General features: G+C 45.2%; 1 protein-coding gene across 6 annotated transcripts; it reads right to left on the bottom strand.

Annotated features, from left to right (window-relative positions):
- Positions 1–3,978: 3,978 nt before the first annotated feature.
- ZFYVE1 (zinc finger FYVE-type containing 1) lies at positions 3,979–55,535 on the bottom strand. Of its 6 annotated transcripts, XM_049612509.1 has the most exons (12): positions 55,279–55,535; positions 52,989–53,901; positions 31,690–32,194; positions 27,358–27,572; positions 13,087–13,193; positions 10,761–10,869; positions 10,107–10,204; positions 9,893–10,010; positions 7,359–7,529; positions 6,485–6,665; positions 5,692–5,805; positions 3,979–4,216 (listed from the first exon to the last, which is right to left on the bottom strand). In XM_049612509.1, the coding sequence occupies exons 2-12, from the start codon at positions 53,469–53,471 to the stop codon at positions 3,984–3,986; spliced, it is 2,334 nt and encodes a 777-aa protein (XP_049468466.1). In that variant the 5' UTR covers positions 53,472–53,901; positions 55,279–55,535; the 3' UTR covers positions 3,979–3,983. The 6 variants fall into 6 exon arrangements, with proteins under 6 accessions (XP_049468466.1, XP_049468469.1, XP_049468467.1 ...); XM_049612512.1 differs by lacking the exons at positions 27,358–27,572; positions 31,690–32,194; positions 52,989–53,901; positions 55,279–55,535 and adding exons at positions 14,697–14,808; positions 17,843–22,911; XM_049612510.1 differs by lacking the exons at positions 27,358–27,572; positions 31,690–32,194; positions 52,989–53,901; positions 55,279–55,535 and adding an exon at positions 17,843–22,911.
- Positions 55,536–60,849: the final 5,314 nt, after the last annotated feature.

Here is a 60,849-nt window from a genome sequence, read left to right as displayed (position 1 = left end):
AATCCAAAGGAGGCTCCAGGTTTTGAGCTGTCAGCACAGAGGCCGTTGCAGGGCTCAAACTCACAACCCACGAGATCATGACCTGAGCTGAAGTCGGATGCTTAACCGACTGAGCCACCCAGGCACCCCTAATATTAATTTGAGAGAGAATCTCACGCAGCGTGGAGCCCAACACAGGGCTTGATCCCACGAACCATGAGACTGACCTGAGCCAAAACCAAGAGTCAGATGCTTAACCAAATGAGCCACCCAGGCGACTGACCTAATTTTCCCTTCTGTCCACTTTCCTCAAGACCAGCCATCTCTGTCCCCTACAAGTGACCTCCGGACTGGTTGGCCTGCCTTTGCTCGCCTCTCCTGGCTTGTTCCTCCCACCCACCTGCTTGCACTCTTGGCTTCATTTGAATAGAAGCAGCTACAGCAAGAGCAAAAAGGACTTGCTCTACAGAAGCCCAAATCAGAGCAAAGGCACCCAGATACAAATGCTGCCAATAGCCCAGGGCAGCCAGAACTGAGGTGACATGGTGTCTGGGAAATGGAAGGGAGTGGTCTAGGGATGGAGCCAGAACCTGGAGGGCGATTCAGGCTAGAGTTAAGGATTTGATATCAGGATAAAGTGGCAGCTGAAATCATGGCAGTGGGTGAAGTCACTCAGTATTAACATTCTAGATGGACACAGCCCACCAAAGTCCACCAGACCCAGAAAGACATGCTGTCATCTACAAATGGCAGTTTCAAAGATGGTGCTGGTCATGAGCATCTCCCTAAATTACACCTTCCCTAACCCTATATACCCCATACCATCTGCACATCAGTTTTCATAACTTTCCCAGATACAAAAAAAAAAAAAATAATAACAAAAGTTGCACCAGGTGTAATTTAACGGAAGGTAAAACTCAAATTCTAAAACTAAGTCCATTGGTGATAAAAGCCATGATAAATACCATCATGGGTTCAATTCTCTACCCCACCCATTGATGGTAGTTGTGAAATTGAAAATGCAAATATTAAGAAAAACTGTTAATTTTTCAACAACTGGGAAGCTTGGCTCCATTGGTACAGGCTAGATCAACTTGCTTAATCTCTAAACCAGTTTCTCTGATTTTTAGTGACAAGGAAGCACTACTCTCCTTTATCATGAGAACCTCTGAGGGCCAATGGAAATGATTAAATGTAAAGTTAAGCTCTGATTAAAAAAAAGGTACCTGCTACTATTTTAAGGTCACTGTCTTATCTGGAAATGCAAAAGAATTCTCAGCTCAAGGAGGAGGAAGGAAACTGAAGAGACACTCTCTCTACATTGCAATGCCAGCAGGATGGGGTGCAGACTCAGTACGGCAGTTAGGAGGCTCGCCTGTGCTCAAACCCCAGCTTCAAGTCTCCTTAGCCAGGCGGCCCTGGGCTTCTGAACGTCTCTGAGCCAGTAGCTTCAGCTGTAAAACACAAGCACTACCCCCTGCCTTCCAGTATGGTTGTGAGAATATCAACCATATACAGCTCCTAGCATAGTCCCTGGCAGATAACTGGCACCTGTATATTGGAAGTCAAAGGAGCAGAGAGAAACCCAAGGAATGTGTAAGGGTCCCACTGCATCCCATTGCCTCGGAGACCGCTTGGTTCTCAGCCACAGCTGAAGCCTTTCATCACAGCTCTCGGAGACAGCTTCCCCAGCCATCTCCTCCACCTCGGAGCAAATCCTTCAAGCCAGAAATTTGTTTTTTCTAAGTAATCGCTATGCCTGACTTGGGGCTCAAACTCACAACTTGAGATCAAGGGTCGCATGTTCTTCCAATTGAGCCAGCCGGGCACCCCAAACCAGGAATGTATTAAAAGTCTTTATGCAGCCACCCCCTAAAAGAGGGGAACTAATCTGTGCTATCAGATGCCAAGACAGTGGGCTCTCGCGGTGGCAGATATGTTCTGTTTCTTCATCTGGGTGCTGGTAAGACCAGAGTGTCATGCCCACGAGAAGGAGGAAGACAGTTGAGGATGGACATGGGAGTGGAACAGAGAAGACCGGGCAGGGGAACGAAGAGGGAAGTGACAGATAAAAAGGTAGAAAACAGTTTTTCCCCAGAGTTTCCCTAGGTTGATAGCAACACATAGTCTCCTGTGAGAGGACTCCCCGGGACTGCAGCCCCACAGCTACGACTGTGAACCCAAGTCATTAAGCCGCTGCCACTGCCTGGCACGGGTTGCCTACTTGGGGCCAGCTGGCCCCACCCGCTGTGGAAAGCTCTGACGAACAGCCCAAGTACAAGGCAATGGCAGGGCCAGTGAGCCTGTGTGGAGCCCTCGCCGCCAGAAAGTTCTAGGAGCGTCAGTTATCCTCTCTAAAGGAATAGCCACTAGGTTCCCAGTTAGCAAACATCTGGAGGAAGCCATCTGTCTAAAAACTGGGGGGAAAATCAGCCCATCATCATGACATGAAAACCCCTATCATGGTTCGTGGTATTTGGCTATGCCTTTAAGTTCTTGTTAAAGTCACAGTCTGAGGTATTAACGGCCAAACACTACCACTCTAGAAACATGCCTCTCACTGGCTTCTGCTCTGAAAGCCACCAGCTACTCTCCTATCGACTAGAAAGAGGCAAGATTTACTGATGAAGTTAAAGCAAAGAGCACAGTCCATATTCAGCAGGAAGATTCCTTTATAATGGCGAATTTGATAATACACAGTACTAGAGTAGGCCCTGAGTCACTGGGCCACAGGAGGCAGGAAGGGAGCAGGTCTGAGGACCAACACATTCCAGGGCTCACGTCACACTGCACTCATGCCAGGAATGACCGCTACGTACCTCCCTGAAGTTCGGCCCACCCACCAGTTCAGTCAAGAATTACGCCACATTTAATTCTTCGGTTTTGGCCACTGAAGAAAATCCACCATGACGACAGGATTTCAGCACAACAGTCTCTTTCCAGTCATGAGAGATATGAATGTCCCGGCTCTTGATAAGAAACAAGTTTGACTTCTCTTGCAAGAACCAAAGAGAATTTTTTTCTTTATTATCCGTCGAGATATTTATATATATTTAAAACAGTCCATTCGGTGCACTGTTTCCCTGGAAGATTTCTCAAGGTCACCCCTCCAGTAGCTAGAGGGGTCATGTATCAGGGAACAAAGAATTAAGACACTTCAAAATAAGCAATAAAAATCCTAGTGCAACACTCAGAAGCAGATGGTGGGCTTGCAGGGTGGAGGGGAAGGAAGCAGGTGCTGTTCAGGGGCAGGGTGCGGCCTCTGGAAAAAGCCAAGTGGACACAGGAGCATCAATAAGCAGGAAACACTGCTGGGGAAGGCCTGTTTCCTTCTGTGCTCTCCCCAGTTCTCAGGGCTGAGGACCCTACCCCTCACCTTCCACCCACTCTGGTGACCTGCACGCTAAGTTGGGTAGTCTCTGACTGAAACAGGCCTAGGCCAGGAATGGGGATCCAATTCCAGAGGACCCAGGTGGGTTCCTTTCAGGCTATTCCAAGCAAGAGGTACCTGGGAAAAGGCAAGGAAAGGAGACGCTTCAAAGGCTCACAGAGAAGAAGCAAAAGGTGACTAGTAACACAGTGGCTCTGAACCTGGCTCTGTTGTGGGGGGGGGGGGGGGGGGGAACCTGGGGCCACTGCCACCTTATCCCTGTGCTGGGGACAGACTGCTCTGTCTTCACAGCCAGCAGCAGCCTGAATACGCCCCACATCCCTTTCATATGGATATACGCACACAGTTGTAGATTTCTTAACTGACATAAATGCAACGGATTCAGGTTCATTCCACTTTACTCTAAGCTGCTCGGTCCCCCGCCCTGAGGGGTTCACACGTTCGGCCCTGGCCAGGCTCCTCCCTCCCCCCCACAGCAGGATAGTGACCCCAGGATGAGTAGAGGACACACACCATAACAGGTGCCCGGTGGGGAGGGCCTACCTCAATGAGACTTCTGTTTCTAACCCTGAGAACCTAAGGAATTGTGAAGGACTCGGAGAGGGAGCTGGGGTTAAAGGTCACCGGGCTTTTTATTGCAGTTAAAGCAGACTCGGACAGGATGGTCCCAGCCTCGAGAGGGGACAGCCCGGCGGTCATGGGAACACTCATCACAGAAGCCCTGTCCGCAGGCCCGGCAGTGGTGCTTGGAAAGCTTGATGCTGAACTCCTTCCGGCAGCTGTGGCAGTGCAGGATCTCGTGGTCAGGCACCCAGTACGCCGGCCTGGCCGCATCCTTCACCAGACCTGTGGCAGGAGCAAACGACGATGAGCGGGATACACGGACCCAGCACGCCGAGTCCCACCGGGCAAGAAGCATCCTCGGGCACCTCTGGCTCGCAGTCCTACTGCGCACAGTCCCCTACAGAGGCCTTCACCCCGTACCGTGCGGCTCTGAATCTCCAGAGCTGGCACCTAGGCACTGGGCTCCCGGGTGACCCTGAGGCGCAGCTCCAGTAAGAACCACTGGAATAACAATAAAGCAGCCCAGACTCTGGGAGTCGGGACATCCCTTCGTTCCAACCCCAGCTCCACTGAGCACGTGTTCATTAGCAGCTGCAGGATTAAGAGACGGTTCCCTAACCCCTCAGGGCCCTGGCTTCCTCATCTTCAACAAGCCACATTCAAGAGCAGCTGTGGGGATTACGAGAAAGAATATGTCTAACGTTGGGACCCGCCAGCCAGAGAGCGCTCAGCAGGTGAGCCCCGTGGGGAGCAGACGGCAGGCTCTCTGTGCCAAGGGCAGCCCTGCTTCTCCCAGGTACCCTTGAGAGCAGATGCGACCTGAGCTTCAAGCCTGGGCAAACCTATTCCTATACCCTCGAGTCAAAAGTTCATCTACTCGCCTTCGAGCCCCAGTGGTGGTAAATCAGATCCAAGCAATTTTCACCACCACCCAACCCAGGAGCCTCTGGTTGTTCCTTGCAATGGGCAGAGACAGCCGAGGCCCAGCCAACCCTGCCTAAGCCTTCCGCACACCGGTGCGTTTCCCTTCCCCTTCCTCTCACCATCCTAGTTACAAGTACCCCTCCCATCAGGAGGTAAATAAAGATTTTATATCCTAAATGAAGAACTGACTAGTGAGGTAGATTAAAGACAGCCACAAATTCTGACACTCCTGCCCCTCCCTCAGACCCAGGCAGGCTTTGTGACTAGGGGAAACTAGAGTAGGAGTACCAGTTTCCAGGCCCAGACCTTAAGACAGTGCTGACTTCTACTTCCTACCTCTCGGAACAGGAGTCCTAAGCACCCCGTGTAAAAAGTCTTAACGCCCACTGGAGAAACCATGAAGAGAGGCCTGGAGGATACATGGAGATGGGTTCTACCAAGCCCACCTTCCAGGCATCCCTGACAAAGTACCCAGCGTGTGAGTGAGGTTGGCTTGACCCCTCAAGACGGGTCAGGCTGCCATACTAGAGCATCAGATGGAAACTCTAGGCAATGCCACCTGACCAGAATAATAACCATTCCTGACTCAAAGTTGTGAGACATGATGAAACGGTGGTTGTTTTCAGCCTTTACATGTTCAGGTAGTTTGTTACACAGCAACAGATGGTGTAAAGAGATGGCCTCCGGGAATAAACACAAAGGTATGCAGAAGCAAGAAAATGTAAATTCTCAGTCCACTCCTTGCTGTCCAACTCAATCTAGGTCAGCAAGCTCTGACAAAATGACAGCCCAGGGCACCGTGAAACCCCTCATCCCACGTACACTACACCCACCTAGTGGTATGTCAATGGCTGTCACTACAGCTCCCAAAGTGCTCTGCACGGCCTCGCCCACCTTCCGAGCAATCAACGTCCCGCCTTCGTCGTCAGCCTGTGCTTCGGTAACATCTGTGGACAATGAGAAAGGAAAAGCCATCACCTCTTAGGTCATTTCCCAAATGGAAAACTGGGGCAAACACTGTGCTACCCTATAAAGACTATAGGGGTCTGGGCTGTGGGTCAGGACAGACCCTGACACCAAGTGACCTCTGTTAGTCCTTTACTTCACTCTGGAGCTGTTTTAGAACCAGAAAGGGTCTAGGAACAGGACCAAGAGCCTTCTCCAGGAAGAAGATCCAGTCTAAGCCATGTCTGATAAACGCAGGACAGGGCTAAACCCCCCAACCCAGGACTAGCACCCCCTAGGACTCTATTAACAAAGAGCTTAGAGGATGCCAGCCAGGACCAGGGGAGCAGCTGCCCTTAGAAGAGCGACTGGGTTAGGAACAGGGTTACGGGGCGCCTCAGTGGCTCAGTCGGTTAAGTGTCAGACTTTAGCTCAGGTCATGATCTCTTAGTTCGTGAGTTTAAGCCCTGCATCAGGCTCTCTGCTGTCAGCACGGAGCCCGCTTCAGATCCTCTGTCTCCCTCTCTGCCCCTCCCCAACTTGCTCGCTCTCTCTCAAAAATAAACATCTCGAAAAAAAAAAAAAAAAGAACAGGATTAGGCACGTGGGGGTCCACTTCCCAGTACCCTGTGCCAAAGAGAGGGTCCCCTCCACCCTTGCAGCCCCTGGGCCCCACGTTACCTAACTGGACATTCCTGGCTTCATAGCAGTTGTCACACACCCGCACTGGCGCAGGGCCCCAGCCCCGCTCGGGCACTGGCCGGGTCTTGGATGAACAGCTGTCACAGAAGCCCTCCCCACAGGCCCGGCAGTGATGCTTGGTGTCGTTATCTTTAAAGGATGTAGCACATTTGTTGCAGCTCTGTTCCAAGCCCAAAACAGAGAGGCAGGTATTATTCGTTTCTGCTCAGCTGAGAAAAGTCAGCGAGACCCAGGGGAGGACCACAGGCCTCCGGTCACATGGAATGCACCCACTGAAGCACAGCTGTGACTATCATTTTCTTCCAAGAAATACCTGGAAAGGCACCTTATATCTATTTGGCTGAGTCACAGCGTTCTCAGAAAAACTATGTTAATTCTAGCCAGAAGACCAATGAATTCATTTTTTTCCTACAGCTTCCCAAAAGAGCCTTTGGGAAGTTGGTGGAGAGTGAGCTTCCCGTCACAAAGTGTTTGGACCAAAGCTGGGGACTCCCTTGATGTGGTTACTGTAGAGATTTATGAACCAGGCCAAATGACCTCTAAATTGCCCCTCTCCCTCCAGATTCTGTTATCTAGGACTTCAGACATCTATCTAACCAATAATAACTAGCCCCTCCAGGCCAAGAAACTAAAACCCACCGGAAAGAAAATCAGAGTAACACAAAGGGAAATCAATGGGCAAAGAGAACACTGGCTGCCTCGACGCACCCCGCCTCTTCTAATACCCTGGGAGCTAATCTGACTGAAAGAGAAATTCCACACCTCCCTCACAAAATAAGCTTAGAATGAATGGGGCAAAACGGCACCAGCATGGGCCACACCAGGGATGCGGGTGCATCCTGCCACACCATACCAGGATCTGGGAGTTGGGCCTCCAGTACGCAGGGGCGATCTGGTCTGTCAGCCAGGAAGTTACAGCCTTGGTGGGCCCAAGGCTAAGCTCAGACACTGACTGAGCCATAAAGTTCATCCCATCCAAGAGGCGCTGGGCAGCATTGTTGTTGTCCTTCAGAAATCCATCGGTCTGAAATGAAAATGCAGGCTCCCATCATTCTCCAAAAAGAGCAAAAGGAAGGAAGGCGAGGGGTCTCAGGTGAGTAGCACACTCATCACGGTCAACTCAGAACCACAAACTCCCGGGCAGAGAAGAGTAGACCAGGAGTCCCTCTGGCTTCTAGGCAATACCACAGCCAACCAGTCATTACTGACTTATTCCTTTCAAGGCGACAAGATCTGGTGCACAGCTGTTCAATTCAGGCCTTACCTGCCAAACAACATGTATAATCCAGGAGATACTCGAGTGAGGATGGTACCTCCTCCAGGAAGCCCCCCACCCCGGGCTGGGTTTAGCCCTTCCTCTCGGTTTCTTCTGAGAATCCTATTTTCACATGTAAAGACAGTATCTGTTTACATATTTGACTATTAGACCAAACCCTCTGAAAATAACCTATCTTCTTCATTTTTGTACTTTTAAGTGTCTAGTTCAATTCTGGGCATACAGTACTCAACCAACCTAAGTTCAAATAATGAAGGAGTGAATGAACGAACAGAAGGGGAGGGGCCTGTATCCTCTAATCCTAAGGACCATGAGGAATGTGGCCTAAAAGTGAACTAGGATATTACTACTTTCTTGGAATAGAACTATTTACCATAGAGACAACAGCTTTCACAAGAACAAACACAGATCCAAAAACAAAAGACATTAGTCATAAAAAGTACAGTGAGAAAATTATACTAGTTCAAGGCCACACTAAGTCCTTGGGACAGGATGGCCTGGCCCATCATGCCAAGAGGGTGGGTTCCTGAAATGAGCCCATCCCACAGGGACAAATTTTAGTGGGGCTGGAAACTGGAGAGAGGAGGAACAAAACACTAAGGACATCTTCAGTTTTATGAGCTGTAGGACCTGGAAAAGCTCAAGATGGCTGCAGGGAGGCCTGTCAGGCAGGCCTTAGGAGTCACCCAGCAAGTAAGATAAGTTCCTTAGAGAAAAATCTTTTTTTTTTCCTACAAATAGAAAGTGTGTTTTGAATTACTGGCAATTCCAAGTGTGAGTTGTGGTTTGATGCAGAATGAAATCACCACATAGCTACCTCAAAATTGAATTCAAAAGTCAAATTAAAAAATAGGGTCTACAGTAATCCCACTTCTTAGAATATACTGCAAGAAAATTTCCCAGAAGAAAGGCTTTCTTACATAAAGAATGTCATAGCATTTTGATAATAAAAACATTATGTAAACAGCATAAATATTCAAAAAAGGGGGGATGGGGAGGGGCACCTGGGTGGCTCACTTGGTTAAGTATCCAACCCGACTTCAGCTCAGGTCATGATCTCACGGTTCATGAGACTGACTGCCCCCCATCGGGCTCCACGCTATCAGCTTGGGATTCTCTCTCTCCTTCTCCCCCTCCCACTCTCCCTCTCCCTCTCCACCCCTCCCCCACTCACACATGTGCTATCAAAATACACATTTTTTTAATTTAAACATAAAAAAAGAGGATGGGAATCAAAATAAAGCATAAGACAATGTTACACAGTTGACTACAAAGGAAAATCATGAGAAGTAGAAGCAATGTGGAAATAAAATGATGGTATGAGGGGCATCTGGCTGGTTCAGCCAGTGGAACATGCGACTCTTGCTCTCAAGGTTGTGAGCTCAAGCCCCACACTGGGTGTGGAGGCTGCTTAAAAAATAAATAAATAAAAATAAATGGTGGGATGGGAAAAAAGCAGGTAAATGGCACGTAAATTACATTTGCATCTATACAAACATGCCTATGGAAAGGAGAATGTGAAAAAGTATTTCATTTGCTAAGGCAGTACAACAATAGGCCAACATTTAGTTTATTTAAAGTTCTCCTTCTAACATGGAGGGTATTAGGCTAAGTGAAATAAGTCAGGCAGAGAAAGATACCATAAGTTGCTCAGGATCCATGTATGAGTGAAACATAACAGAAGACCAGTTGGGAGGGAAAGCGGGGTGGGGGGGCAGTCACAGAGAGGGAAGGAGGCAAACCATAAGAGACTCTTCAATACTTAGAACAAACTGAGGGTTGATGGGGGGCGGGGGAGAGGGGAAAGTGGGTGATGGGCATTGAGGAGGGCACCTACCGGGATGAGCACTGGGTGTGGGACCACTGGGAAACCAATGTGACAAGAAATTATATATAAAAAAGATAAAATAAAAAAATAAAGTTGTGCTTCTAATATACATCCAGGAAGAAATGAAAATAACGGTCTCGAACAAGAAAGGCTCTCCAGATCCTGCCTTCCTAAACCACCAATATATTAAAATTCATGGTTAACCTGAATTCCAAACAAGCTCCACTTTTCCACACACATGAATAACTGAACGATACAAGAAGAAAAACAGAACCGCTCTCACCCCCGGCCACACGTGCACAATCTCTGTCCGTACCACCGTATCCACAGGATCTTGGTTCCCAAACCAGTACTGCCGGCTACGGTAGACCACGCCGCAGTTAGGACACTCGATCACATACCTACGAGGAAAGCAAACAGACCCTGTTACCCAGGCAGGTACCTGGCAGACGAACACACCAACAACCCTCAGCTACATCGTCGTCATTTAAACTCACCCAGACCAGGCATATTTTGCGAGACCCATCCAGGGGGAGTCAGTGGAAGCGGATGTCTTGGGCACTACGCTGACCTCCTTGCCTCTCTCATAGCAGGCCTGAAACATGGAGCACTCTGCCAGCTTCTTCTCTGTACACCAGACCCCCTGGCCTCTTTATGTCCCTGTCCAGCCCCCTCCCAACAAACCATACCAGCTGAGGGTTTACAGACTCGGGAGTCCAGCACATCAGAGGAGGGATCATTGCTCTAAAAAAAGCCAGTGCCCTGAACAATCATGAACTGAATGTGGCCCGGGCCCGGGCCCCAAAACTGAGCTGTAATTTATACCCATCACGGTCCATTCAACTGGGTTCCCGCAGGGCACTCCTGCTCTGGGGAAGAATGAACAGTCAATGGACATGGCCCTGGCATAGAAGCCAACAGAATAACAGGAAAATCTGCTGGGAAGTCAATAAATAAATAAACCAAGGGGCCCCAGCATCAAAGGCCTCTTGAGTTCTTTTGGTTAGAGCTGGGGAAGAAGTTCCCGAGATACTCGGTTTGAGTATCAAATTCTTTGGGATACAGTAAAGGGTGGCCCCAAGCCAGTCCTCAAAAGCCGAGCAGAATCCGCAAGGCAGCTGCGGGAGCAGGGAGAAGCTCAGAGCACTCACCTTGCAGGTATAAACCCGGTTGTCGTACTGGTGGGAGTATCTGCAGCGGCTCTTGGCTTCGTGAGGGACTCCTTCTTTCCCATGGTTCATGCTGTTCTTACATCCAGCCCTGAGTGAAGCCCAAAAGCTGACGGTGAGGCGGCTAAAGAAGCCCCCGCCACTTCCAGAGTCTGAGCCGGAGCCAGACACAGGGCCGAAACCAGACCTTGGTTACAAACTGGGCCCTGAATAGTGAGCACAGAGGGCACGGCGCATGTCTCAGAAATCCACATGCCTCTCTTGTACTTGAACCAACAGCACGCAAAGGCACTACTGGCCTTGTGTGAGGAGAAAGGAGAAAAGGAGGAATCTCCTCCAGGAAAAGCCACCTGGTCCCACAGCGGAAAGGAGGAGCCTGAAGACACCACCTTGACAGGAGATAAAGACTGAACGGCTCTCGGCAAACCCCCAAATCCAAAAAGCAGGAAATGGGAAGTTTAGCCAGAACAGGCTGCCAAGATGTAAAACAAAAACCAACCTCCAAAATTTGGCAATACATTAAGAGGAGGCTTAAGCTGAACAAGAAAACCTTCCGAATCAACAGTGAGCTCTGCCATCCTGACAAGGCAAAAACAGAGATCGGGACTTCAGAGTTTCACTGTCATAGGAGGGAAAGTTCTGGAAACCCTGGTGAGGCTGTTAGAATGGAAAAGTGATGATCCAAAAGAACCTAAGTCCCTCATGCTGGGCTATGGGGTAAACAAAAAGGAAGGTAAGTCATGCTGGCAACTACCATCCCTCTTTCCTCACCAAAATAATCTTCATTCTCTGAGCCCAGGCTGTGTAATCTAAGAACCAAACCCTTTTTACATATTCAGAGGCCAAGGTGGTGGCCCTTCTGAGCCCAGCAGGTAGCCTACAGGGTTCCATGCAAAAACAAACACACAAAACCTTTCACAAAAGGCTCAGGTCTCCTCCCCTAAATGGATAAATCTGGAGGAGGAGGACCAGAGGTCCTGATGTGAGCAAAGACAATTCAATTGTGAAGATGGTGATGGGGTGGGGAAGTGTCTACGGGACCGGAGACTGCAAAGCACTTAAATCCGCCGAGCTCCATGGGACAAGTCACCTGACTGATTTAATAGCCATCAACAGCTCAAATTAATCCAGTGATCTTCAAAGGGTGGCCCCAATCGGCAACATCAGCATTACCTGGGGACTTATCAGAAATGCAAACTCTCGGGCCTTACATCAGACCAACTGAATCAGAAACTGGGGAGGCAAGGCCCAACAATCTGTTTTAACGTGTTTTTCTGGTGCACACGAAAATGGGAGAATCACTGCCTAAAGCCCCCGTAACAAAGTGTGGTCAACAGACCAGCAGCACAGCCATCACCCGGGAGCGTGTTAGAAACACACAATCTTAGGGGCGCCTGGGTGGCGCAGTCGGTTAAGCGTCCGACTTCAGCCAGGTCACGATCTCGCGGTCCGTGAGTTCGAGCCCCGAGTCAGGCTCTGGGCTGATGGCTCGGAGCCTGGAGCCTGTTTCCGATTCTGTGTCTCCCTCTCTCTCTGCCCCTCCCCTGTTCATGCTCTGTCTCTCTCTGTCCCAAAAATAAATAAAAAACGTTGAAAAAAAAAATTAAAAAAAAAAAAAAGAAATACACAATCTTAAAAGCAGACCTTCCGGCTCAGAATCTGCATTTTAACAAAATCCCGAGGTGATAAATACACAGATTATAAAATTTGAGAAGCACTGCCCTAATTTAGCGTTCTCAACTCAACATATTAGAATCATCTGAGGACCCTTTTTAAATGCACCAGTGTGAAGGCCCCACCCCAGATCTGTTAAGTGCGAATCCTTGGAAGGGAGGCCCAGGCCTTGATGATTTTGTAAGATCCCTGGATGATTCTAATGTGCTCGGAGTTTGCCCGCACGGTGAAAGGAATCAACCAGGACTAATACCTACCACAGAGCTTTGTACACACTAGGCTACCAAATATCAATGAGTTTAATGACCACAGCGAAAAAGCCTTGGTAGGAGAAACACAGAAAAACAAAACAACTGAAGTTTTCCATAGTAAAAACTTCCCAAACCAGAAGGCAATGGCCCATCTAAACCAGGTGGGAATCTTCAGAGGATTCTTCATAATCATGTGTCTTACAACCTCAGAGTGTGGTCCCCCGACTGCCAGGACCACCTGGGTACTTATTGGCAGTGTCCTTCTCAGAGCCCCGCCCATCCTTAATTCAGAGCCTGTGATTTACCCAGACCCTAGGTGATCCGCATGCACACTGAAGTCTGAATTCTGAGCCTCTTTTCCCAAGATGGCCAGCCTCACTTACCCACAGCTGAGGCACAAGGAAGAGCAGGTGAAGTATTCATCTGGAAAAAAGGAGCTGTGCGCCATCTGGTCATCGGGGATCTCACCGCTGAAGCGGTCACTCAATGCCTGCCGAGGAGGAAAGGCGACACGTGAAGGCACTTGGCGGAGAGCCCCGTGCTTTGGCCCTTCCACTACGTGCCTTTCTAAGTCCCCCCTCGCTGCTGGCTTATTTCTCACAGGCTCCATGGCCGGGAGAGGCAACCCAATGACTTCTCCTCACCCTCGACCTTCTTGGCCCGACATGCCCCAGTCCTCACCACAGGAAACCTGAGGAAGAACCAGCTCATTTCCCAAGAGGTCAGAAGGGACCCAACAAAGTTACTGCGCTCTCCTGATTACCTTGGAGGTTAGGAACACCTCACACACTCAGTCTTTCATTCAAAACCACCGCAGACATTGACTAATGCCCATTGCATCTTTTGAAGCAGGAACCAAGGAACTGAGACCTGAGAAGAGGGCTCGTCTTTAAGTCAGAGAGAGGCAGAGCTGAGCGGTGAGCTGGGAGTTCCCTGGGCGTCTACCCCAGTTCTAACCACAGGCGCTCTTTTTCCGCTAGGCCACAGAACTATCTCAGTGTCAAAAGGAAGGCATCAGCCAAAAAACAAGGAAGAATACGGTGCCTGGCAGCCTTTTATCAACTAAAGTAACCTAAAAGACCGCAAATGGCCAAAATAAATGCCAAGAAAGATAAAGTATTTGCAAAAGCAAACTGAAAAATTTTATGTTGAAAGGTAGCTTTCATTGCTGTTCCTCTGTTTTCAGGCATTACTTTATACTGAAAGTATTTTTCAGGTTAACTTCTTCCTGCCAGGCCCTTACTCATATGCAATGGGAAAAAATCATATAAATTAAATAGAAATGGGATTTTCTATTTTTATTTTAATGGGATTTATTTATTTTTGAGAGAGACAGAGCACAAGCGGGGAGGGGCAGAGAGAGAGAGGGAGACACAGAATCCGAAGCAGGCTCCCAACTCCGAGCTGTCAGCACAGAGCCCAACACAGGGCTCGAACCCAAGAACCGTGAGATCATGACCTGAGCCAAAGTCGGACCCTTAACTGACTAAGCCACCCAGGCGCCCAAACTTTAAAAATCATTGTATGCATGCAGTTCCGGGCTTCTAAGTTTCAATCTCCCGTGCTGAGGCAGCCATGCACTATTCCAGAGGAAGAGAAGGAAAAGTGGCTAAAACAGAAAGACAAGTTATTTCCCTTAGTAAAAAGGCAAAAGAAAATTTAAGATGCGATTTGGGAAAAGAGCAGATTGATTTTAAACTAAGGCTCTCGTGAGCCGCCCGAGTGGCTCAGTCAGTTGAGCATCCAACTTTGGCTCAGGTCACAATCTCACAGTTCGTGAGTTCGAGCCCCACATTGGGTTCTATGCTGACAGTTCGGAGCCGGGAACCTGCTTCGGATTCTGTGTCTCCCTCTCTCCCTCTCTCCCTCTCTCTCTCTGCCCCTCCCTCGTTTGTGTTCTGTCTCTATCTCTCAAAAATAAATCAATGTAAAAAAAAAATTTAAACTAAGGCTCTCGAGCTCTGAAGGGAATTTCACTTAAATGAGAACTTACTTGTTCAAATTCCTTTTCCTTTTCTCAGTGAGGTCTTAGTATCCTGAATTCCAAAATCAAGTGTTTACAGAGGCACATGACATCAGTGTTGAGCCAGGCCAGGTATGGGACACTAATGGCAAGGAACGTGTCAAAGTGAGGGTGCGCGGCTCACCTGAGGGCATTCATATTCGGCCTCTGCGAGGCTAAGGCACGGGGCCCTGAAGACACCATCTGACAGCAATGGCCCAGCAAGTGGCAATCCTTCACTTAGACCAATAGAAAAGGCCTGACAAATAATACATGTAAGTTCTGTCCTCTTGGGGGTATTTTGTGAGGAGTAGCTTAGGGAAAACACTAAGCTTTCCGGAGAGAGAATATAAATAACTATACATAGGAATATTAAAGAGAATAAACAAGAATCAAAAGTAGAATCACTCACCAGCCTACATGGCCTACTCTGTCCCACTTCGAAATGACCCATCCTTCCAGGGGTTTTTGGTCTCGCCTCTTCCCCCAAAGCCTTCCCAACCCCTCAAGACATACCACACTCCAAACAGCCTTCTCCAAAACAGCTGTCGTATTCGATACCTGACAGAGGCACTGAGTAACTAGGCAATGAGGCACAGTTACGGCCCAGCTGTACGGATCTGACCTCGCAGACGAGAAGATACGCGCCGTGAAAGCGATTTCCTACCTTTGTATCCTCCGCTGACTCCCAGCGAAGGTCGTGACAGGTGCTCAACTAGGACCTCTGAAACGAAGCGGTCCAACCCCCGTGCATACGCCAACCTCCTCCCTGCCCTCCGCGCCAGGCTTCATCTCATGCCCACAGACCCTCTCAAATTTAACGCCAGCTGCTCCCTGATTTGCCAAATTACTGACAACTCTTAAAGCCGTATTTCTCCAACAGGTATATGCATAGCTGTCTGGGGCTGGCTGTGGGAAAATACAGCATTATGTTCCTAATGCATCAGTTTACTGAAAGATTTGGAGAGGAAGTTTGATAGATACAGACTGCGCAAACCCGGGCACAGTATGACACCGAACAATTTGGGTAAATAAAACATGAGACACCCCCCCTTCCCCGCAAAGGCATATCAGCTTGTAGTTTCCAGGTCTGTCTGCACCCTTTGTGCCTCTACTTCCTTATCTGTAAGATGGGGATGCTGGTAGTACCTTCCTCAATAGGAGCCTTCACAATTAGACTATAGAGATCAGATGAACTTAAACATGAGGAGCACCTGGCATAAATTAAGAGCATAGAAAACACTCCCTGCCATTATTAACGTCCTTTGTGTCGTTTCCTATGCTGATAATTTTCTTATTTTTTTCCTTGGATACCCTCCTACCTAATCCAGGTAACACACAGGGGATACAAAAACCTCCCTCCTTTCCAAGACAGCTCACTGGTCTTCACAGTTGCTTGCATTTGTTGGCGAATTTTATTAGCGAGCTCTATGCCCAAAGTGGGGATTGAACTCACAGCCCTGAGATCAAGAGTCACATGCTCCACCGACTGAGCCAGAGAGGGGCTCCTTCCTCCCTTCCTTCCTTCCTTCCTTCCTTCCTTCCTCTCTCTCTCTCTCTCTCTCTCTCTCTCTCTCTTTCTTTCTTTATATTTATATTTAGTTTATTTAGTTTTGAAAGAGAGAACAAGCTGGGGAGGGGCAGAGAGAGAGGGAGACCGAGCATCCGAAACAGGCTCTGCACTGACAGCAGAGAGCCCAACACAGGGCCCGAACCCATGAACTGCGAGATCATGACCTGGGCCTAAGTCAGACATTCGACTGACTGAGCCACCCAGGTATCCCTATTTTTTAATTTTTTTTTTTTCAGTTTATTTTGAGAGAGACAGAGAGAGAATGAACACACGTGTGGGAGGAGTAAGAGGGAGAATCCCAAGGAGGCTCCACTGTCAGCGCCGAGCCCGACGAGGGGCTCGATCTCACAAACCGTGAGATCATGACCTGAGCCAAAATCAAGAGTTGAACACTTAACCAACTATGCGACCCAGGTACCCCTATTTTTTCTTTAGTAGGCCCTATGGCCAATGTGGGGCTTGAACTCAGTGGGTGAACATTTAGTTGCAAAAAGACGTGTGTGTATCTGATGGGGTAACATAGGAAGGAAAAAAGAAAAAAAAAAAAACTAAGGAACATAGAAGCTACTAAAGAGGTATAGGGAAAACCAAAAAAGAGTATCTTAAGTCAGGCAGAGAAAGACAGGTACCATATGTTTTCACTCATATGTGGACCTTGGGAAATTTAACAGAAGACCATGAGGGAGGGGAAAGGGGCAAAAAAAGTTACAGAGAGGGAGGGAGGCAAACAATAAGAGACTCTTAAGTACTGAAAACAAACTGAGGGTTGATGGGGGGTGGGAGAGAGGGGAAAGTGGGTGATGGGCATTGAGGAGGGTGCTTGTTGGGATGAGCACTGGGTGTTGTATGGAAACCAATTTGCCAATAAATTATGTTAAAAAAAAAAAAAAAAGTATCTTTACCCCAGAGTTTTTTCTTTTAAACAAGTAACTGAAAGGATAACCTAAGTACTAGTTTCCCTCAGGAAAAATATCAAATGTAGCCCGAGTTCACCAGTTGGGCCGAATTCAGGGGGGATGCCACTCCCCCGAAAATATAAAATTGCAGCCCAGGAACAGTGGCAGCACAAGGTTCTTTCTGTTCCAAACCCAAGTGGCCTGGCTCACTTCTCTGAAAGTTCTTCAGAAAAATGGCAGCAAGCATCTCAAGGCGTGAAACAGTCTGCAGCCTGATTCCGTGGTACGCATGCCCAGAGAACCTCCACTGCCGCCCGCCCTAGACCAAGTCACTGCTGGCTTATGCTGGCCAGGGCAGCCATAACCTCTTGTGACATCAGAAAGAGAAGAACTCCTAGGTTAACCAGCCTCATCACTTCAGACGCTCATCACCCCCTCACTTCCCTCAAGTCGCTGAAGAGCTGGTAGCTAGTAATGAATCGGAGCTTAACAAACTTCAGGAGGACTGACATCCACCAACAGTATGGGAATACAACAGCAGAGCTGTTCAAAACAAATCCAATGTTAGTGTGTTTTAGATACAAGGGTAAAGAGAAACGATCCTCCTTTCTTTCCAGTGTGGACCCTGCCACCTAATTCATATACTTCGTCTTTCAAAAATTCCAAACCTCACATCATTCCAGTTTTTCTTGGGCTCTCCTCCTCCTGAGGTCCCCAAGCTGTTAGAGAAAGGCAGGGAAGGACCTCTCCTGAGAAAGCTAGGGGGAGCATTTGAGACAACTCTAGAAAAGGTTGCCTGGAGACCAGATGATCTTGAACTTTAGTTGCCTTGGCAACAGTATGACCCTTTCTACTGAACCTGTAAGGTTAGTCCCAGTCATCAAGGGCTAGCGGTGAATTTTCTGATTCAAAATGGAGACTCTTACGTAAATCACTGATGCCACCCAACTCCCAAATGTAATAACTTTATAAATAGACACCTCCTGATGTGATAGAATTGGAAAGTCAGAGTTTCTACAATTAAAGATCAGAGGCTAAAGAAGGTTTAAGATGGTTCTCTCACATATTCAGAACTGTAAATACAGGTAAGTTAATTCAGTATTTCACTCCCTTATTCAACAGAAACCTGAACAGCTCTTTAAACAGATTTACCTGCTCAGTGAGGGCACGCTCTGCTGGTAGGAGTGTGAGCTGTTACTACCATGGAACCTGGTCAAGAAGGGGGAAATAACCCGGCTAGAAAAGAGGGACTGGAGCCTGGACCACACAGTGGCCGACTGGCAGGAAGAATGATCAGGTCAGCATGATGAATCAAGAAACAGCGGGCGGGCCACGAGAGCAGAGGACCACTGTAGACCTCTTTCTCACACAAATTCTGCAAACTCTTCTGTCCTCATTCAGCACATTTCCTGTTCCATAATGAACATGGAAAGGGGCACTTAGGCTCCCTGGGAATCCAACAGTGCTACATCAACCAGGTGGAAGCTCATAAGTAAGATACAGCTAGTAACTTTTTTAAAGTATACTAATTGCATTAAGAAAGAGGTATGTTTCAGGCGTGCCTCGGTGGCCGACTCTTGATTGATTTCAGCTCAGGTCGTGATCTCGCGGTCATGGGATCCAGCCCCTTGTCGAGCTCCAAGCTGAGCGCCGAACCTGCTTAGGATTCCTTCTCCCTCTCTCTGCCCCTCCCCCACTCATGCTCACTCTGTCTCTTGGAAATAAACAAACATTAAAAAAACAACCTCTTAAAAACTGAGAACAAACTGAGGGTTGATGGGCGGTGGGAGGGAGGGGAGGGTGGGTGATGGGTATTGAGGAGGGCACCTTTTGGGATGAGCACTGGGTGTTGTATGGAAACCAATGTGACAATAAATTTCATATTTTAAAAAAATTTAAAAAAAATTAAAAAGTACACGCAGAATGTTCAGTATAAAAAAAAAAGAACGAGGTATGTTTTATGTACTATTTTAGAAAGATAATTCAAGATTCCGTGAAAAAACGCAAGCTGGAGGATAACAGGAATCATACGATCCCTTTAAGGGAGAAAAATAAATACATGATATACTTGTGTAGCACTGAAAATCTCTAGAAGCATATACAAGTATTAGTAATGGTTATGACGGGGGTGGAGAGGGACCTTAACTCGTAACCTTACACATTTCTGTACTATTTGAATTGTATATCATGAACACACACTGCTTTTTTAATTAATAAATGACTTTTTGAACATGAAAATACAATTTATGGGACTATCCTTTCTAAAGGCAACTGGCACGTGCATCAGGAACCTTTCAAGATGACTACACTCTCTGACCTTCTTAGGAGTGGAGTAACTACTGAGAAGGACCAGATTCCACTGGGTTAAAGGCTCCGACTTGGTAGCCAGACTAGCTGGTTCAGATTCTCCAGCACTGACTGAGTCATCTCAAGCAAATTAATTAGCTTTATGCCTCCAGGTCTCTACCTCATACAGCAGGTATGAGGATTAAGTGAATCTATTACACGCAGTGCAGAGCATACACTACGTGGCCCACAGTGAACAACCGGTGACATCGGTCAGTAATAGCAGAGGGGTTGTCATTTACCCTAAGGAAACAGGCACAATGTAAACAATTCCTTTAAATATACAGAAAATAGAAGAAGAAGGAAAGACGAAAACCACTACTAAAATAAGAGCAAAATTAACTAAATGTAAAAAATGATCCGTCCTCCGTATAAACGAAAAGCAGACAGCTTTTTTTTTCAAGACGTGTTTTCATAAAACATTTAATGGCATGGGGGAAAACACTAGGCTTCAATGTTCCGTGAACAAAGCAAAGTATGTAACTGCACATACATACACTCTGACCCCAATTCTCTGTTTAAATAAGTAGAGGGCACCTGGGTGGCTCAGTCATTAAGCAGCTGACTCCAGCTCGGGTCATGATCTCACAGTTCCTGAGTTCGAGCTCCACTCCAGGTAAAAACACAGAGCCTGCTTCAAGTGAGGCATGCTTCTCTCTCTCTTTCTCTCTGCCCCTGTGGGACTACCCCTGATGGGATTCTCTCTCTCACTCTCTGCCCCTCGTTCACTTACGCTCTCTTTCATTCATACATACATACATACATACATACATAGCAAAGACGAGCACCTGGGTGGCTCAGTTGACTGAGTGTCCAACTCTTATTTCAGCTCAGATCATGATCCCAGGGTCATGGGATGGAGCCCACGTCAGGCTCTGCACTGACAGCATGGAGCCTGCTTGGGTTTCTTTCTCTCTCCCTCTCTCTCTGCCTGTCCCCCTCCCCCACGACTGCAAGCTCTCTCTCTCTCAAAATAAACTTTAAAATAAACAAATAAATAAATAGCAAAGAGGGGCACCAGGGTGGCTCAGTCACTTGAGTGTCCAACTCTTGATATTGACTCAGGTCATAATTCCAGGGTCATGGGATCGAACCCCAAGCACACTGAGCATGCAGCCTGCTTGAGATTCTGTTTCCCTCTCTCTCTAAAATTAAAACAAACAAATAAGTAGCAAAGACTCACATACCACCATTTATCTACTTTTTCATACTTAGCTTATATTATTTTGCCATTACAAAAGAATGCACTATTCACATCCCCTCTAAAGGTCTCCTATGTTCCTGTGGAAGAGTTTAAGATAAATTCCTAGAGATGATTCACCTAGAATATGTATTACTCATATCTTCACCTACACTAGATATTTCTAAATTGCATTTCAAAACAGTTGTACTAATTTTGTTTATTTTTAATTAATTTTTTTTTAGTAACCTCTATGCTCAATGGGGCTCAAACTCATGACCCCAAGATCAAGAGTCGCACATTCTACCAACTGAGCCAGTCAGAAGCCATGGTTGTACTAATTTTAACTTCAACTGGCAGGTTTTATTTTTGTTTGTTTTGTTTGTTTGTTTAGAGAGAGAGTGTATGGGAGAGGGGGCAGACAAAGAGAGAGGGAATCTTAAACAGGCTCCCCGCTCAGCACAGAGCCCAACACAAAGCTGGATCCCATGACCCTGGGATCACGACCTGAGGGGAAATCAAGAGTCCCAATGCTCAACAGACTGAGCCACCCAGGTGTCCAGGTGCCCCCCGCCCCTGCCACCACCATGGGAAGTCAGTAAGAGTCTGCACTGCTTCACATCCTTTTGGACATTTTCTTGCCAGACTTTTCAGTGTTTGCCCTCATACCGCTGGGGTTTTCATTTGAGTTTCTTTGATCCCTAGAGAGCTGAGATTTCTTTATTTGTGCATCCCAGTTTTGATCCCCTCATTTGTGATTTGTGTCTGCATGCTCTTAAAAGTTTATACACTTTCTCCTGACAATATTTCTGTACATCTTATCTAAAATAAAGAGAAATTGGGGCGCCAGGGTCCCTCAGTCAGTTAAGCGTCTGACTTCGGCTCAGGTCACGATCTCACGGTTCGTGAGTTCGAGCCCCATGTCAGGCTCTGTGCTGACAGCTCAGAGCCTGGAGCCTGCTTCAAATTTTGTGTCTCCCTCTCTCTCTGCCCCTCCCCAGCTTGCACTCTGTCTCTCTCTCTCAAAAATAAGCATTAAAAAAATTTTTTTTAAATAAAGAGAAATTTACATAGGAAAAAAAATTACCTTTGTCATATTAGAACATACCACTTCGTGAAGTGTTTCTACTGAGTTAGCGACTCAGGACAAGGCTAAGAATACCAGAGAGAGAAAGAAAAAACTGGGAGAAGCAGGAAGCCAAACAAATTATTTTGGCATTGATAATTTATCTGTTTATGCCCATCCCCACTCATCTGTTCCAAAAAGAATTCAAGACTCCTTGTAAAAATGAATACAACAAAATAAAGCCAAATAAAAAATAAATGGAGAGGTGCCTGGGTGGCTCAGTGGGTTAGGCATCGAACTCTTGGTTTCAGCTCAGGTTATGATCTTGTGGTTCATGAGTTCGGGCCCCACGTTGGGACTCTCTCACTCTCCCTCTCTCTCTTCCCCTCCCCCCCTCAAAATAAACAAATAAACTTAAAAAAATAAAAAATAAATGGAGAAGGACAGCCATTCTATTATATACTGCTATGAACTATGAAGATTTCAGTTAGTGTATTTCAACAGCAATAAAACTCTACTGGGTCAATTTGCCTAATGCAAACCTCACCAGTAGCTTTCCATCAGAATGATAATCAGAGAAGTAACAACTTCTGACCTAAAGAAGAAATTTAAAAAGCAACAACCAAAAAAGACAAAAACAAATTTTTCCAGGATTTCAGCAAGCTGCAAGAACCCCACAATTCCCTGGGGAGAGTCAAAGACGCATGCTTCAATAGATAACTTCTGCCCGTGGAGAGAAGCCGCATGTCCTGAGTCTCCACTCCAGAGACTAAAGAATACAGGGTCCAAGTGAAACTCCACAGATCCTGGTTACCAAGAATCATCGCAACTCCGGCTGACCAGGCTCAGTGTATTTACAGAAAACTTCATGAACCATACCAACTCCTACGCATAGAGTGTAACTATTTTCTTCAAAATTGCCTAACAAACTGGCCTGGAGGAGGACATCCAAATCTCCTGAGGGTAAAAAATCCCTGAGCGCTAATTACTGCTTACAGCACTCAGTGTGCTTGACAGTCTAATTTAGACATTAAGCTGGGTTAGCTTAGAGAAAACCTAAGGAATTCTAGAACCCAGCCATTGGCCTTGTCATTAAAATGTACACTAATCAGGGAGCCTGGGTGGCTCAGTCAGTTAAGCATCTGACTTCGAGCCCCATGTCAGGCTCTGTGCAGACAGCTTGGAGCCTGGAGCCTGCTTTGGGTTCTGTGTCTCCCTCTCTCACTGCCCTCCCCTGCTTGCTCTCTCTCTCTCAAAAATAAACATTAAAAATTTTAAAAAAAATTTTTATGTATACTGATCAGATTTACAGTTCTTTGTATAACAGGGTATGGATTCTGCCTCTTTTGACGGTGGAATCTTCCACTGTGACTACCTTTGAGCCACTTCAAGGACATAAGCCAGTACATTTAAGTACCTCAACTCTAACTAGAAGTATGTATTTCATGAATGATTCAAATACAATCATTTTTCATAGTTTTTTCCTTTGAATCATCCACACCACTGAACACTTACTGAACGTTTACTATATACCAAGTGCTTTGTTTCTTCAAGACTGTTGCTCTCATTCAATCCTCAGCTCAACTTCAGCGGGAACATTCTTTTTTTTTTTTTTTTAAGTTTTATTTATTTTGAGAGAGAGAGCAAGAGCAGGGGAGAGGCAGAGAGAGAGAGAGAGAGAGAGAGAGAGAGAGGATCCCAACCAGGCTCCATACTGTCAACACAGAGCCTGACATGGGGCTCAAACCCACGAACCGTGAGATCATGACCTGAGCCAAAATCAAGAATTGGACACTTAACTGACTGAGCCACTCAGGCAACCCCGCCCTTTCTCTTAAGTTTTAATTTTATTTGAGAGAAAGTATGTGAGCATGAGTGGGGTAGGGGCAGAGGGAGAGAAAGAGAGAAGCCCAAGCAGGGCTCCATCCCATGAACCATGAGATCATGACCTGTGCCAAAATCAAGAGTCAGACGTTCAACCGACTGAGCCACCCAGGCACCTGGGAACATTCTTTTGTTATCCCTATTTTAAAGATGAGGAGAAAGGTTCGAAGAAGTCCTCTAAGGACAAAGATTATTGTCTATCTTGTTCTCCACCGTATTTCCAGCACCTCAAACTTTACCTGGCACATAGATGCACTCTTTTATTTTTTGAATGAATGAATGAACCAACGAACAAATAAACTAAAGTTCCCAAGACCAAGTAAATGGATGGTAAGTGGCAGAACTGGAATATTCCTACAAGTCTGTCTGACTCCAGAACCCAAAATACCACAGACCGGATAGCTTCTAAACAATGGAAATGTATTTCTCACAGATCTGGAGGCTGGAAGCTCAAGATAGAATACCAGCAAGGTCAGGTTCTGGTGAGGACCTGCTTCGTGGTTTACAGATGGTGCCTTTGTACCGCGTCCTCGCTTGGTGGAAGGGGCGAGGGAGCTCTTTGGGGCTTCATTCTAAGAAATTAATCTTATTCATGAGAGCTCGATCTTCAAGACCCAATCACCTCCCAAAGGCCCTCCAATACCATCACAGCAGGCATTAGGGTTTCAACACGTGAATTCTGGGAGGATACAAACATCCAGCCTAAAGCAACCATGATGCAAAAACCACAAAGTTTGTTTAAAGGGTAACTTTTCAAAAAAATTTTTTAATGTTTTTTGTTGTTGTTGTTGTTGTTTTGTTTGCTTTGAGAGAGAGAGAGACATAGCACGAGCTGGGAAGGGTCAGAGAGAGAGGGAGACCCAGAATCCGAAGCAGGCTCCAAGCTCCAAGCTTATCAGCACAGAGCCCGACATGGGACTCGAACTCACAGACTGCGAGATCATGACCTGAGCCGAAGTCAGACACCCAACCAACTGAGCCACCCAGGCGCCCCTAAAGGATAACTCTTCATTTTGATACAATGTCAAACTTGTAGAAAAGTTTAAAGAATAGTACAAGAAACGCTCATATACAAGTTACCCATATTCACTAATTGTCTATATTGTACCCCAATACGAACCTTTTAAAAACTCAGTGGAGGGGGTTCTTGGGTGGCTCAGTCGGTTAAGCGTCAGACTTCAGCTCAGGTCATGATCTCACGGTTTGTGGGTTCAAGCCCCACATCGACTCTGCGCTGACAGTGCAGAGCCCGCTTGGGATTCTCTGCCTCCCTCTCTCTCTGCCCCTCCCCACTTGCACTCTATCTCAAAATAAATAAATAAACTTAAACAAAAACAAAATTAAAAACCTCAATGGGTTGGGCAAATCCGCATATGTCTGATGTTTGTTCCAGTGTGCACAGAGCCTACCTCATCTTATGCCAAACCCCTTTCTCCTATCCCTTCCTTCCTATCCCTCCCGGCCCCAGTCTCTATCCCCTAGTCCTCGGGGTGTCCTCACAACCCTAACTCCAATCTTGTCAACAATCCCCAGCCTCTCTCCAGATCCCACACCCGCAGCACTGCCCCAAACGCCCTGCTCCCTTCCTGCTCCTCTGTCCTAAGCCTGCAGGCCTGGTAACACAGCGGTTAGCACAGAGCAAAGAGCACACTGCAAAAAGGAAGCAGCATTCACAGGGATCCACTTGATGAATTATCAAGAATGGTAAAATAAATAAGAGGTTGTGTTGAAACAAAATCCCTGCAATACTAAAAACAGAAAAACAGAAAAAAAGACACCAAATAAGTAAAAATACTTAAATAGGATTCCATGTCCAACTATGCGAAACAGCACAAATGCGATGATAGATGCATAGATATATACATACACACATGCTTTTGATGCAATCTACTTCAAGAGAATATAACGTAGAATAATTCCAAATATAGAAAGAGCTTTTATGATATACAGTTGTGGTATTTTTTATAATAGAGAAATTTTGCGGTGCCTGGGTGGCTCAGCTGGTTAAGTGTCCAACTCTTGATTTCAGCACAGGTCAGGATCTCACAGTTCACTAGATCAAGCCCCACATTGGGATTCTCCCTCTCTCCCCCTCCTCTCTCTGCCCCTCCCCCTGCTTGTGCACTCTCTTTCTCTCCCTCTCCCTCTCTCTCTCTCTCTCTCTCTCTCTCTCTCTATATATATATATATATATAAGTAAAATGAATAAACTTTAAAAACATATAAATAAATAAACTCATTTTCAAAATTTCAAAATTTCAGAATTCTGTTAAAGAGAAAGTCTCACTTAGGTAACAACATTATCTTTATCATCTCTTGAACCTAATACCCCTTTTAATACCCCTTTTAAATAAAGAAAAGACAAGTCCCAGTCTCCTTCCATGAACAACAGTCTCTAGAGAGGAAATAATATGTTGTTATATTTGTTGAGAAGCAGGAGAATCTTATTGGTTATATAGGGTTCTGGAGTAAACCAGCCAGGGTGTATACCTGCTGCTACTTACGAACTGTGTAACCGATTACTTCACCTCTGTGCCTCAGTTTCCTCATCTGTAAAATGAGGATGGTAACTGTACTTCATACAGGGTGGTGATGTAAGGATTTTTTCCTTTTTTTTTAAATTTTTTTATTTTTGAGAGAGAGAGAGAGAGAGAGAGACAGAGAGACAGAGCAAGAGCGGGGGAGGGGCAGAGGGAGAGGGAGACACAGAATCTGAAGCAGGCTGCAGGCTCTGAGCTGTCAGGACAGAGCCTGACACGGGGCTTGAACCCACGAACAGTGAGACCATGACCTGAGCCAGAGTCAGACGTTTAACCGACTGAGCCACCCAGGCCGCTCAGGATTTTTTCTTTATAAAGATTTTTTTTTTTTAACTTTTCATTTAAGAAAGACAGAAACAGCATGAGTGGAGGAGGGGCAGAGAGAGAAGGAGAGAGATAATCCTAAGCAAGTTCCAAGCTGCCAGCACAGAGCCCCATGCGAGGCTCAAACCCCCAAAACTGTGAGATCCTGACCTTAGCCTAAACCAAGAATCACTCAACCAAATGAGCCACCCAGGTGCTCCAAGATTTTATTTTTAAGTAATCTCTACACCCAACATGGGGCTCAAACCCACAACCCCGAGATCAAGTGTCACACACTCTACCAACTGAGCCAGCCAGGCGCCCTTGGCGTAAGGATTAAATGAACTAATTTATACACATTCCTCTGAATGCTAATATACAATAAACAGCAATTACTGTTATAGTGTGTCTGTGTTCATTTTTTATCTTGGGAAACTTCTACCTGTGACAGTGGTTTTCCATTTATACTGATAACAAAAGTTGCCTTCTTAAATAAATTTAATACAGGCTTAAAAAAAAAAAAAAGGTGAATCCTGTTCAGATAGCTGAGCCTCAGTACAAGGTCAACTCACCAGGGCTGGGCCACACCACGCAGAAATGAACGCTTTTTCTATCCTCTGAAAACCGGGTTTTTCTGACATGGGGACCCATCACTTTTTAATTATCACCCAAGATTCCTCTGTACTCATGCTCCCGGCAAGATGAGCTCACTCAACACTTGTGAACTCCACTCACACACTTCCTTTCCTTACAACCTGTCCTTCCAGCCCCGGTTTCCAATCCCCAGCAACAACATGGGAGCAGAGTGTTCTCGCCACCCACTGGTACCCCAGTGAGAGGCACTTGGGGCAGGAGCCAACTGACCTTCAGGGCTTTGAAGATGACCCCCGGGTGCCGGGGAGAACGGGTAGTGTTGTTCTCTAGCTGCTGCTCCAGAGCACGCCGGAGCCCAGAGAAGTCCGTGGGAGGGTTGTAAGTCCTCGTTCCCTTGTAGTGAATGGAACTGAAGGCTTCAGGGAAGCGGCCCAGCTTCCGGAACCGGTCCTGGATGAGCTTTTCTGGCACCTCGGAGGGGTGATCTGGACAAGGAAACAGGTACATAAACAATGACCCTTCTTTTAAAAAGAAAATCTGTCTTTCACTATAAAAGTAGTATATAGTCTGACTCTATATAACGTACACCTACAGGCAGAACTCATTTACGCTGTTAGACTTCAGGTTAGCCTTGCCTAGAAGGGAGCATGAGCAGGGCTTCCCCATGAAGTGGGTGCTGGCATGTCATGGTCTGGTACTGATTTCACAGGTACATCCAGACTGTGAAACTCATCGTGTTATACACTTTTGACATGATGTGCACTTTTCTGTATGTACGTTATACTTCAAAGGAAAGTCTTTTTCTTTTTAATCTGCTCACTGTAAAAAAATCCAAACATGTCAAAGCATGGAGGAAAATAGATTTCCTCCGCTCTCTCCTACTTCCCAGAGGTGGTTATAGTTCAGTGTTTACCCTTTCAGGCCTTTTTTTTTTCCTACACACTTACCAACACATATATGCAACTTGCTTGTATCACTTAATAACATACTGTAATTATCTGTCCTTTTCATGACACACTCTGAGAAGTCCTTTATTCTTTTTAATAGCTACATTCCATTCTATAGGCATATTTAACCAGTTATCTACCAATGAACATTTAAGATAAATAGCTAGGGGCACTTGGGTGGCTCAGGCAGTTGAGCATCCAACTCTTGATTTTAGCTCAGGTCAGGATCCCAGGGTCATGGGATTGAGCCCTGCATCGACCTCCATGGTGACAGCACGAAGCCTGCTTGGGATTCTCTCTCTCTCTGTCTCTCTCTCTCTCTCTCTCTCTGCCCTTGCCCTGCACTTGTTCTTACTCTCTCTCTCAAATAAATAAAATTTAAGAAAATAAAAGTAAAAAAAATAAAACCACCTAGCGGTAGATGGTACACAGAAACAAGATTTTTTTTATCCATGAAGGGCTCATTATTTCAAAATCCTGAGCTAAAAATTAAACCTTCCCCTTACCAAATTTGTAAAAATCCAAAATGGCATAAAAATGCAAATCACAGGAGGCATCTGAAAGTCAGCATTTCCAGTCTTCTTACCTCAGAGTCACTTGCTAAGGAGCCTCTGCTGGAACATTTAGATTTCTCATCTTCCTGCTAGACCCACATCCTTCATTCGGCCCCAGCCTCTCCACTTCCCTCTTATGCATGCCACTGCCCTGGCTCGGCCCCCATCACTTCTCATCCAGTACCGTGGTAACGTCCTGGCTGGTCTCCCTGCCTCCAGGCATGCCTCTCTAGTTCATCCTGCAACGGGCAGCCGTGGGATCTTTTGAAAATATAGATCTGATCATGTAACTCCCTGCTTAAAATCCTTCAGGGGCTCCTGTCATACTTGAGAACTGAGTCAAGGCATCTGTGATCCGGCCCCCGAGCAGCTCCACCATTTCCTCCTGTACAATCTGTGCTTCAGATACAACGAGCCGCTTCATTTACTTATCCAACAAACATCTAATGAGAGGCAACCATGTGTCAAGCACTCATCCAGGCTCTTTAGATAGAGATTACAAGACAGGCAAGGTTCCTGACTTCATAGAGTTTCCACTCTAATGGGAAAGAAACAAAAACAAGCAAGGAAGCACACAGGATGATTTCAGATAGTGATAGGTGCCCCGATGCAAATGAACAGAGCGTAACCACGAGGGTGCAGGAAGAAGGACCACTTTACAGGGGACATGAGCCAGGGCTCCAAGCCAGTGAGAGCTGAGTTGGATCTGAAGTATGGCCTGCTGAGGGAACAGTGTTCCAGGCAGACAGAGCAGCATATGCAAAGGTGGTAACACAGAAAAGGCTGGCGTGTCTGCTAAAGGGAGTGTGCATATACGTCACGTGCGCGGGGGCAGGCAGTGGGCAGCGGAAGGGGATGAAGGACATAACCAGAGAAGGAGTTCAGAGACACAGACAGGACTTAACAGTAAGGACACCGTAACTAGTCTGTAGTGAAAGCCACCGACAGCTTGTAAGCAGGAGTATGACACGATCTAAATTATCGATAAAGCCTTTGAAAAGATCTCCCTGGATGCTGTGTGGAAGGTGCACTGAGGGGCTAGAACGGAACTTAGGAAGCTATTAGAGAACCACATGCAGTTTCCTAGACACAATCTGCTCCTTCAAACCACCAGGGGTTTGGGCTTTCCAGAGCGTCCTTCCCCCACTGCCCTATCAAGTCACCTGTCCAGAGTTCAAACATCACCTCCCCTCTCCTAGATCCCCTTAGGATCTATAAAGATCCTCCCTCCTCTGGGGGTGCCTGGGTGGCTCAGTCGCTTAAGCACCTGACTTCGGCTCAGGTCGTGATCTCACGACTCATGGGTTCGAGCCCCCACATGGGGCTCTGTGCTGACAGCTCAAAACCTGGAGCCTGCTTCAGATTCTGTGTCTCCCTCTCTCCCTCCCCTGCTCCATTCACACTCTCTCGCTCTCTCAAAAGTAAATATAAAAAAAAAAAAAGTCGGGGCACCTGGGTGGCTCAATTGGTTAAGTGTTCGACTTCGGCTCAGGTCATGATCTCGCGGTTCCTGAGTTCAAGCCCCACGTCAGGCTCTGTGCTGATGGCTCAGAGCCTGGAGCCTGTTTCAGATTCTGTGTCTCCCTCTCTCTCTGACCCTCCCCCGTTCATGCTCTGTCTCTCTCTGTCTCAAAAATAAATAAACATTAAAAAAAAAAAAAGTCCCTTTTCTGTACTACCACAGCTCCAGGACCTACATCCACTACAGAAGAGACCACATGTGGTCTCCCCAACTGAACTGTGAGCTACTCAAGGGCAAGAACCGCTTTTTTTCAGCTCTGCGCACCAGCACTCAGCATGTGGCATTGTGCACTTAAGAAACTCTGTTGACTTGGGGCGCCTGGGTGGCTCAGTCAGTTGAGCGCCTGACTGCGGCTCAGGTCATGATATCACTGTTCGTGGGTTCGAGCCCCACATCGGGCTCTGTGCCGACAGCTCAGAGCCTGGAGCCTGTTTCGGATTCCGTGTCTCCCTCTCTCTCTGCCTCGCCCTCCCTCGCTCGCGCTCTCTCTCTCTCTGTCTCAAAAAAAAATAAACATTTTTTTTTAAAGAAACTCTGCTGACTGAAGGAGCAGGTAAATGATACAACTGTGTTAAGGGCCCACACTACTGCCCCCACCTGTGTCCAATTACTGTTGCTGCACCTGCTCCCCCATCCTCCCTCCGATCATGATTTTACTTCCTACTTCTCTAAGGAGATAGAAACAGGAAGACAACTCCCACACACACCCCACATCTACCAATTACCTGCAATCATGTCCATACACTCTACTTTCCCTCCTGTGCTCACAGAGGGACTGTCCTTGCTCCTAAGGCCAACCCACCCACGTGGGCCTCACTCCAATTGTCCTGCTCTCTTCCACCTGCATTATTCCCTTCCTAGTGAAGCATTCCCACCAGTACACAAATCTCTGCAATACCTCACAGCTTCAATTTAAAAACGGGAAAAACGGGGCGCCTGGGTGGCGCAGTCGGTTAAGTGTCCGACTTCAGCCAGGTCACGATCTCACGGTCCGTGAGTTCGAGCCCCGCGTCAGGCTCTGGGCTGATGGCTCGGAGCCTGGAGCCTGTTTCCGATTCTGTGTTTCCCTCTCTCTCTGCCCCTCCCCCGTTCATGCTCTGTCTCTCTCTGTCTCAAAAATAAATAAAAAAACGTTGAAAAAAAAAAATTTAAAAAAAATAAAAAAATAAAAACGGGAAAATCTCCTGAAATCCCAAGTCAGCCTCCAGCTATCATTTCGTTTATCTGCTTCCCTTTGTAACTGAACTCTTTGAAAGAGTGGAATATATGCACAACCTTAATGCCTCTCCTCCTCTTCTCTCTTGATCCTACCCTGATCAGGCTTTCATGCCCACCATCCCTGGGAAACAGGTCTTATCCAGATCACCAAGGACCTCTGTAATCCTCAGTCCTCATCCTGACCATAAGCAGATTTTGACGTGGTTGCTCACTCCATCCTCCTTCAAACACTCCTTCATGTCTTGCCCCAGGCAGAAATTTTACTGGGCAATCCACCAACACCAAGTTACTACTGCAGCCCAGCGGCTGCCTCCACATACCCAGAAAGGTCGATCTGTGACACGGTACCCTGTCCACTTACCAGAGCCCAGCAGCTGAGTGTGCACAGTCTCATGGAAAATGATAACAGCAGGGCCCAGGGTGGACAAGGGGACATCCAGGCCACAGCGGGCAGTGGTAGCCTTGAGCTCCTTGGTGAAGTGTTTGAGATAAGCTTCAGAGGCATCCCCAAGGAACTTGAAGAGGTCATTATGCAGCCGGTCTGCGTGAGTTCGATAGATGACGAGGTCTGAGATGGCCAGGACCTTAAGCAGCAGTCGTGTTCTCTGGCTGAGATTCACCGTAGCCCCCAAGAGCCCTTCTGTGTCTATCACTGCTACTTTGTGGACTGGGTCATAGGCTGCCCACACTCCCACGGTGCAGGACTCCTGGGCAGGGGACGTTTTGAAGACTTCGCGACCATAAAAGAAAGTATGGTTGAGAGTATGAGACTTTCCATCACCAGTATTTCCAAAAATAGAAACCACCTTCAGATGCTGATCAGGTTTGCAGTCCAATTTCCTAATAAAGTCTTCTTCATTCGTTACCTTCAAGAAAAAAAAAAAAAAAAAGGAATATAAAATGCATACTAGTTAGAAATCTGCAAGAACAATTGCTTCTCAAAGTCAAGGTCCTTGAATGGACTGTCCAGGTGGCAAGGGAAAAAAAGCCCCAGGACGACAGCCTCCCACCCAGCCTAACCCGCAGAAAACAGCTAAGAACTTTCAAACCCTCAGGCAGTACAATTTAATGCTCGTGAAAAAGCTACAACTATAAAACTCTCAGAAGACATAGGAGCAAATCTTTGTGACCCTGGATCAGGCACTGGTTTCTTAGATATGACATTTAAAATCTGTATTCTGCAAGGATACCATCAAGACAGTGAAAAGAAAGCCCAAAGAATGGGAAAAAGTATTTGCAAATCATTTCTCTAATAAAGGACGAGTATTCCAGAATATTTAAAGAACTCCTGGGGCGCGTGGGTGGTTCAGTCAGTTAAGTGTCTGACTCCTGGTTTTGGCTCAGAACATGATCTTAACGGTTTGTGGGATCAAGCCCCGCGTCTGGCTCTGAGCTCTCCCTCTCTCTCTGCTCCTCCTCCACTCTCACTTTCCCTCTCAAAATAAATAAATGAGCTTTAAAAAAAATAACAACACAGGGGCGCCTGGGTGGCTTAGTGGGTTAAGCATCTGACTTCAACTCAGGTCATGATCTCAGTCTGTGGGTTCGAGCCCTGGCTGAGCTGTCAACACAGAGCCTGGAGCCTGCTTTGGATTGTCTCCCCCTCTCTCTGGCCCTCCCCGGCTTGTGCTCTGTCTCTCTGTCTCTCTCTCAAAACATAAACACTAAAAAAAAGGTTAAAAAATAAACAAACAAACAAATGAATAATACAAGTCTTCACGTACTTATTAGGGGTGCCTGGCTGGCTCAGTCGGTGAGCATATGCAACTCAATCTCGGGGTCGTGAGCTCAAGCCCCATGTTGGGGGTTGAGAGTACTTTAAAAAAAACACAATGACAACACTGGTGGGAATATGGAGGAACCGCACTGCTTATGCACTCACTGCTGGTAAGAATGTAAAAGGGCACAGCCACTCTGGAAAACAGCATGGCAGTTTCTCAAAAAGTCAAACACGGAGTTACCATACGCATCAGTAATTCCACTCCCGGGTATGTATCCAAGAGAACCGAAAACATATGTCCACACCAACCTGAACATCGAATGTTCGTGGCAGAAGCAAGATTCCTAAGAGCCAAAAGGTGGAAACAGCCCTCATGTCCATCAACCGATGAATGGATAAACAAAATGTGGTGTATCCATAAGATGGAGTATTATAATTCAACCACGAAAAGGAATGAAGTACTGACGCTACAACATGGCTGAACCTTGAAAACATCCTGCTAAGTGAAAGAAGCCAGACACAAAAATACTACATATTCTATGATTCCGTTTATATGAAATATCCATGATGGGCAGATTCATAATAACGGAAAGTATATTACTGGTTGCCAATGGCTGGGGTAAGGAAGGACTAGGGAATGACTGCTAATGGGTATAGGGTTTCTATCTGAGTGATAAAAATGTTCTGGAATTAGTGTTAAGGATTGCACAACTTTATAAATGCACTAAACACTGAACTATATACTTTAAAAGGGTAAAATAGGGGCGCCTGGGTGGCTCAGTCAGTTAAAGCGTCGACTTCGGCTCAGGTCATGATCTCACAGTTCGTGGGCTCAAGCCCCGCGTCAGGCTCCATGCTGACAGCTCGGAGCCTGGAGCCTGCTTCGGATTCTGTGTCTCCCTCTCTCTCTGCCCCTCCCCCACTTGTGCTCTGTCTGTGTCTCAGAAACAAATAAATGTTAAAAAAAATTTTTTAAATAAATAAAAGGGTAAAATATACGGTCATATGAACCACATCTCAGTATAGCTGTTTTTTTTTTTTTTAAGTGTTGGTTAAAATTCACCCATCCCATAATTCCTCTGTTCACAGTTTAAAGAACATTGTAATTCTTTAAGAAGTCAGGACAGGAGAGGAGCACCTAGGTGGCTCAGTCGGTTAAGTGTCCGACTTCAGCTCAGGTCATGATCTCACAGTTCGTGGGTTCAAGCCCCACGTCAGGTTCTGGGCTGACAGCTCAGAGCCTGGAGCCTGCTTCAGATTCTGTGTCTCCCTCTCTCTCTCTCCTGCTCAATGCTCTGTCTCTGTCTCTCAAAAATAAATAAATGTTAAAAAAAAAAAAAAAAGTCAGGGCAGGAGAGAAGAGACCCAGTACCAGTGAGATCCCAGACTGGACCCCCAGAAAGATGGGATTCCTACTCTCAGAATACAGAATCCCAGTGCCAAAGTTCCTAATCTAAATAAGCCATGTTCTGCTCCAGCAAGGAGTGATAAACCTTTACACCCAGTATCCTTTAGCCGTAAGAGAAAACACACCTTCCTGATTCTTAAGAGTCTGCTGGTTTGACAAAGAGCAATTAGAGAAATATATTCAGGCCATGGGTGTGATAATATGAGCCCTCATTTCCCATAACCTTGTCAAGATAGTAAACTACTCATGATCCTATTAATAACATCATTATTGTTACGTTATTAATAGCCTTAACGTTAATGGCAATGCTAATAATTTACTGAATGCTTACTGCAATGACAGTGCCCTTAACTAGATCCATGAGGGCAGAACCATATCTATCCTATGTTTTCATCCCTAGTGTTTGGGATACAACCTGAAACATAGGAGAGGCTCAATATCTAGCTACTGAATGAATAAATGAATGAATGAATGTCATGCATGTTGCTAGGTACCTTACTCACTTTTCTCCACCCTATATCCTCCATAGGGCTTAACACACAGCAGCATTCGACACACCTGGTGATGGGCTCACTGACCTCCCAGACAACTGGGAGGAACAAAAAGTTACATGGAACAGCCCGTTTGGGACTGGGGTCACTCACTGGTTCCAAACTGCTAGGTCAGCCACAAGAGAAAGAGACGACAAAAGCTCCATAAAGCTCTACTGGCGAAGAGTCAGGTAAGGTCGGAGTGGTTGGCTCGAGAGCCAGCACCTTCCAAACAGTCCTGGGGAAGAAGACTAGGCCTAGGGATTTCCTCCCCGGGAAGTCTACTCTGTTGTGACTCTGTCAGCCCACAGAGCAATGGTTCTCTGCGATACATAGGGTGGGCACCTGAAAAGGGGGCATGTGGGAGCCTTTAAGTACACAATTAACTGCCTCAGGATTTATGTTAGTATCCACCAAGTGATATACATAACATATAAACAAACAACACATTTGGGATGAAAATAAAGCACTCCCTGTCAACACGAGGGGGTATGATTTTGACACCCAGTGTCCTGGGGAATGTTAAACACACACGTTCCTGTGTTGGGCCTATGCATCTGAGTTCAATGCAAAGAATTCCAGGAGCTCAAAGCCCTAGGCTGGTTTCTCTACTGACAAGCCTTGGATAATCGTTTAACATGGACTGATTGTGGGTTTTTGTGGTTTTTTTTCCACGTGTAAAGGGAGGACATAGTCATCTTTGCCCTCCCAGACTGGGTAGTGGTTGCTAGTCAAATAAATAGGTAAACTGAGAAAATGCCTCGTAAACTGAAACCATATTTCATTTTTCCTTCTTCTGCCGTCCATGTTATTTCGCTCCCTGTTCTACTACTCAAATCATCCTAATCTGTGGCCGGTTTCCCCTGAGCTAGAAAGGAGAGAACAGCCTAGACGGCAGCAAGACTGATTTTCAGTTGGGGGGGTGGGGGGGGGGACATAAGGGGTAAAGAAACATAAGGGGTAAAGAAAAGATAAGAAGATTCCCTTTCATGACGGAAGGAAGGGGCCAGAAGGGAACAAGGCGCTTGCTCTACTCGTTCTGCCAGTTTGCAATCAATGACCCCACTCTGCTCCACTCCTGGAGTGAAAGAAGCGGCCTGCCTCCCAGCGAGCCATGCCAGAGCCGGCCACCCCACCCAGCTCCACATGTCTGCAATGCTCCTCGGCCCTTACACAACAGCAAGAGCACTGCACCAAAGCTTCCCCTCCCCAACTTCTGCCTTCTGCTCTTCCCCCGAGCTCTTGGACAGAAACTCCCAAATTCCACTCCTGGCTTTGCGGCTGAGTGGCCTTGGAAAAGTTACTTCGCTACCAAGGCCTCAGGGAAAGGAGATACTAACACTCCATACCCGCCAGGGATACTGAGAGGACTAAGGGAGATAAAGCAGGTAAAGGGCGCAGCACATTGCCTGGCACACGGTAAGCCCTCGATAAATATTACCCATGATTATTTCAAGACCAGTTCATTGTGAAAACATCCAGGGACACAGCAGTGGCAACTGGGCTTGCACTAGCTTGTTGCCCAGTTGTTCATTCAGAGACTAAATCAGCAATGTGGTGAGATCTAAACGGAGTCTATGTAAAAATGAAACATCTCCGGGCCCCTGCCTGGCTCAGTCAGTAGTAGAGAATGAGACTCTCAATCTCATGGTTGTAGGTTCAAGCCTCACACTGGTGTAGAGATTACTTTAAAAATAAATAAACAGGGGGGCCTGGGTGACTCAGTCGGTTAAGCTTCTGACTTCGGCTCCGGTCATGATCTCCTGGTTTGTGGGTTCGAGCCCCATGTTGGGCTCTGTGCTGACAGCTCAGAGCCTGGAGCCTGCTTTGGATTCTGTGTCTCCCTCTCTCTCTGCTCCTCCCCCACTTGTGCTCTCTCTTTCAAAAATAAATAATAAACATTAAAAAAAATTTTTAATAAATAAAATCTTGAAGGAAGGAAGGAAGGAAGCTCCCTGACTCCTTTCCTCTCCCTCTCATCAAAACAACATATTAGTAATACTGGCTCTTAGTATTTACTTTTAGTAAAGTGATTATCTATCATCAGTTCTTAAGAAACCAAAGAGTATACCTCTCTCTCACTCACAAAGCTTTTCGCTCTGTATAGGGTTCCAAACAGAGTTTCTAAAATGAAACATAACAATAACTCAGTGATCTCCACTGTTCCAGTTTAGAATTTAGAGCAGTTTATGATAGTGAAAAGTGTCCAGCAGTCACCCTCTGTCCCAAGCAGGCAGTGAGAATGATGACAATCTCCGTCAAGAAATTTCTGCTTAGCCCTTTGAGAATCATTCTAGAAAGAATAACCACATAAGCTTTGTTCTGAGGGAAAACAGCTTTGTCCCCTGCAAAGGGAAAAGCAAGAGATAGAGAAGGAACTGAAAGAGCCTGGAAGGAGGAAAGTTCAACAGAGCACAGAAGAGAAATCCCAAAGGCATCAGAAAAAAACTCTAGAGGAAAGTAGCTAAGCACTGAGGTCCTTTCAGTTCTGGCCTTTAGAGAAAAAAAGGAAAAAAAAGAAAAAAAAAGAAAAAAGAAAAAAAAAAATCTGTGCCAACTAAAATCATACAGTCCTTTAAATTTTTATAAAGATGTCCCCTGTGGCTGAGAGCAAAACCCAGCTCCCTCCCCAGAGTCATAGAAAGAGCTAAGAGAAGGCTGGTTGTGCCTACCAACCCCTCACAACCCAATGCTTACAACAGATCCCACCCCTGAACCAACAAAGATGATTTTATGCCTCCCCACTGAGATTCTAAAACTAGCCTCGGTCCATAGTTCCTGCCAAAGGGAACTTCCTACTAATTACTTCTACGTGTTGGTCTCTGATTTATCTTACTTTTCATTCCATTTTTAGCTGGGTTCAGAGGAAGAGACAGAACCCAAAGAAACCAAACCAGATTGTCACTCTTACCAGAACTGAGACCGCTATCCCAAAAGGAAACTAGAACTTTTTTCAACAAACGAGAACGTACATGTATCAAGCTTCATCTAGTGCCTGGCACTAACCTGATGACGTTAGATATACAGCACAGGTATACAACTTGGGTAACATCTTCCTTCTCCTGGGGAGGTAAAGGAGAAGTGGAAGGCGAGGGAACTCTTCCTAGAAAAATCCAGAGCCACTTTCATCACGTTGAAAAGAGCCTCCAGGTCGTGATTTAAGTCAATGATCTAATTTTCACACAAGATTTTACCTAAACAATGTCAAACATACCAGCAGCTGATCTATTTTTACAATCCAAATGACAAGGATGTTCCATTCCAGTAATAAACTCCTATGCCAGAAAATTCTAGTAAACCTGTCTCTCCAACCTTGCAAGTCTAGAAAGTTTCCTTTCATTGTATTCTAAAAGGAGTGTGTAACTTTGTGTTTATCCATGTATGTGTCCATAGGGTTTCATAAAAAACTCAATTGTTTCTCAATCAAATGTTTTCTTAAGACCACTGAAGTCATGAGATTGGCCTCACAAACACACTGAGCACATTTGGTAAGGGCAAAGATCACTTTCTTCCACTCCAGTGTCCCCAAAGCATTCCATTACTTGAGAGGTCAGGAATTCTCCCCCCTTGTCTTAGGACTACCACAAGTACTTCTGACACACAGCCTCCCGGACTCTGCCTGCAGCTCCCCTCCTACTCCAGCAAGAAAGAGAATGTTTGTATGCAGAAATGATCCACAAAGTGAATTCTTTAAAGAGGGTCATTTTTAGCTCCATGATCAGTTGGTTTCTTTGACCTCCACCCAACTCACTCTGTTCAGCTATCCTTCTATATCTGAACAAAAAGCTTTCCAAAACAAAGCTGAATTCTGAGGACAGACAGGAAATACCGAGTCATCCTCAAGACCCACATCACCCTAAGAGGATCTTTCAAGGAACTTCCAGATGGCATACACAGCCCCCCTCTTAAGTGGCACGGCATACCCGTATTTGGCCAGCTATAAAACAGACATAAGCTCCGACAAAGGCTCTGGGACTTAGCAATAAAAGCGCCAGGCCAGAAAGAAGACAAGAGAGCTAGGTCCACCTCTACTTGGATTAGATCATGGGCAATTTCACTCAACCCTTCTCTTGCTCAAAGCCTCCTCCATTCCCCACCCATCATCTCTTTTAACATTTTTCCATTCTTCCTGGTTCTGAACTTCCCAACCATAAGGTACCATGCTGGCCAGGGTCTGTTCTGTGTTGTTCACCACTGTAGTCCTAGCCCAGGGTCTGATACATAATAGGGAATCAACATATATTTGTTAAATGAGTGAATATCTAAATGCTACATTCTCTCCGGGAATAGTTTTACCGTTAAGGATTCAACCAACCTGCTTATATACCACTTGCTGATTTTTTATTTCTAACTGAAAATTTTTTTTAATTTTGTAATGATTTATTTATTTTTGAGAGAAAGAGAGAGTGAGCAAGCGGGGAAGGGGCAGAAAGAGAGGGAGACAGAGAATCTGAAGCAGGCTCCGAGCCGTCAGCACAGAGCCCGGCTCAAACTCTCAAACCGTGAAATTATGACCTGAGCCGATGTTGGAGGCTTAACCGGCTAAGCCACCCGGGAGCCCCTCCACTTGCTGATTTTTTTTTAATTTTTTTTTTTAACATTTTTTATTTATTTTTGAGACAGAGAGAGACAGAGCATGAACGGGGGAGGGGCAGAGAGAGAGGGAGACACAGAATCGGAAGCAGGCTCCAGGCTCTGAGCCATCAGCCCAGAGCCCGACGCGGGGCTCGAACTCACAGACCGCGAGATTGTGACCTGAGCTGAAGTCGGACGCTTAACCGACTGAGCCACCCAGGCGCCCCATCCACTTGCTGATTTTAGAATAACCTTAAAGAATTTAACTTCCCTGGGCCTCAGTTTTCTCACCTGTAAAATGGGGTTAACAACACAATCTACTTCAAAAATTGCTGTGAGGATTAAATGAGATTAATTGCACATCAAGCACTCTGCACATTGGAATCATGCAGTAAATGCCAGAGAAGAGTTGGCTGCCATATTGCTGTATTTATACTGGTTTGCTTCTAGGCCACAGTCATTACCACCACCACAGAATTTCATTCCATTATCCTAAGTAAAAACCCTTCCATGGGAAGGTTTCCAATACACAGCTCATTAAAAAATTAGAGATACTGGAAGAAGATGCTTACTCAATATTTACTGTTCCCTCCCTCAAAAGGATGTATCTTTTCAATTAAAAAAAAAAAAAAACTGTTCTGAGGTTGAATACATACATTATGCAGAAGACAGCATAACGTTTTCAAAAGAACGACGTGCCATGATTCCAAGAATTATTACTATACCATAGACTCCCTAAAAATGTTCTTCTCATCCCTTGTGTCAAAAATCTTAATAGATGACACTGGCATTCAAGGCGATCTTTGGTGTCTGAGGTGGAGACCGAAAGGGCCTGCTCTTTTTTTTTTTAATTTTTACTGTTTATTTATTTTTGACAAAGAGAGAGAGAGACAGAGCATGAGTGGGGGAAGGGTAGAGAGAGAGGGAAACACAGAATCTGAAACAGGCTCCAGGATCCAAGCTGTCAGCAGAGAGCCTGACGCAGGGCTTGAACTCACGGACAGCAAATCCATGATCTGAGCTGAAGTCGGATGTTCAACCAACTGAGCCACCCAGGCGCCCCACGAAAGGGGCTGCTTTCTATGCCATATCGAATGTGACAGTGGAGCCCTGGTGAAGTAACAACATGGCATATAACTACTTAAAGTTAACAAAGTAACCCCCCCCAGCAGTATTCCCCTCCTCTGAATTTCCATAATATCCTCTCTATACCACTCAGACTTCATCCATCTTATTTCCACGTATTTGTCTTCTGTTACCACTGGAATGTCCTCTCCCCAAGGGCAAGCTCAGTATCTGAGTGCCGCTTGCAATTATCCTCAGTGGTCAGCACACAGTAGGCACTCATTAAATGTTTATTGAATTAATGATTAAATTGATTTATTCTCATTAATGCATTTCATTCATTCAACAGATATTGAGTACCTACTATATGCCAAACACTGGTTTAGATGCTGATGAACAGAAGAGGCAAAAATCACTGCCCAATGAAAATGGTTTTGTTTTGTCTTTTAATGTTACAAAAGTGACTGTGGTGATGATTGTACATATACATGAATGTACTAAAAGCCAAGGAGCGGTATACTTTTTTTTTTTTTTTTTTAATTTTGAGAGAAAGGGAATGTACACACAGGCTGGGGAGGGGCAGAGAGAGAGAGAGAATTCCAAGCAGGCTCCACACTGTCAGCACACAGCCAGATGCAGGGCTAGAACCCATAGACCGTGATATTCTGACCTGATGAAGTCAGATGCTTAACCAACTGAGCCACCCAGGTGCCCCTGAACTGTATACTTTAAATTTTTTTTTAATGTTTATTTTTTTGAGAGGGAGAAAGACAGAGTGTGAGCAGGGGAGGGGCAGAGAGAAAGGGAAACACAGAATCTGAAGCAGGCTCCAGGCTCTGAGCTGTCAGCACAGAGCCCAACGTGGGGCTCGAACCCATGAACCATGAGATCATGACCTGAGCCAAAGTCAGACGCTTAACTGACTGAGCCACTCAGGTGCCCCTGAACTGTATACTTTAAATGGGTGAATTGTACAGTATGTGAATCATATCCCAATAAAATTGTTTTTTAAAAAAGTAAATCCAACATTAAAAAGAATTGAGATACTAGTGGACTTCTTTTATTGCAAAATTAAGATAAAATTCTACACTTTTCTGTAGTTCTGTATTTTCACTATTTTAACATGCAGAATCTGTTGTTTTATAATTGGAAAATTTAAAAAAATTAAATTAAAATTTAAAATTAAAAAAAAATCACTACCCTCTGCTATGGACTGTTTAACAGGTAAAGGGTTTTCATTTGGGATGATGAAAATTTTTTAGAACTAGACAGAGTAGGGGCGCCTGGGTAGCTCAGTCAGTTGAGCATCTGACTTCAGCTCAGATCACGATCTCCCAGCTCATGGGTTCAGGCCCGGCATCGGGCTCTGTGCTGACAGCTCAAAGCCTAGAGCCTTCTTCGGATTCTGTGTCTCCCTCTCTCTCTCTGCACCTTCCCCGCTCGCACTCTATCTCTCTCTCTCTCTCTCTCTCTCAAAAATAAATAAACATTAAAAAAAAAAAAAAAAAACTAGACAGAGTAGGGGATGCACAAAACTTAACTGTTCACTTCTCCATGGTTAATTTTGTGTGATGTGAATTACATCTCAATAAAAATAAATAAATAAATGCCCTCATGGAGCATACACTCTAATGGGGAGAGGACCATATTCAAACAATTAAAATATACAGCACACACACCAAAAAACAAGTCATTGGATTAACGAACTGCGGTGAATCCATGCAATGGAACACTACTCAGCAATAAAAAGAAAAGAACTGAGACAGGCAAGATGAATGACCCTCCCTCCACAACATTACGGTGAGTGAATGAGCCAGCACAAAACAGCACTGCATGATTCTATTCATAAGAAACTCTAGAAAAACCAAATCTAAAGTGATAGAGAACAGATCAGTGACTGCTGGAGAACCGTCGTGGCAGACGGAAATGTTCTGTATCTCGGTGGTGGTGGCAGTGGTGGTGGTGGTGGTTATACACGTGCATGTGCATTTGTCAAAACTCATAAAAACGTACACTTAAAATGTGTATATTGCATCATACGTAAACTATATCACAATAGGGCTGGGTTTTTTTGAAATTTATTTATTTAAAAAAAAAAATTTTTTTTCCATTTATTTGTTTTTGAGAGACAGAGACAGAGCTTGAGCAGGGGAGAGGCAGAGAGAGATGGAGACACAGAATCAGAAGCAGGCTCCAGGCTCCGAGCTGTCAGCACAAAGCCCGACGTGAGCCTCAAACCCACAAACCGTGAGATCGTGACCTGAGCCGAAGTCAGAGACACTTAATCGAATGAGCCACCCAGGTGCCCCTAGAGCTGATTTTTTAAAGTATACATTATGTCAAATGGTGGTAAGTGGTATGAAAAGAAATCAGGAGAGACTAACAGTACAAGGCCAGGGCAGGAGTTGCTCTTTGAAATATGGTGCTTAAGGAAGTTGCACTGTGAAGCAAAACCTCTTTAGGTCAATCCTTTTAAAAACAATGTAATGAACACAATTTTCTGTGGTAACAAAAGGAAGAGAAATGTCACGAACAATCCAAAACAGTATATAAGCCTAAAATCATTTCTATTTAGTTCTAGAAAGAAACTTTTCTCCCCTGGCAATAGCAGATTTAACTTCTTAATTCATGAAGGCAGGTTGGGGGAGTTAGGGAGGAGGAAGGAGAGGAGAGAGGGAGAGAAAGATGAGGGAAGGGAAGAGAGGAGGAACTAATGAGGGGAGGGTGGGAAGGGAGAAAAAGAGAGAGGGAGGAAACAGGGAAGGAAAGAGAAGACAGAGAAGAGACAAAAAGGAAAACCGGCAAGCAGGCTGTCTGCCTGTCCATCTGTCCAACAGTCATAGTCCAGATCTAAATAACAGAGTTGACTGAGAGAGACGTGGGGGAAAAACAATAGTGCACCCTGTGACCTATGATTGCATGGTCACCAGGCATGACAAGAAAGGGTACAGAAAGAATTATGGGATCCTCAAACAGCCTCTGCTCACAGACAAGTACAAAAGAGAAATAAGCTTTCCTGGGAATGAAGATCTCTGTCATCTGCAACCCCCCACACCCGCCCAGTCTCACTTAACCTCTCAATTTTCATTTTAAAACATTTTTCATAGAGATTACTTAAACAAATAAGGCACATAATTGACACTCAATAAATGTTTATGACTGTTGCTGAGTGATACAGATAAAGTGAATTTAGCTCTTTTAAAGAAAAGGCTATGAGAGATTACAGAAAACAGTTTAGCCATTTGGACTGACATTCACCAGGCAGAAAGAACTGAGCTAGAAAGCAGAGGAATTTCTAGAATACTCTATGCTGAAATGCTCAAGATTATGTTGTCTCTTAACTTGAACTTAGGATGTCTGTGTCTATATGCAGGAACCAGGCTCTGTCAGTTTTTTTCAAGCATTCTAATATTTAGAGTCAAATTCTCTGGGAAACACAGCAATAATTCAGTCTCAAATAGAAGGAAATCAAGAAGGGGAAAAAAAATTTTTTTCAAAAGCTACCAGAAAGTAGAATCATCCTCCAGTGAAGTCAAGCCAGAGGTCAGGTGCTTTTGCACACCTACTTCTCTAACCCAAGAATTCCAGCCACCACCAAGCTGACCACAAAAACCAATCAAAGAAACCCTCTTAACTGCTGGCCAGAAGCCATTGGAAAAATGGGGAAATGAACAAAACAGCGTCCCAGGAAACATCCATGCTCTCCTGCCTCCAAAAGCTCCTCTGTATCCCTTCCCATAGGCCCTCCCAATTCTTCTTGCCTGGAACTTTCTATATCCTTGTTTTCTTTCCCTTCTTCATCAATACATTTAGCAATTCTAACCTCAGAAACAGTCTCAAAGCAGTCAAGACCATCCCCCTCCCCAGGAAAGTTCAACCAGCTGTGTGAAGCACTTCCTTGGTACACAATCTCCAGGATAAACTCAGGGATACTACCGCCAGGAGATACATCCACAGGAAAAACATATAAGGTCAACTTAACATGAAATCTGCCTGTTATATTGACCTTGGCTCAAAAAGTCAAATGTTTGCCTAATTCCAGAAAAATCAATCACTTCAAGGAAATAACAGACCAGAAGAAATAGATTCACACAAACTGGAGCTAACTTGAAATAGTTAAAGACAGGTTCCCTGAAAAGCTGATTCATAGTGGTTTTGATGGCTTCTATGGGTCAAATTTTAAAAAGCCCTATACTAAACAAAATAGCCTCCCAAGTTAAATGCTGGGACCCCGTTATAACTGAATGAGTCCAAGACTGAGAAAGCTCAAAAGATGCCAAGCAGAAACAGAAAGCACATCATAGGGGCCCTTTCCTCCTTCTGTTTGTCTGAGTCATCCTCAACCCTGCATTTCCCAGTAATTCTACACAATGCTTTCCCTCTACTACTATTACCAAGCAAAAGGGGCTTTTTTCACTTGGGTTTCTGAGAGTAAAGAGCAGTGATGGGGGAGGGAGCCCGTGCTACTCAATTACTGCTTATGATTGTGACAGTCAGCTCCTAAGCAGATCTGTTATTTTCTCATATGGCACCCAAGGATTAATATTGTAGCACATATATTCAAGTACCGACCAGAACTTGCCAAAGGGCCGACCAGCCACAGCATCAAAATTAGTCCTTACTTTGTAATGGTTTGGCCATCTGCAGAGCAAAAATGGGGAAGTTCCACAAATTAGATCGATTCCCCTGGCTCATGAACTGGTGGCCAGAATTAAGTCCTCAGGTGTTTCTGCCAGCCTATCAGAAAGCTGACCAAGCCCCAGCAAGGTACCCTATAAACCAGGAAACAGAGGACAGGGCCACAAGGGTCTCTAGCAGATGAAGTCCAAGAAGGAGCACAAAAGTGGGGCAGACCAGCACAGCCAGCTTATGGTCAAGGATTCCCATACAGTATGAAAACATCCTCTGCTATTTTCCATTCCAGAATCTCACAAGAATAATGTCTCTTTTAGCCAATTAAAAAAAAAAAAAAAAAAAAAAAGCCAAGTCCCAGTATTTTGAGCCACACTATTCTGGGATTGTAAACAAGTGAAGCAGCCAAACAACGTGATGGGTCTTCTTAAAGGAACGGTCTCCGAAGAGAGGAAGTCTACCACTGTGCTGAAGAAGGAATGAAGAGGGCTCACTGTGGCCTTGCACTTCAGAGTGGGTCCAGACTGCGTATCTCTGAGTCAAGGAAGACCTGCCCCAGCGAACACTTTCTTAGCTTCTCACTGACCGCTCCTGGGTCACCGGGCTTCCTCATCACCTTGTATGCTCAGCATGAGGGGACCTAACTTGAAGAGTCTTTGGCACAAAAAGCTCCTTGGCTCTCCTAATGTCCCACTCGGGGGTCAGTCAGCACAAAGGGACAACAAGTGAAATTTCTCATCGGTTTGTTGCTCTACTTTCTTGGAAAGAAGACAGGCACAGGAAGTTTGTAGAAAAGGGACAAAGAAGAGAATGGGGTGGTTATTCACACAGGATGTCTGAATCCCTCACAAGACACAACAGATAGGAAAATACCATTCTCTTCTTCCACTAAGAACTCCCATTGTTAGAACTTTATTCTTCTAACCTTTGAGTTGTTTGAGAAGGGTGTTGTCTCTACGTTCAAGAGCTTGGGGATTGATTTGTCAGTGTGAATCGTTTACTTATTATGGACTCTAAATAATGGACCTGAAAGTCCTCTGGTTTTCCTAGCACAGTTCTACTGAGGCCTAGAAAAATCAATGGCAACAACACAGAAGAAAATCTAACCATTTCATGAGAGAGGTTGCAAGTATGCCAAAAGAAAATACTGATTTCAGCTAGATTACTTCTGGGGAGCAAACAGAACCAAGAGAGGGAGGAAAAACTAGTGTATATGTTAAATTTTTGTCCCTGATACGTTGTCCACGTCACCAGAATGCAGATCTCCTATTAGACCAAACCTGCATCCTTTAGATCAGTTTCTCAATTGCAGCACAACTGACATTTTGTACCAGATCACTATTTTTTTTTTTTGGGGGGGGGGGGGGGGGGGGGGGGGGCGGCTACCCTATGTATTGTAAGATATTTACCAACACCCTGGCCTCTACCCATTAGCCAGTGGCACATGCCCCAATCATGACAACCAAAGATGTCTCTCAACATTACCACATGACTGCAGGGAGAGCAAAATCACTCCCGGTTGAGAACCACTGAGTTAAATAAAACCAAATGAGACTAATTTAACTCTTCGTTGTATGAACCGGGTTCTTAAAGTCTTTTAGTTTCAACAATCAATAAAATCCAGGGTGTGATCTGCACAAACCAAATGCCAAGGAGTCACCACTGAGGGTGGTCATTCCTCACTCTCTATAACAGCATTCCTGTTTTATATCCAAACTTAGTCCCAAATCCATCAATGTCTTTTTTTTAATACTTACCAGTTTATTAAAGGATATGATAAAAGGTACAAATCTACAGCCAGATGGAGAGATGCATTGGGAAAGGTATGGGGAAAACACGAGGAGCTTCCATGCCCCCTCCATACATACAACTCTCCCCAGTGTCCATGTGTTCACCAACCCAGAAGCTCTCTCTCATCGTGCCTTTCCATCTCCCCAGTGATTTTGGTGACACCGAATCGAAGCCACCTCTCACCTCATCTTCTGCAGTGGCCTAAGTGGTCTCCCTTCTTTTCCTCTTGCCCCACCACATTCATTACAATCTAGCCTTCATACTGAAGCCACTTCTTGAAAATTTCTATCAGATCATGCGACTTTCTACCAGAAAGCAGTCTGGTGCTTCCCCAACACACGTAACAACCACACTTTTTCCTACGGCCTGCAAGGCCCCACGTCGTGTGGAACCCGTTCCCTTACACTCTCTGCCAGCTCCCTCCAGCCACAGGGACATTCTTCCTATACCACAAACATGACATACACCTTCTTTCTGTTCTCATTGCCCTCTGTCCAGAGAGCTATTTCCCCAGGTAGTATTATCCATCAGATCTGTGCTTAAAAGTAACCTCTGCAATAAAAGCTTCCCTGACCATCCTGCACAAGTAGCTTCCAAATCACTCTTGCTTAATAATACTACATCTGAGGGGTGCCTGAGTGGCTCAGTAGGTTAAGCATCGGGCTCTTGGTTTCAGAGCAGGCCATGATCTCACAGTTTCATAAGCTCAGGCCCTGCATCAGGCTCTATTCTGGCAGCACGGAGCCTGCTTGGGATTCTCTGTCTTCTCTCTCTCTGCCCCTCGCCCACTCACGCTACCTCTGCCTCTCTCAAAATAGATAAATAAACTTTAAAAAAGAATGAAAATTTATTTATCTATTTTGAGAGAGGCAGCGATAGCATGAGCAGAGGAGGGGTGGCGGGAAGAGACAGAGAGTCCCAAGCAGGTCCTGCACTGTCAGCACAGAGCCTGACATGGGGCTCGATCTCATCAACCGTAAGATCATTCCCTGAGCCGAAATCAAGAGTTGGACACTTACCCGACTGAGCCACCCAGGCACTCCAATAAATAAAATAATTTAAAGATAATAATATTAATAATACACCTGAGCCATCTTTTATGTGTTTTACATGTGTGAACTCTGCTTTCCCCACTTAAATGGTAAGTCTGTGAGAGCATGGACCAAATCTTATTACCCATGCTTCCCTGGAACCTAGAAAGTACCTGGCACATAATATGCGCTTAATAAATGCGATGAATTAATGAATGCTTTTGGCTAACAGACGAAATGTACCCGTTTAAAAGCCAAAGATGAAGCCTTGCTTGAGACCAAAAGTCAGTCTCTCCTCAAATTTACCACTACAGCACACACCCAAATGACAAGGTAATGATAGAATTCTCACTCCTACAAGGAACTTTTTCGTTTCGAAAAGGAACCGAATAATACTCAAAGCACAAGCAACAAACCTTAGGGGACTCCAGGCCATAGAATTTGAGGAAACCACACATAAGTTACAGCCTACAAGCTTCTAAAATAATTCCTATGTACTAAACTGAAAATGGCCAAAACCCACAAATGCCAGAAACATAAAATGAAAAACAAAGACGGGGCCTAACTCATAGAATCCTTACCACTGTGAGTAAACAGTTCTTCAATAACACTGTCTTACATTTATATCGGGCTTTGCTTTATTTGCTCCTCACGGCAGCCCTGAGGAATCGGTGAGCTGATGCTACTGGCCATATAAAGCTTCATCAGAAAGCTTCACTGACTTGGTCAGAAGCAACAAGAGGGTCAGAGTTAGACCAAGGATTTTAGAGCCAGACGCTTGTGTTTTTGTGGTTTTTTTTTTAACATTTTATTTATTTTTGAGAGAGGGGGGGGGGGGGGGGGGGGGGGGGCAGGTAGAGAGGGAGAGGAAGACACAGAATCCGAAGCAGGCTCTAGGCTCTGAGCTGTCAACACAGAGCCAGCAGCAGGGCTCGAACCCACAAACCATAAGATCATGACCTGAGCCAAAGTCAGACGCTTAACCGACGGAGCCACCCAGGCACCCCCAGACGCTTGTGTTCAAATCCTCTGCCATTTACTGTAACTCGATCCAGACAAGTTACTTCATCTCTCTGTGCTTCAGTGTCCTCACCTATAAAACCCAATGCTATAGATGAAATGTTTTGTGTCCCCCCCCCCCAAAATTCATGTTGAAATCTAACCCCTAACGTGATGGTATCGGGAGGTGAGGCCTTTGGGAAGTGATTAGGTCATGAAGTGGAGTCCATATGAGTAAGATTAGTGCCCTTATTAAAGAGATTCTAGAACTCCCTTCTACCATCTGAGGACACAGGGAGAAGATAAGATGGCTGTCTATGAATCAGGAAGCAAGGCGTCACCAGACACCAAATCTGCTGCCAGCACCTTGATCTTGGACTTCCCAGACTGCAGAACTGCAAGAAATAAACTTCTGTTGCTTATACACTACCCAATGGTATGTAATATAATGATATATGGTATTTTATCACATAGAGCAGCCCAAACTGACTACAACTTCCTTCATAGGGTGTGGTAGGCTGAAATTGCAGCCCCTCCTCAAAGATATCCACATCCTAATCCCTGAAACCTGCGAATGGGTCCATTTATGTGGCAAAAGAACTTTGCAGATGTGACTGAATTAAAAACCTTGAGAGCAAGATTATCCAGGTGGGTCCAACATAATCAAAGTGTCTTTGTACAAGAAAGGCAAGAGGGCCACAGACCCAGAAGGAGATATGACAACAGAAGCAGAATGACAGAGACAGGGATTGGAAGATGGCACATTGCTGTCTTTGAAGCCAGATGATGGGGCCATCCAAAGAATATAGGAAGCTTCCTGAAACTAGAAAGACCAGGAAATACTCCCTAGAGTCCCACAAGAAACACAACTATACAGACCCATTTTAGGACTTCTGACCTCCAAACTATAAGAAAATACATTTGTGTTTTAAGCCACTAAATGTGTGGAAATTTGCTACAGCAGCAATAAGAAACTAATACATAGTTATAAACAGGATTAAATGAGCTCATGCGTGTAAAGTGCTAAGAACGGTTCCTAACAGCGATAGTAAGAGCTCTTTACATTTTAGCTCTTAGGAGTCAAGATCAGAACCCAGAGGACTGCACTGAAGTACTTCAGAGGCTAAAAAAAAATGAGGTTAGGAAATTTGGTAATATCTATCTAAATTTAAAAGGCACACATCATTTGACAAAGAGATTCCATTTCTAAAAAGATTCACAGGGATATTCAACACATCCTTGTTTGTAATTACTCAAATATCCACTAACAGGCTAAAATTATAGAAAATCCACTCAGCAACATAGTAGGCAGCCTTTAAATAATGAGCTTATAAAAGGTACTGATAAATCTACATGATGTATCCTCTAATTAAAAAAAAAACTCAAGGACAGAATATTAGGAGAATATTGAGAATATTAGGTTCCATTTCTGTTTAAAAATAAAAAGGATACAGGGGCGCCTGGGTGGCTCAGTCAGATTTGAGCATCCGACTTCGGGTCAGGTCATGATCTCATAGTTCATGAGTTCAAGCCCCGCATTGGGCTCTGTGCTGACAGCTCAGAGCCTGAAGCCTGCTTCAGATTCTGTGTCTCCCTCTCTCTCTCTCTGCTCCTCCCCTGCTCACACGCTGTCTCTCTCTCAAAAATAAAGATTAAAAAATTTTTTTAATAAAAATAAAAAGGATATATATATATATGTTCATAAGTACATCTTAAAAACTTCTAAAAGGGCATGCATGTAGTTCCCCGTTCACGGTGGTTGTTCCAAGAAAAGAGACTAAGGGGATGGAACAGGAGGGGAAAACTCTTGCCATCACATGCCCTTTTATGTTATTTTAGGTTTTAACTAGGTATGTGCATGATACCCATTTTTAAGAAACTGAAGTTGAGTTGTGACATCACCAACCTATCAGCAAGTATTTATGCACTGACAATGTGCCCACCATTGTACATGCTACAGGGCATAGGACACAGTCCTGCCCTCCAGGAGTTCACATTCTGGCTGAATTTATAATCTAGATTTGTATTAGACAATCATCCAATTGTTTTGGACATTCACCTAAGAAAACAGAACCACACATTCTCTCAAAGTATTTTTCCACTTGTGACTCAGAGAACAAATCACCACCTAAAAAGAATAAATTCTACGTCTAATCCATTAGTCCCAACCAGCGCTGCTTGTGCTTAAGAAACCGTTACTTCTTGGGAAGTGGTCAGTGTTTAAGAAGGAAGAAAAAGCAGAAGAAATCTTTACAAAAACACAAGTACATACTTTATTACACACTGCAAGAAAAAAGATGGACAAGTTATCTCTGGGTAGTTGGATTTGTCTTCTTCATTACATTTTCCTAATTCTCTAATGCTTTACTAAGGAACATGTATCAAAGCCACAAAAAGAAAAACAAAATACACACCCTCCGCCCCTCAAAAAATATTCTTTTTTGGTGCCAACACAATAATGACGGTTACTGGTTCATCCCAAGTCTTCCTCTCATCTTAAAAAGCAACGGCAATCCAAAATATGACTTTCCAAAGGCTGAACTGGTGGCAAAACCAATAAGAATCATCCAAGTGTTCCATTTATAAAATATTTAGTCCAACTGTCACCCAATTAGAGCATAACCATAATGAAGACATTATTGCTAACAAGGGAGGCAGGATGGGATCTGGGTCACTCTTCCATAACTCCATTAGCTCCTCTCAGCCAATAAAGAAGTCTGTGTTAGCAAAGTATTTAGCTGACAATGGAATCATGATGTAATGCATTTCCATAATCTTACCAAGGAGCAAAAAGACAGAGCTGAAAAATGTTTAGTGGGTAACTGGAAAGTTGTCAAACAGCAACTCACGTAGGGTCTCCTCCAACCTGGTGACTTGAGGAGTCATCACTGCTCAAAGTATGGAGTCGATGTACCACAAATACCCCATGACGTTGACAGAAACAACGAACTGCTCCTGGGCACTATGTGCCAGGCCCTGTGATGAGGGCCCTTCCATTCCCATTCCTTAATCTCTTTGAATCTTCTCAACTACTACTGTGAAGTACAGAGGAAACTGAGGCACAAAGCTGAAACAACTCTCCATGGTTACACCGCCACCGAGTGGTGAAGCTCGGATGAATTCAAGCAGGCTTCACTCAAAAGTATAGACTTCACAATGCCTCCACTGGAAAGTATAAACGTTATACCACCCTTCCTGAGTCACCCCTCACTGTGACCCGCCATCATTTGCCCAGCTTGCTCCCATCACACACTACCCTCCCCCCCAACTTGGAATGAAATCAAATATGCTCCAGTCCTTCTGTAATGGCAGGTGCCCTCACTGGCTTTTCCCGATCAGCCTATACGTGAAGAGGCCATCTGAACAGAATACTATCCTTATCAGAGGCCACTTTTTGAAGACCCGCCTCTCTAAATTGAGATAGCAAGCCTATGACTTACTGCCTCGCACTCCCAGGGAACCCGCTATGTCTCCTGCCCTGCACACACAGCCCCTCATCATTCACATTTATTCACAACTTGCCAAGTGCTCTCGTTCAGAAAGCTGATCTAAATAAGGTCTTCCCCATAATCGCCCTAATAACAATAACAGCTACCATATTCTGAGCATTTATTATGCAACAGGCTCAACAAACACGGTGCCATTACATCCTCACACCAGCCCAAAGCAGGCACTGTCTTCAATTTATAGACGACAAAACTAAGGCTAAGAGATAAAGTAATTCAGCCCAAGGTCACACAACCGGTAAGGAACTAATCTGACACCCTGTAATTTTAAGCTTTCAGGGGTCTCCCCCTTTAATGATTAAAAAGGTGAGCTCTTCTCGGAATTCCCTTTTGAGAGGCGCCTTCCAACAAGAGATCTGCCCCACGACCACATGAATCCCATGGGCCTCACCCACAGGCTTACCTGAATTTCTTCATTTTCATCTACTAGGAGGAAACTCACAACCTTCTCGGTCATCTTCTTCCTCCTGGTCTCCTCATCCAGCTCTTCTTCCTCCAGTAAACCCTGGACCTTAGCGACATGGTACACAGTAACGGGGTGTCTCCTTTTGTTACCCCCAGAATGAGTCCTCTTCTGGCACTCCAGGCACAAGTTGATTTTACAGGTCTGGCACCTCACGGCTGCCCTCTGCCTCACACCTGGTGAATGCCCATTGGGACCCTTGCAGGGGTCGCAGTAAGGGACATGGCCAGGTTTGAGTCTTATTCGCTCGTGGTTTCGCAGGCGCTCCTGCCGATGGAGCTCCTCCTCGCAGCGGAGACACTGCAGACTACAGCACTCATCACACTCAAAGACGGCCTCGTCAGCCCCACTGCAGGCATAACTTTCCTGGCACATCAGCCCCGGATTCAGGCCCTTGTCTGCCGGGCAAGTCTGGGCACTCATACTCGGATCGGTAAGGAAATCACCCACAACGTCACCGTCACTGGGCTTTCCCCAGCAGTGAAGACCAAGGCTTTGGGTCTGAAGCCTGCACAGAACCTTCACAGCGTTCTGCACGCCTTAAAAAAAACAAACAAACAAAAAACCTCTGGGGTCGTGTCAGAATTCTTCACACGCTCACAGACGTTCCAGTTTTTAATCTTCTGCCTCCAAGATTCCTGTATCAGCAGCAACGTTGATTTGGTTTGATGGTGCTATCCGTCTGTAAAGTGCAAGCCTGGAAGGATCTCTTTGGGCTATCTGAAAGAGATCCGATGGGTTCACCGAGGTGGGCTCATCAGTCGGGCCTTGGCCACAGGGTTTTGGTATAGTGACAGAGTGGTCAGGAGCTTTGCAATATAATCCAACCTCAAGTCAATATTTCAGGGGATACCTAAATAGAGGAAGGAAAAGGATTTCACTAATCTAAAAACAGAAGTGCACCTTAAAAAAAAAAAAAAAATGTGATTAAATAAGAGGCCAAAACTCCTGACAGAAATCCCATTCTTGCTTGTAATGCTTACACCGGCTCTTTCTGATCCTCGAAATTTCGTCTCAAAATCACAGGCAAGGCTCCCCCTTTGGAAAACAGCCACTACTCCTAGGCCCAGGGTATTTCAGAGACTTTGCCACTTTAATTCACAGACTGAAATTCTCTGTTCGTCCAGTAGTTAATTAAATTCAGAATCAAAATCATTAAGCAAAAAGTCCTTGGAGGGACAACCCTTTGCAGTCCCCCAACCTGCAGCACACAATTGTGAGGTGGATAAAGAGGCCTGTAAAAAGCTAAAGAAATGATAATATAGACTTTGGCTCCATCAGAGTCTTTGGCAGATCTAGTTAGGTTGTTTCAACTCTAGACAGATGTCTATTAAGGACTGTCAGCCTGGAAACAAAAGTCACCGTGTCATATTTAAAAACAATAAAATGCAATTATTATACTTCCTTTTGTCCCTTCTCTAACTGCAAAAAAAAAGGGAGCAACAGGAGACAGAATTCCTCCTCTACGGCCCACTGCAAAGCCAGGCCTGCAGTGAGTTAAAACAAATAATTTCTCTCTTTGTCACTCAAAAACTAACTTAAAAATAACTTCAAAAAGGAAAAAGAAAAAGAAAGGATAACTGGGGCAGGGAAGAGGCTTTTGTCACTTCTACAATTACATTCTAAACCCCCCTTTAGCCTTGACCTCCATTCTAATGCACCAACGAAACGTAAAGCCCTCCTCACAAATACTCACTCCACCCTGTAGTAATCAATCTATCAATCTTATTTTTGGATAAACAAGGAAGGAGAAGAGAGTGACTAGGAGACCTTATTTACACCCTAACCTCAGGCACGGCCAACCAGCCTCCACAACGGAAACGAAAATCAAAATCTGTCAGAGAAATTTAGAAAAATAGAAAATCAACCTTCGAAAGAACACCTCACCGCCGGACCAGCCGGCCAAGCAAACAATCTGCCCACTCGGGCCCCCACCTCGACACCTCTCTCGAGCCGGGGATTCCTCACCCTTCCTTCCTCCCGGGCAACACCACCACAACCCGAGGGGCAGGAGCAGAGTCTGAACAAAGAAGGTCCCCCAAAATCTCCCCTCCACGCTAGCAGAGGCCAGAGCCGAATCTATTGTTTATACCACCCCACCCCCACCCCAGCCGCACCCGCACACCCCCCCCCCTCCCCGCCCCGGGGGCAGCCGGAGCTCCAGGACTATAGTTCGCCCGCCGCAGGGCCGTGCCCTTCCCTCCCCGCCGCGGCTGCCCGGGAACCCCACCACGGAGCAGCTCGGCAGCAGCGAGGCGGCGTCGGGGGACCGCGGTGCGCCGGCGGGGGCGGGGGCTGTTCCTCAGGGCACCGGTGGATCCATCTTCATCTCCATCTCCGCCCCCCTCCTCCTTCGCTGCCTCCCGGGCTTCCTCCTCTCCTGTTGTCAGTTGGGATCAGCTGATCGGAGTGAACTTCTCCTAGCTCGGACTAACAGGAAGGCGTGAGCAGTGCAGCCCAGGGAGGGAAGAACGGGAGGGGGTGGAGTCCGACTCCCGCGAGGGTGGGGAAGGGCGCGCACAGCTTCCTGGGAAGTGTAGTTCCGCGGACGTGAATCCTCCCCCACGTCCCGGAAGGGAAGGCTCTGAATGACTACAACTCCCAATACCAAACAGAGTGCTCTTGTGAGGAGGTGGTGAAGACAGGCCGTCGAGTATTTCGGGACTTGGAGTTCTTGCATCGACTGCGGTGTTCGAAGGTTTCAGCGCGTTGTTTTGGGTAGTGGCCGGAGAGGGAATGGCGCTAAATTAGATGACTGATGTAATGTGTTGGATAGTTGAGGCAAATAATTCGATTTCAAGTAACCGGCGTTGCACACCATTCCTTCAGAAATGTGGAAAAACAAGCAGTCTCGTCTTCCCTAATTTCACCTTGCGCAAATTAGGAGAAGACCAGAAAGAATTGATAAAAGAATATAAGTACTCTTGGAATTTTGTTTTCCCTTATGAGTATTCTTCAAGCCAAATATTATTTATTTTCCTTACCTTTCACTTTTTTGACGTTTTCTTACATAGTTTTAGAGCTTCTGGATTTGAAATCATCCTTAAGCTAGACGGGGTACATTTTCAGACAAGCTTGTGGGCTACGGTGCAGGCTAATGGTTAACACTGTTATCGGGCTTTTTTATAGAAAGCCATATATTTGTTCAGTGCTTTCACTTTGGGGTTTGTTTGTTTCCTTTTTTTTTTTTTTTTTTTTTTTTTTTTTTTTTTTTTTTTTTTTTTATTTCCGTTTGTTTCTTGGAACAACACTGAAAGAAAGCATGATATGATGAAATGAGCACTGGTCTGAGATAGGAAGACTGAGTGCTTGTTCTAGAAAGCTAATGGGTAAGTCACTCAACCTCTCCATGAAATGAAGGAATTGCACTGGATCAATTCTGAAGACTTTGCCAATTCTAACATTCTATGATTCTACCTTGATAATTGTTAACCCAGTAGAGAAAACTAAGATTAAGTGACTTGCCAAGTTACACAGCAAATGATTGACAAAGCTGGGACAAGAATCCATCTCCTGACTTAGTCACATACTCTTAGGTTTAAGGGACATAATTAGACCAATAGTAAAAACAAATCTGCATTATAATGAGTGAGCCACATAGGAGGGTTATATTGATAAAAATTATGTTTTCAAGACTGGGCAGATAGCCAATAGTTGGAAAAACTGCACAACATGACAGAATTTTTTTCCTATGTTTTATCACAAACCAGGATATTAAGAACTAAGCTATCTATAGCACTTTAAAACGTCACAAAGTTTCAAAGTGGGAAGAGGAAAAGAAGGGTTTTAGTAAGTTAAGAGAATAGGTCTTGAGCTAGGCTCTTAAAAATTCCCTAGAGGGTTTTGTTCCTAAGACTGATATTGTAATTTTTTCTAAGCTTAATATGTTGTTTTATATTCCTAATTATAAAATGAGGATGGGGTACCTGGGTGGCCCAGTCGGTTGAGCTTCTGACTTCAACTCAGGTCATGAACTCACTCTTCGTGGGTTCAAGCCCCACATCGGGTTCACTGCTGTCACCCTGTCCGTGCAGAGCCCGCTTCCAATCCTATGTCCCCCTCTCTCTACCCCTCACCCACTTATGCTCTCCCCAAAATAAATATATAATAATAATAAATAATAAAATGAAGATATATCCTGGGAACAAAATGGTAGCTAATCCCTTTTGAATCCAAGGATACCTATTTTAAAGTTTATGTATTTATTTATTTATTTTTGAGGGGGGGGGCATGAGTGTGATTGTGGGGGCTGGTGGGGGGCACAGAGAGAGAGGGAGAGAGAGGATCCGCAGCAGGCTCTGTGATGTGGGGCTCCAGCCAAAAATCAAGAGTCGGCCACTTAACCCACTGAGCTACCCAGGTGCCCCTAAAGTTCATTTTTTTGAAGTTGTAATAAGCACCCCTAAACCTGTGGAAAATGGTTGCCTCCAAGGAGTAAGTGAGGTAAAATGGAAGACTTTACTTAAACATATTTGAGGGCAGCTGGGTGGCTCAGTCTGCCAAGCGTCCAACTTCAGCTCAGGTCATGATCTCACAGTCTGTGAGTTCGAGCCCCACATCAGACTCTCGTCTATCGGCACAGAACCTGCTTCAGATCTTCTGTCTTCCTCTCTCTCTACTCCTTCCTGCCCCCCTCTCTCTCAAATAAAAGTAAAAAATAAATAAATAAATAAAACACATTTGTACTTTTTTGGGAAGATTTAATTTTTTTTTATTTTTTTTTTAGATGTTTATTTTTGAGACAGAGAGACAGAGCATGAGCGGGGAAGGTGCAGAGAGAGGGAGACACAGAATCTGAAGCAGGCCCCAGGCTGGGAGCTGTCAGCACAGAGCCCGACGCAGGGCTCAAACTCATGAGATATGAGATCATGACCTGAGCTGAAATCTGACACCCAACGAACTGAGCCACCCAGGCGCCCCCAAATTTTAAGTAATCTCTACAACCAACGTGGGGCTTGAACCCACAACCTGGAGATCAAGAGTCACATGCTCCATCTACTGAGCCAGCCAGTGCCCCAAAACAAATTTGTACTCTTGAGGTTTTTACTATGTAAGTGCAATATGTCAATACTACTACTAATAATAATAAGGTAGTTTATTTTTATTTAACAGATAATTGAAATTATCAGACCTGTTTCTGTTGTTTTTGTTCATTCTCATTCTTTGTGTGCTTATTTTTTACTATGAGCCACATTCTACTTGGAAAATTATTTGTGGGAATTCTTTGAGGCCTAGGATAAAGTTTCATTCCTCCAGAGAGGATTTCCTTTTGCTTCTGCCAGGAAGGACCACTTTTTTTTTTTTTTTTTTTATGTTTATTTTTTTACTTGAGAAAGAGAGAGGGAGGGAGGGGCAGAGAGAGAGGAAGACAGCAAATCCCAAGCAGGCTTGGCGCTGTGGGCACAAGACCCCATCTGGGGGTTCAAACTCATGAAGCGTAAGGTCGTGACCTGATCTGAGATCAAGAGTCGGATGCTTAACCAACTGAGCCACCCAGGCGCCTCTAGGAGGGACCACTATAAGTTGTAGTCACTGCTTAGGAGTTTTTTTAAATTTTTTTTTTAAGTTTGTTTATTTTTGAGAGAGAGAGAGAGAGAGAGAGAGTGAGAGTGAGGGGGGGAGAGGCAGAGAGAGAGGGAGGAAGACACAAAATCCGAAGCAGGATCCAGGCTCTGACCTGTCAACACAGAGCCCAACTGACGCAAGGCTCGAACTCATGAACTGCGAGATCATGACTTGAATCAGAGTTGGACACTTAACCAACTGAGCTACCCAGGCTCCATTGTTTGGGATTTTTTTAAACCACCAGGAAACGTGTATTGGGAGGGCTCTCTTATGGGTCCATTCCCCCTCCCCTCAATCTCCTTCTTCCAAGACAACATTCTTTCCAGTCTGTTGAGTGGGGGTCTATTTGTTTACAATTTACCCTTATGCTGAAAGTATAGCCCCTTGAGGCCCCAGCTTTAGACTTCCCACTCCCACCCTGGGCTTTGTCTTCTGTCCCAAAGGCCTAGAAAAGCCAAGCTTAAGTACCAATTAAGGAACATGCCCCAGGGTAAAAGTGACATCATTGCTCTACTTACTCTGTAGATACTGCCTTCACCTAGATTTTAGTCTTTATAATTAACGTATCTTCTTGTTGACTCTTCAATATTTTACCAACATTTTTTGTTGTTTTCAGCAGGGTGAACTCTTTGCCATATTCTGAGCCATATTACAAAAAAGAAACAATCAAGCTAGTGGTTAGCTCAGAGAGGGAACTGATATGATCAGGGCATATGGGCTTCTGGGTGTTGGCAACGTTCAGCTCTTAACCTGGGTGGTGGCTGCACCAATCTTCACTTGATAAACTTGCTTTAGATAATGGATCTTCTGCATTCTTTTTTTTTTTTTTAATGCTTATTTATTTTTGAGAGAGGGATGGAGAGGGGCAGAGAGAGAGAGAGGGAGACAGAGGATCCAAGTGGGTTCTGCACTCACAGTAGAGAGTATGACATGGGGCTCAAACTCACAAACTGTGAGATCATGACCTGAGCTGAAGTCGGATGTTTAAACCACTGAGCCACCTACGCGCCCTGTGTCTTTTGCATTCTTCTGTCTGTACATCTTTCTCGCTCCATAAAAGATAAAAAAATTTAATTTTAATTAGGAAAAAAGTAAAGTAAAAGGTAACATAAAAGTAAATTCTACAAGGTAAACAAACCAAGCCCTTGGACTTAATAGAATCATTTCCCGAAGTCATTCAACATAACATTTTAGGGGTGCCTGGGTGGTTCAGTCGGTTGAGCTTCCAACTTGGCTCAAGCTGTGATCTCATGGTTCATGAGTTTGAGCCCTGCATCAGGCTCACTGCTGTCAGCACAGAGCCTGCTTTGGCTCCTCTGCCCCTCCCCTGCTCATGCCCCCTCTCAAAAATAAAACAAACATTAAAAAAATAATAATAACATTTTAAAGATCTCAACAAGGGGCACCTAGCTGCTGGCTCAGTTGGTAGAGCATGTGACTCGTTCTTGGGGTTGTGAGTCCAAGCCCCACATTGGGGATAGGGATTACATTAAAAAAAAAAAAAAGATCTTAATAATATTTAACTACAATTTCAGGAAATACAAAACAAGTAGAAGACAAATTTCCAGGCTTGTGCCCTTAAAGGGAGACCTTAATATAAACAGACACACACACAATTGATCTTTAGCTATTAAAATATACATTTCTGGGGTGCCTGGGTGATTCAGTGGATTAAGTGTCTGACTCTTGGTTTCAGCTCAGGTCATTATCTCACAGTTTGTGAGCTTGAGCCCCACATCGGGGTCTGTGCTAGCAGCTCAGATCCTGCTTGGGATTGTCTCTCTCTCTGCCTCTCCTGTGCATGCTCTCTCTCTCTCTCTCTCTCTCTCCCCCTCTCTCTCTCTTTCTCTTTCTCAAATAAATAAACCTTAAAAAATAAAATAAAATACACATTTCTAAGTGGCTACATCAAGATATTCAATGTGGAATAGGAAAAGTGTATTTCCCAGATAGTGCTGAGAGATGACATTCATTTCCTTGGTAAATTTGCCAGAGCCCAAAATCCAACCTTCAGTCTTATATATACAGAATTTTTATTTTATCACCCACCAAGAGTGAATCAGTCTCTCTCTGGGATAAATACACACTAAACAATCTTACCAGATCGAGAATGCCACTCCAATCGTTCACGATGAAATATTGTTGTCACTCAGGCCGTAATGCTCAAACCTCACACAGCACATTTGTTGGAGAAGCCTGCTGAAAAGGTGCTTGGGGAGTATGGAATCAGAACAAA

The sequence above is a fragment of the Panthera uncia genome (genome assembly GCF_023721935.1).
Source record: "Panthera uncia isolate 11264 chromosome B3 unlocalized genomic scaffold, Puncia_PCG_1.0 HiC_scaffold_1, whole genome shotgun sequence".
Taxonomy (NCBI): Eukaryota; Metazoa; Chordata; class Mammalia; order Carnivora; family Felidae; genus Panthera; species Panthera uncia.
Note: the sequence above shows the minus strand (reverse complement) of the source record. Positions and strands in the feature narration are given on the sequence as shown.

What these genes read in the sequence shown, in the direction of transcription:
- ZFYVE1 (XM_049612509.1), bottom strand. Translation starts at nt 53,471, where the DNA reads ATGAGTGCCCAGACTTGCCCGGCAGACAAGGGCCTGAATCCGGGGCTG. An exon ending in CACTCAGCTGCTGGGCTCTG is followed by an intron (nt 27,573 to 31,689) that starts GTAAGTGGACAG and finishes TTCCTTGTCCAG; the next exon opens with ATCACCCCTCCGAGGTGCCA. An exon ending in ACCGGGTTTATACCTGCAAG is followed by an intron (nt 10,205 to 10,760) that starts GTGAGTGCTCTG and finishes TCCATGTTTCAG; the next exon opens with GCCTGCTATGAGAGAGGCAA.